The sequence below is a fragment of the Procambarus clarkii genome, chromosome 63 (assembly GCF_040958095.1).
Source record: "Procambarus clarkii isolate CNS0578487 chromosome 63, FALCON_Pclarkii_2.0, whole genome shotgun sequence".
NCBI classification, from domain to species: Eukaryota; Metazoa; Arthropoda; class Malacostraca; order Decapoda; family Cambaridae; genus Procambarus; species Procambarus clarkii.
In genome coordinates this window covers 10,868,270-10,940,358 of record NC_091212.1, presented here as the reverse complement: position 1 = coordinate 10,940,358, position 72,089 = coordinate 10,868,270, and the positions used below count along the sequence as shown (strand labels likewise).

At 42.4% G+C, this 72,089-nt stretch overlaps 2 protein-coding genes across 4 annotated transcripts in view; one reads left to right on the top strand and one right to left on the bottom strand.

The window, feature by feature from the left end:
• The window catches only part of LOC138349786 (uncharacterized), a 62,768-nt gene extending 58,520 nt beyond the window's left edge, over nucleotides 1–4,248 (top strand). For 2 of the 3 annotated variants that reach the window (XM_069308701.1, XM_069308703.1), the window contains one exon: nucleotides 2,094–4,248. In XM_069308701.1, coding sequence (XP_069164802.1) covers nucleotides 2,094–2,160 — 67 coding nt within the window. In that variant the 3' untranslated portion in view covers nucleotides 2,161–4,248. The remainder of the gene's footprint in view (nucleotides 1–2,093) is intronic. The other variant, XM_069308702.1, reaches the window with a different exon arrangement.
• A 25,356-nt stretch (nucleotides 4,249–29,604) lies between these two features.
• LOC123769528 (endoplasmic reticulum-Golgi intermediate compartment protein 2) lies at nucleotides 29,605–54,340 on the bottom strand. Its single transcript, XM_045760741.2, has 10 exons — nucleotides 54,056–54,340; nucleotides 50,158–50,282; nucleotides 48,206–48,361; nucleotides 46,433–46,557; nucleotides 40,812–40,903; nucleotides 38,656–38,747; nucleotides 36,795–36,953; nucleotides 36,012–36,133; nucleotides 34,137–34,275; nucleotides 29,605–31,689 (listed from the first exon to the last, which is right to left on the bottom strand). Exons 2-10 carry the CDS (start codon nucleotides 50,258–50,260, stop codon nucleotides 31,460–31,462), a joined length of 1,218 nt encoding a protein of 405 aa, XP_045616697.1. The 5' UTR covers nucleotides 50,261–50,282; nucleotides 54,056–54,340; the 3' UTR covers nucleotides 29,605–31,459.
• Nucleotides 54,341–72,089: the final 17,749 nt, after the last annotated feature.

Sequence of the window (72,089 nt, the reverse complement as noted above, 5' to 3'; positions counted from 1 at the left end):
TGTGAATGCTGTAGAGTCTAAACCTGGTTGAATGAAATGTAGTTGAAGGAAAGATTGGATGGACTGGAAAGAATTCCATTCTGGTCAGTTGCAATATAAATGTATTGGAAAAATTTTGGTGAATTTGTTGAATGTTTGCTGTACCAGAATGCAATGCCAAATTAACACAATTTTTGCAAAATATTTATCTGTACTGTGAGAGAATGTTTACTCGAAGTTGAAGGCCAGACATTTGGAGCTAGCATCACCCAAATCGGCAGAGGGAATGGTCTGGGGTACGGGATGAACATAGGCTGGGCGGGGGTCTACTTACCCACCAGAATTAATAAAAAAGAACAGTGTGCCAGGGTCACATTCACACCCCGATGAAGATTTTTGGCCCTGTTCACCAGCTACACAGCTAAATATTTTCATGAACTTAGACAAGAAAAAACTTACAGTAATATGCACAATTATTCTCTGATCTTGGGAAAATTAACAGAAATTTTGTGCTGTCAATAATTTGCACAATCTTGCATAAAACAGAAATTTTTTCCACAGTGTCAAAGGTTTCTCAAGCCATGGGGCTTTAGTAGAGTAAGAGGGGTAACTATTGTTTTTTTTTTTAGTATTTCACACCACTAAGATTCTCTCACTGGCGACCATCCACATATTAGACAATTATATTTTTATGAGACAGACAGAAAGAGGCAAACCTAGACACACAAAGTAGGTTGATGGATAGATGAGTAGGTGGACAGATAGAAAGCTAGTTGGATAGCTAGATTGATGTACAGATGGATAGACAGACAGATGAGAGAGCCAGCCCCAGGCAATACTGAGTAACCCCTAGTATATAAATATATTTGTATACTTGAGCAGCATTCCTTTAAACATAATTTGTTTAAATATGACTTCATTGCTGTTGTTGATGATCTTGGTGTAAGCTTTCTTTGCTTCTATTAGTATCTAACCCATCTTCCTGTTTAGATAGTACTTTTTGTAACTATGTGAACCATTGTACACATACTGACATAATTGACAATTAGATAGAATTTGTACAAGTCACTTTATAAGGGTCTGGGGGGGCCTTCCTGGTTTGGTGCCTTCTTTTGATAATTACTTACTTATAAGAGTCTGGAAAAAATAAAGCCAAAAGCCACACGGAAATATTCGTAGGCCTAGTACAGCACACACATGTACTATATTAGGCCTCAGACATCATGCATTAATAACCTAGGGTGATTAGGTTAGTTTTATTAACAACATAAATACAAAACCTTTTGTTTTTTTGTTTCTCCAAATTCAGTAGTACCAAATTTTTACTTTCTAATTTTCAATTGCATCACTGTATGCACGATGGTCCACACTGTTAGTATAAGTACCATCAAAATGGGAGGATGGGCTGTAGTATCAGTATTAGGAAGACCAATCAGATTACTTATGTGAAATTCACAAAAACTACAGCCAGCAACTGTATTTAAGTACATGAAAGTTTTGACCATAATTCTTATGTGAGAAATGTTTGGCATATTCATAATGATTTGGTTTATGACAATATCTAAAATAGCCTCATCACAACAGTCCCACACACACATACTGGACCTCTCATATTTTTCAAGGACCACTGGTCAGACTCACTTTTTTTTTTTAACCCCTTCACTGCCCTTCTCTATTAGCTTGTAAATACAGTACAAAACTTAAAAAAAAATTATAATTTTTTTCTCCGTGTTGTTGCCCTTTTGCACCATGTTTGCCTTTGTGTTTTGTGGCTGCCAAATTATATTTTCCTATTATTTTTAAGCACAGTATTTTACTACAGTGTACAGTTTGTGTGTACAGTATTATCTTTTTTTTTTTTAATTTAGATGGTGAGAAAAAATAATAATTAATTTCAGAGTAAAAGTATATAAATCACCATTAAATTTGTACCATATTTCATATTATTGTTGTTTAAGATAGAGTTAAAAATAATGTTAATTTCAAAGCTAAACCATCATCAAATGCTAAGATTAGTTTTTATATAGTGTTTGCTCTTCTAGTTATGGATGGTATTAATGACAATTTTTTTTTTTAAATGCACAATAATCAACTTGCCCATTGTTCCGACACAGGAAGAGGTCGCTCGATACTTCCCTCCCAGCAGTAGACGAGTTGGATGTTGGCGGGGAGGATAGATGATGTGGTGGGCTGGCAGATACAGTACAGCTGTAGACCCGACTATTCATCAAGCACGGCATGTGGTCAAATGAGGCAATAGGTGGTGCAGTTGCTTTAACAGGTGATACAGTGAGAATTACATCAACAGCTGCAGTTAGCAAGTTAAGATATTTAATTCCAGACATCTATACTGTAATTGGCATGAAATGTCATATAAATAAAGTCAAAATTAAGAGATGGTTTAGTGGCAGATGCTATATGATGGCTGCAGATTGGTAAAAGATACTCTAGCGGGAAAATATTAAAGGATTTACAATGATAGTGTCTCAACATTAGTAAAAAAAAAAATTCTGAAATTGAAAATGTATGGATATGGAAAATATGTTCTACTAACTAGACTTCTGCAAAACCAAAGGAGAAGCAAACTTTTACCAAATGGCATTTTCATTATTCACTGTATTACCCTATTTAAACTTATACGGGTGGGTAGTATCTTAATTTTCTACACTATAAGTTTATACTCTTTATAAAGTGTTTTTAAATATATACTATACTGCAATGCATTTAAGTGAAAGCAGATATTGGCAATATTCCTCGTGTACTTTCATGTACTTATAATGCACTAACAAAAGTGTCTAGTGCACTAAATATTGTCAAGATGTGTACACAACTCTGCATGTAAGAAGTGGTACCAAGGTGTCAGCTGCCGTAGCTGATGGCGTCTTTGATGTTCCTGGCTTGGCTCGTGACCTTCACCATGTGTGATTTATTGTTCCAAGTGCACAACTCACCAAAATGGTAATCTTTATATTAGCTGACAACTTGTAACCTACTTCAAGAGAAAAGATTTTTATATTTGTATTCATTTTAGGTTTATGTGGTATTATTAATTGAAAAAAAATTGCTGAAGAATTTTATAATGAATATTTTCAAGTGTTATTAAGAGTTTTCAAGAGATTAACATTTCTTTATTAAGTTAAATATTTTACAAGTTATGTACCTTCAGTCTTTCATATTATCATTAAAGATTTATTACTGTTCTGCCATGTTCTGTGGCATTTAAGTGGGAATTTACCAAACACAAATCTATTTTGTGCCTAGATTGAATAATATATTGATCACAAAATTGCTTCAATATGATGTGTGCCATGTCAGTACTGTACTGTAATTGTCACAGCTGCGTGACAATTATATTACATTTGTCAGGCTTATAGTATATAGTCGCAAGCTATAATAGCAGGGCTATTATATTGAAAGCGCGCAAAGATGTTGCGGTTGAAAAGTGTCGCGAGAATCAGGGCTTTGAGCCGAGACTTTCCGAATAGTCTGTCGAGTACTGTTCACACGACAGAACTTTTATTCTTTCCAAGATGTTGATGATGCATAATTTCTTATTACTTGAAGATTGCATTTTTAATGTTGTGCTAGTTTATAAAGACTAACTCGGTGATATTCAAGTACAGTACACTGTTTTTGGCTTAATGTTATATACATTACGGATTTGAGACAAACTGTACAGTCTCTTAATTATTCTGTGATTTTTCTGATTAGCATATTTAGAAGATATTAAGTGTTCAACCAGCTGCAGACCACTTAAGATGTTCCATGAAACTACCAGTTGTGGTAGACATTTCAGATTTATTTTGGTCAATTTTAAAAGTGATCCCTTTGACAATATAGTGATATATAGCATTATATAGACACAAATGCTGAAATAAAGTAAATGGGAAAATTCAAAAAGCCAAACACAAGGTTTGCTTGTAATTGCAGTGTTGAACATGTTAACTGGGGCTGCAGTTATGGATAGATGTTTGTCTTGTGGTACAAGATCCAGGTCCTAGCATGCAACAGCTCAGCCTACCTGTGAACTGAATTTCAATTTCTATGCAAAACAAATATTTCAAGGCTGTCTTGCATCTAACATTATATATGCATATATTAACTTTAAAGTATTATTACATTTTGATTTCCCCATTCTTTGTTCAGTGATGTGTATATACTGTTTAAAGTGAAATTTAACAAAATAACAATTGCTTTCTAAATAGAATAAAGTAAAGGTGTGTGCAAACACTTGATGGTAATTATAATAAAGTAGCATGATTTTGGTAATATTTCTTTAAATTGTGTGAATATCAAAGATATAACTAATGATTACACTTTAACCCATGTACTGTACTGTGCGTTAGTTTAATATGACAATCCCATGGTGCACAACCCACCCCCCTCATTTTTTCTTAGTGTTAAAATCTCTTCCCTGATCATGGACATATAAAAAAACTAAAAAAAACTAAAAAAAAAAAAAAATAAACTTTGGCTGCTGTGAAGTGGAGAAGTTGGGGTGACATCGCAGAAGCCTGGGCACTCGTGCTGAAGACTCCCGAAGCCGGTCCTACGGGTGATTCAAGGCCCGCGAGTTGCCAAACTATTACCTTGTTCCATTTTTCACACAGTTTCTAGTGTTTTTTATGTTCATTTATGCACAAGGATGTCATTTGTGATTTGTAAACAGTAGAAGGTGCATATTGTTCCAAGTAATAATGATAAGTGTCACTAAAGTGTCCACTAGAATTTGTCACAATAATCTTCAATTTTCAGTTTATATACATAGTTTACACACACACTATATTTAAACAAAACAACAAAATCAGTACTGTACTTTATGAGTGTGATAATCACTGAAGCAGTCAAAGGTGTACAAAACCACTTTGCATTCTACACTTCAGCTACACACACACATTTTTGCTTCCTCTCTTCGTTTCATGTGCTTGCAAACAGCACACACACGTTTACCTTTGTCACACGTTCCCATACTTGGCATGTAACCAAGCTTGTGTAGCGTCTTTGTAACCCAGTCTGCCCAGAGCAGCACGAGGCCTTGTTGGCGCAGAAACTCTTTGTCACAACACTGCTTTCCTAGCCAAACTTCACAATTGTGTCAACAGAGTAATATAAAAGTACAGATTGGTGTAATCAGGCAAGAACCACCAAATGCATGTTGAAACAGTTCAGCACTGTTACATCTAAAAGGTGAAAAAATAAATTTTTGGTCCACTTCCACAGTTTTTCCCGCACATTCCAGTGCACCAATCATCATGTCACACTTATCTACTAATCACACATTTATATATTGTAGTCCATGACAATTTGGTTTATGCAATTTACCATGTGGTGCAAAGTTCACTTTGTCACTGTCTATAATTCCATCAGTGCAAATTGTTGTCAACATTATTTACTGTGTCTGTTTTTCCAACACAGAATTTTGTCGCCTTTTCTGAGCTGCCAATCACCCACTGAAATACCAATATCAAACACTGGCATTCCTTTATGTGACTTTACTGTGCCACAGACTAAAGTCCTATGTTTAAGCAGGAACATAGCAAGGGGATGGTATAGTAATTGTCAGTATACAGAATATCTTCATGTCCATGAGCAGTTTTACCACACTGCCAGAAAACATGTGAGGATCGTGACCGGGTATGTCCACATCAGTACTGGAATTTAATATCTATCACTATTCTAGTTTCACAGTCACAGAGCACAATGAATTTCAGTCCAAACCTGTGCTATTTTGATGGGATATACTGTACTGCTTGAAAGCAAGACGTCCCATGAAAAGAACCAAGATATTCGTCAATCACTACATTCTGCCCTGGTACAAAAAAAAAAAGTTGAAATTTTATCTTGGATCACTGAACACTTTCCTCATTTTCCATAGTCCATTGTTTTAAACCACATTTTAATTGTTTTCAAAGTGTAGACACCTTAGAGGTAGCAGGAACCTGTCACGTGACATGTTCGTCTCGAAAAATGGTGTTAGAACAACACTTTGTTTCAATAATCCTGTATGACTTTTCACAATGTTTCAAAATACACAGTGCAAGAAAAACATACATTTCAGCTAACAGTTCTTGCTTTCCAGTGTGCAAAACATGAAGCTGGTAACAAGCCATCTGTAATGAGTTTGTACTGTGTACCGGTTGCTTTCGTCAACAAGATGTTTCATGAAGGGCTCATCAAAATCAGACATAAAATATTCACCTTCACTCATATCACCAGTATATGGGAAAGTGTCTTAACACCAACATCCATATCAAGTAAGTTTGTATTTCTGGCACAAAACTCTCTCAATCTTCTCACACAAGTACTCAGAGTGCTGCTTGCACTAGTGCCAACACCAATGCTCTGTATTCTCATAAAACTGTTGGCAAGAGAAGAAGCTCTTCTACATTGTACAGACTCCTCACAAACAGTTAAAGTTGAGGCCACACTGTCCTCATTGTCCTAATGACTGGACACACATCAGTGATTGGCAGGAATAGCAGATGGCACAAGTGATGATAAACACTGTGGCAATGGTGTTTATGTGGGACTGGCGAGATTCGTGTACTGTATGCATTCACTACTGTTCTCATCCATGTCTGTATTACTCATGTCTGATTGTTGTGTTAGGTCTTTATCTGGTTTTGGTTGTTCAACATCACTTTCTGGGTCCTCTCAAAACAATACATCATGTATATAATCCTCCAAGACTAGTTTTTCAACCACGCGACCCAGCGGCGACCAGGAGCTGGAACCACGTTTGTCAGCCATGATAACTTTCTTGAAACAAAGCCTACCCTTTCCCATGGGCCGGTCGGCCGAGCGGACAGCACGCTGGACTTGTGATCCTGTGGTCCTGGGTTCAATCCCAGGCGCCGGCGAGAAACAATGGGCAGAGTTTCTTTCACCCTATGCCCGTTACCTAGCAATAAAATAGGTACCAGGGTGTTAGTCAGCTGTCACGGGCTGCTTCCTGGGGGTGGAGGCCTGGTCGAGGACCGGGCCGCAGGGACACTAAAAAGCCCCGAAATCATCTCAAGATGATCCCCATAGGCCTTGGAGGCCTATGGGGCATGCTGGAAATATTTTTGAAGATGGCAGACATTGACTGGAGGCCTTAGATCTCCTATTGTGTGTGTGTATATATACAGTATATACACACACAAATATATAGCACACACACATACACGGTTGGAACAAGCTAAGTGAGAAGATGGTGGAGGGCATAACCATCAGTAGTTTCAAAGCATTATACGACAGAGTACTGGGACGACGGGACACCACAAGTGTAGCTCTCATCCTGTAACTACACTTAGGTAATTACATACACATACATACCCCAAACCAGCAATTCAGGAACCCCAGAGGGAACTGCAACACCCCCACCTGCTACCCCCCATAGGAGCCCTTCCCATCCCAAGCACAAGCCCCTCCCTTCCCCTAAACAATGCCCAACATACTACCCAAATCCTCTCTGCCCCTCACCCCCGGCCTCCCCATCCCATGGTCGTCTTCTTGCCCTAAGCAGGTCCAGGCAAGATCTAAGCCTTCCATCTCCCGCCTCGCCTCACCTCACCTCCACCCAAACCCCTGATTGCACCACAGGAGGATGAGCCCTCACCCCAGGCACACCCAGCACCCCCTACCCCAAGCACTCCCTGCCCCCCACCCTGTACTTTTTCTTGTTCCAAGCAGGCCCAGGCAAGATCTAAGCCCTCCATCCTCCACCCCACCTCCCTCCAAACCCCTGGTAACTACCCCACAGGAGGAATGCGACTACCCAAGTACCCCTGCTCATGGAATGGCTTCCTACACCAGTGGGGAGTATGGGTGAAAATGGATATAGGAAAGTGAGCTTTAAGGTAATATACTCAAACATCGATGGGATTACTAATAAAGTAATGAACTGGCATAAAGGGCACAGGAAGAAAGCCCAGATGTAATAAGACTCGCAGAAACAAAATTGTCAGGAGTCATAACAGATGCTGTGTTTCCAAAGGACTGCTATATAGTAAGGAAAGAGGGGGAAGGGAGAGGAGTAGTGGCCCTACTGGTAAGGAAGGATTGGAGTTTTGAAGAAATGGAAATTCTGGGCTGTGAAGGATTCAGAGACTACATAACAGGAACTATGACTATGGGTTGACCGAAAATGATAGTAGCAGTCATTTATAACCCTCCGCTAAATTACAGAAGCCCCAGACAGGAGTTTGATAGGAACAACATGGCAACCATTAATATAATAGAGAGCAGCTTTAATTGCCTGCAGGAATGGCTCCAGACTCTTAATCATGGGCTACTTCAACCATGGAAATATAGACTGGGAGAATGGGGAACAACGTGGAGGTGCACATACATTTAGAGAAGTGACAACAAGAAACTTTCTGAGCCAACATGTCAAGGGACCCACAAAAATGAGAGGCAATGACGAACCAGCTACACTCGACCTGATATTCACCTTGAATGAGTCAGAAATAAGGTAAGTCAAATTTGAAGCCCCCCATAGGAATAAGTGACCACAGTGTATTGACATTTGAGTATCCGGTGGAGGTAGAGATAACCTATCAAAGGATGGGCTCTGAAGGTAAAAGACTAAATTACCGAAGAGGAAAATATGATGAGATGAGGATCTTCCTAATGGGAATCCCATGGAAAACAGAACTCTGAGAAAAGATTATACAGGATATGATAGACTTGTCACCCAGAAGGGCCAGGAAGCTGCAGATAGGTTTAGCCCTAAAGGAGAAAATGAAAAGCAATAGAAGAATCCATGATTCAAACAGGAATGTAAGGTAGTGAAGCAGTTGAGTACAAGAACATGGAGAAATTACAGGAATAACAGAACACCAGAGACCAGGGAGAGATACCAGCGGCCAGAAAGGAGCACCTCAGATTGAGGAGAGAAGCAGAAAAAACCAGCGTTGAATGTAATGAAACGCCATTTTCTGGGTGAGACCCGGAGGCTCCCCGGAGCTTTACCGGCTGATATGCTAATGTCAGACTTTGGCATCAGTCATGTGTATGGAGTTCTAGGGCCTACCGGGGACCACGAGCCAGAACCTGGCCCCCTCAGAGAGGCAAGGGGAGCAATGGCCTATAGAAACCCCCGTGTGGTTGGAAGCATTCTATGTCTGCCATCGACCGGGTCAAGCATCCAGAAAGGTAAGCATTCCAAAACAAACCCCTATTCTGGTGAAAATTGCTACCTAAGCCGAACTAGTGAATAGAACTCTTCAACAGAAAACACGGAAACTAGTATGACGTCATACGTCACCGCGCCGCTGTCTGCGCAGCTCCCCCCTCCCCGGGAGGGGGAAGGGGGAGCCCCAGACCTCCCACGCCGGCTATCCACCCATCAGTTCTGAGGCTGGATGTCAAAACACGCGAAAAACGCCGACCGGAGGGAGGGAGGGTTGCCGGGGAGCCTCCGGGTCTCACCCAGAAAATGGCGTTTCATTACATTCAACGCTGGTTTTCTGGGGGGAGCCCCGTCGGCTCCCCGGAGCTAACTACCCACAGAGGAAGGTCAAAGGGACAAAACCGGGAGGCGGACACCACGCACCCCCCAAGGAGGCGAGACAACCGGCAGCAAACGCCAACCCAAGGCGCCACAGCCCCGAAAATCCCGGGAACAACACGAGAACCACGAGCAGCAAGGCCCCTGCACGAACACCAAAAATCCATGCCCGAAAGACTGCAAGGCCACGTCGCCCAGACGGCAGCGAGAGCAGCGAAGCCACGAACGCCACAGGCATGAGGGAAGAACACAGGCAGCTTAGCCGCAAGAACACGGCTGACCACCTGGGACACCATCACCCGCGAACCGGGAAGAACAGAACCGGATCAACGCAAAACGCGCTCCGGACCCAAACGCCGTGGCACGCAAACAACAGCAGAGGGCCGCCACTAAACACAAAAACGACACACCCCCGGCCCGACCAACAAAGCACCAACAAACCCTGGACCCCTCCAGAATGCAGCAGCCCCACCCCGCGCCAGAAAAGATGGAGACTGCTGCCATCAAACAACCAAAACGCTAAAACCGAAGGAGCAAGAAAACACAGCGAACCGACCCCCAGAGGCAAAGGCCCAAAGGAAAGAGCCGACGAAAAAACACACCGGAACCGAAGGGGCACTACCAACCGAGGAGAAGACAGAGCACGCTGACCAGAGACCAGGATGGTGCAAGCGGCGCACGAACAGGCCGGAGGTGAAATGACGCACAAGACAGCTGACTAACGGTGCAGAAGCAACACCAAGACCGAAAGCAAGCTGAAGCGGCTCCGCCTGCGCCGCACGAAAAGAGGCGACAGTATGTGGCAAGACGACGGCCCCCAACCCCCACTAGAAAACCAAGCCGAGAGTAAACCAAGCCAACAAGAAGGACCCACCGAAGAAGGGACAGGAAAAGGAAGGACCGCCAAAATACCCCATACTGCCGCCAAGAAGCACGCAGGTGGGACACCTACCACGAAGCCACCCGACCACCAACCGGAGGCGAGACCACGAGGCAGAACATAAGCAGCCCCGACAAGGCCCCCCCGAGCCCAGGAAAAAGGCGGAGCCGCGAGAAGATCTCGGGCGCGACCACCGAAACCCAGGCGGCACAAGGAGATGGAACGTCTGCCGAACAGAAAAACTCCGAAGCATGCAAGCCCGCCAGGAGTTCAGAAACGACGGGTCCGACGCGAGACATCGCAAGAACCCCCCCAAAAAAAATAAAACAACAACAACAACCGGCAGGGCAAGCTAGGAAAACCAAAGAAGGCGGAAGGGTCGCCGCCAGAACAGGACCCGAACCAAGGGGCCCGAACAACTGCAACAGACCGAAACAAAGAAGCACATCACAGGACACAGGCTGACCAACGCCTAAGAACACACGCAGAACATTCCTGCTGCAGAAGAGGCAGGAAGAAAGAGCAGAAGCACAAAAAAAAAAAAAAACAGGAGAACAACCAGGGGTGGACAATCAGGCAGGGACAAAAACCCCACGCAATCCCCAGGCACAAAACGGCAGCAAAGCGCCACTCCACAACCGGACACAGGAACAAGGACACGCCACCGTGAAACACGGTACCAATGCTCACGTGCAGCAGCAGCAGCAACAGGCACCACTGCAACATGCAACATGTAAATAGCAACTCCCCTCTGCAAAGGCAGAGAACGGAGCAGGCAGACCCCAGACAGGGCCAACGGAGACACGACAAAACCCTGCAGGCCCAGAAACCTGCACCAGGCGACCGACGGCGGAGAAACCCCGCTCGATACCTGCTGGATGAGGTACTGGGAGCTCTTTTACACCTCAAGCCCGGCCCAAGGTCAGGCCAGACCGGCCAGAGGATGGCCCACCAGGCAGCTGCTAGGAGCAGTCCACCGGCCCACATACCCCCACAACCAGGACGGGCCGGAACTGCCATACGAAAACAGGCCAGTGCGCCCTGGAAGTCCACGGACGAACCAGCAAGAAGGCTTATGCTCGCAAGTAGGTCGTGTAACAAGCACAGACCACTGATGGTAATACAGTGTTCCCCAAAAGTGCCAATAGCACCACTGCACTCCACTGGTACTATCCCGCAAGTTCTACCAGATAGGCGGGACCCAAGAGCCAGAGCTCAAATCCTGCAAGCACAGCCAGGAGCCTCACCAGGTGAGTACAGAACCAACCCTACAACCCCCACACCTCACAACATTAAAAAAGGAGGGTCCCCTGAACGACTGTAGCATGGGTTGGACATGCACAGGAGGGGGACAGGAAGGGGTGATAAAGGGACAGTCACTGGTGTGCGAACGGTCTCAGTTGTACAAAATTATACCTAAATAAAGACAGGTATATGAACACCGCCGCATCCAGCGCCTGGCCAAAAGACGCCAGACCGCAGAAACTCACCTGGCGAATGGTGGCTCGAACTTGACACGACTCAACCGTGCCCAGAAGAACTTGGGAGCACCGCCAGGTGAAGACGCCAGAGCCGGACCCGCAGGAGAACAGGGAGAGGCGAAGGAGGCGGTCCACACCCATGACACAGAAAACCGCGGTGTCCTCCCCACAACTGGGAACCAGGACACCCCTGGCGCAAAGGGGCACATACCGCAGCCAGGGAGAAGAACGAGAGGCGAAGCACTGTAGCAAAAAAGGGCGCAAAACCCCAGCACTGAACCATCGCCCAGACCAAAACAAACTCCACGGCGCATGCGCATAACACGCTGGCCGAACCGCACACCCTCCCTGCGGGAAGGCGCCAGCCAGGACTATTGCACGAGAAAAAGAGCCAAAAGAGGAAGCAGGAACAAGAAAACCGGCCAAAGAAGCAAAGAGCCCAAAAAAAGGGAACCCAAACGGGCGACAAGTAGCCCATACGGCCGACAAGTAGCCCAACCGGGCGACAAGTAGCCCAACCGGGCGACAAGTAGCCCAACAGGGCGACAAGTAGCCCAACAGGGCGACAAGTAGCCCAACAGGGCGACAAGTAGCCCAACAGGGCGACAAGTAGCCCAACAGGGCGACAAGTACTAGGAGCCGACAGACGTTCCAATAATGCGGGAAGTAGCGAAAAACCTTCCCGTACCCTCGAGAACACAGAAGCCAACACTAGTCCCGAAGGCACACGAAGGCGCAGGCGCACCCGAGATCAAAAGTCACGCAGAACCCCATCGAACGGGGAAACATGACAAAAACACCGTCCCAAAAAGCGGGGGAGGAAACATCCACCCACAGGACGGAACCAACCGACTCAAAGGCCAAGGAACCGAGCCCGGGGAGGGGCCGACGTCCAACAGCACGTACGGCGAGTGGGGAGGAAAAACCCCACTCCGCGTAACCACAAGCCCCGCCTAGAGGGGGATAAAACCCCCCACGGGGTCTAACGGGGCCAAGGCCCCCCAAGTCAGCCCCTCCCCAGCCCCGGGAACCTACACGACAGGCCCCGGGGCCGAGCCGTTCCCCCAAAGCCCCGGCCGTACCAGAAAACCGGGGCAGCCGTGAAAACACTAAGGAAGGGAGCCCACTGGCAGACTCATACAACACGGCTGGAGGAACAGGCCCAAATGCCCCCGTCACTACCCCGGAAGGGGAATTCCCCGAGACTGCCCGAGTCTCAACACCACCAAACACCCCGCCCTGAACCTACAGACGGTAAGGAACCGGATGCAGGCAGGAAGGGTGAACCAGGGGAAAAACGAAATACAACGGGGCAGCCCCGGGGCTCCCGGGGAGGAAACCACGAGAACGTTGCCACCACCAGGGCTCAAGTGCAACGCCCCTGCTGCCCGCACCCGCTTTGTTAGCACAACTGGGTAACCGAGCCACAACGAGCAACCAAACTCGCAGGACACCGGGTCGAAGGTGTCACCGACCCCACAGGCAGCAGACGGAGGCAAAACAGAGAGTCACCCAGAGACAAAAGGTGAGAGCAACCCTCAAACTCGCTGGAAGCGAGGGGGGGGCTCTGGGGTCACATCCATCGGACCCGCGCGCCCCCAGGGGTTTCCCAGGGTCCCGAGCGTTTACTTTAAGAGGACTCGCGCTCAGGTAATCCCAGGCAGGGTACTGCTAACCGGCACCCAAGCTACCAAACAACTTTCTAAGAGCTGAACCCCCGGGACGTGTACACTCACGGGGACCTAGCAGGGGGTACCACCAGAAATACTCAGAACACAAGGGACACAAGGGGCAAGAACGAAGGCAGACCCCCCCACCAGGTATATAAACAAAAGAAAAAGAAAACCCCGCAAGAGGACAGCGTACCCAAGCGGAACAGAGCCGGCCGCTATGATTGGTAAAGACAAGCTGCACAGTACCCCGCGCCCCACCAGTGCAAACACTGCCCCTTACTCTAAGGCGAACAAGGGAGACAGAACACCCGAGCACACAAAGAGCGGCCGAAAACCAAGCGGTAAACGGCCAAGCAGGGGCAGGACCCAAGGAACTTGTGGAAGGTGGCCCCAAGCCCCAAGGGCAGTACTTACAGGGCACCTAGGGAAGGGAACCCTAGGCGCATGCAGCCCGAGTACTGAAGAATCACACCCGGCTCACGCACCACCTAGAAAACAGACACCACACTCTAGGTACAGTGCTGAAACAACCACTGGAGCCGGAGCACATAACCATTGCCTATAGCATCAGCCGAAGAACTGATGGGTGGATAGCCGGCGTGGGAGGTCTGGGGCTCCCCCTTCCCCCTCCCGGGGAGGGGGGAGCTGCGCAGACAGCGGCGCGGTGACGTATGACGTCATACTAGTTTCCGTGTTTTCTGTTGAAGAGTTCTATTCACTAGTTCGGCTTAGGTAGCAATTTTCACCAGAATAGGGGTTTGTTTTGGAATGCTTACCTTTCTGGATGCTTGACCCGGTCGATGGCAGACATAGAATGCTTCCAACCACACGGGGGTTTCTATAGGCCATTGCTCCCCTTGCCTCTCTGAGGGGGCCAGGTTCTGGCTCGTGGTCCCCGGTAGGCCCTAGAACTCCATACACATGACTGATGCCAAAGTCTGACATTAGCATATCAGCCGGTAAAGCTCCGGGGAGCCGACGGGGCTCCCCCCAGAAAACAGTATGAAAATGACATTGCGAGTAAAGCCAAGACCCAACCAAAACTACTCCACAGCAACATCAGGGAGAAAACAGCAGTGAAGGAACAAGTGATGACACTGAGAAAGGGAGAGAACAGAAACAGAGAGAATAACAAGGTGTGTGAACGCAACAAGAGATTCCTGGAGGTCTTCACAATACAACAACAAGAAGCCCCTGCTCTAAATGAGGAGGCGGCAAACCAACCTTGGAGAAATTTGAGCTCACCAGTGATGAGGTCAAAAGGAATCTGTTGGAGATGAATGTGACAAAGGCTGTTGGGCCTGACAGAATCTCATCATAGATACTAAGAGGGTGCAGAAGCACTAAGTGTGCCACTCTCTATTTTGTATAACAGGTCACTGGAAACAGGAGACCTACCAGAAAGCTGGAAGACAGCTAATGTAGTCCCAATATACAAGAAGGGTGACAGGCATGAGGCACAAAACTACAGGCCAGTTTCCCTAACTTGTATACCATGCAAGATGATATAGAAGATCATGAGGAAAAGACTCATAGAACATCTGAAGGGAAAGAGCTTTGTAACACACCATCAGCATGGGTTCAGGGATGGTAAATTGTGTCTGACAGGCTTAATAGAATTCTATGACCAGGCAACACAAATTAGGCAAGAAAGAGAAGGGTGGGCAGACTGCATTTTCTTGGACTGTCAGAAAGCCTCTGACACAGTACCCCATAAAAAACTGTTACAAAAGTTGGAGAAACGGGCAGGAGTAAAAGGTAAGGGGCTCCAGTGGATAAGGGAGTATCTAAGCAACAGGAAACAGCAAGTAACTCTGAGGGGGAAGACATCAGAGTGGCGAGATGCCACTAGCGGGGTCCCAAAGGGCTCTGAACTTCAACCCATCCTGTTCCTAATACTGTATATGTAAACGATCTTCCAGAGGGTATAGACTCATTCCTTTCAATGTTTGCTGATGATGCAAAAATTATGAGAAGAATCAAGGCAGATGAAGATAGAGACTACAGGATGACCTGGACAAACTGGAGGAATGGTCTAGAAATGTCTTTTAAAGTTCAACTTAGGAAAGTGTAAAGTAATGAAATTAGGCGAAGGGAGCAGGAGGCTAAACACAAGGTACCATCTGGGAGATGAAATCATGCAAGAGACAAATAGAGAGAAATATCTGGGGGTTGATATCACACAATGTCCCCAGAAGCCCACATCAAAAGGATATTATCATTGGCATATGTTAGATTGGCCAACATAAGAACTAACTTTAGAAACTTGTGTATGAAATCATTCAGGACCTTGTATACCACTTCTGTAAGGCCAATCCTGGAATATGCAGCTCCAGCCTGGAGTCCATACTTAGTTAAACACACTTTGGCAGGACCAAAGACCCAGAGCTTTACCCCAACAAGCACAACTAGGTGAGTCCAAGACAAAGTTAGAGAAGATTCAGAGGTACACCACCAGACTAGTCCCAGAACTGAGAGATATGAGCTGCGAGGAAAGGCTACGGGAGCTAAACCTCATGTCCCTGGAAAACAGAAGAGTAAGGGGGGAGACATGATAACCACCTACAAAATTCTCAGAGGAATTGACAGGGTGGACAAAGACAAACTATTTAGAAAACGCAGAATGTGGACAAGGAAACACAGGTGGAAACTTAGTACCCAGATGAGCCAAGAGACATTAGAAAGAATCTGTTCAGTGTCATAGTAGTTAACAAATGGAATGGATTAGGCAGTGATGTGATGGTGGCAGACTCGATACACAATTTCAAATGTAGATTTGATAAGAGCCCAATAGGCTCCAGAATCTGTACACCAGTTGATTGACAGTTGAGAGGCAGGACTAAAGAGCCAAAGCTCAACCCCCCGCAAGCACAACCAGGTGAGTACATACATACATACATACATTCATTCATTCATTCATATTGTACCAACACGCTCCATGTTGTTGTCCGGTGCACCACATGTCAAGCGCTGTATGGTGCCATGCTCAGTACATTGGTTAAACTTCCCGCAATATATAGAATTTCATTCATGCTTTCAATTTTAATCTAAAGAGAGTGGGAAAAGAAAATGCCGAATGGCAAAATATGAGAAACATAGATTTAAGATGGTTGTTGAAAATATTTTTCTAAAAGTAGTTTTGTTGATTTAATTAAAAGCTTAGTATATAAACAGAAATTAGCTACCATTTTCCAGAACATGTAATTTCCATGTGAAGTATTTTGTAAATAAAATGCTCCTATTTCATACAATCCAGATTATATCTTTTTATGGAATATAAAAACCTGTTTGTAGGTAATCAATGGGTCGGCATTAATCATGAGCTCACTTCCAGGGTAGAAGCCCTCATGAATAGTACTTTTCTTCAGCTATATTCACACTGGCTAAGTTCCTGGCTATTATAAACCCTTAAACTTTCATACTCCTCTACTTTAATATGTCTCAAACACTCTGACTTCTCTGGTTTTATTCTGTTTCCCAGATTACATAACATCATCAAATTTAATTTATTTCCTTTGTATTCAGGCAATATTATATGGTGAATTTTAGATAAATCTACTTGGACTGAGACAAAATATTAGTACTTTCACAATGCCTCTTGTATATACCTGTATGTTCTTTTACCATATTGCATTTTGTTGCAGCAAGTAAATAATTGCTTCTTTACATTTCTTAGCATTAATAAGCATGCAATTTTTTTTACTTACATTTTAAGCAGCACAGTTTGGATATGGAAAGGTAATACATGTTTTTATTTCAAGGAACGACATGTATCTTGTGATGCTCCGGCATAGCTGTATGTACAAACCACTAGCTGTGTATTAGGTGTTAATTACGTGGACATCCTTCTTTGTTTGTGTGTACAGTATTTATAGAAATGTTTTTGTAACCTCATTTACTTGTAATAATGAGGATGATTCCACACAGCAATACTAAAGACAGGGAATTCAACCTTTGTTAAATATTTAATGTTAAAAATTTAATCTGGGTAATCGTTTACCACTTTAAACTTCTTACTATGAAGTACTGTACTGTACAGTCAGTGGTTCAGACTTGTAGTGCTAAATTGTCTCAGGCTATAGTAGCATTGCATTTCACTATGCAAACTAAATGGAACTGTAAAAAATATAAAATGTAACTTCTAAAAAGCATAATATGTTGTACCATTTTTCCCAGCCAAGAATGAATTGCAGTAGACGGCCGGTTCTACATGGGGATGTATTCCTTTTTAATCCCATGCAAAACTGGATCTCATAGTAATTTGTTAAGAATTTTATGGAATAAGTATGATGCGTTCCAGACAAAGACTTTTAATAAATAAATTTTTTTTAAATTTATGTGATTGTAATGGTTATTTACACTTTACACAATGCACGGTTAAATTAATGTACAGTAATGCTTTTCTGCATACCGAAGATTTATTAGCACGATACAGTACTGTACATCACTAAGCATAAAATTTATGCTTAGTTCTCATTGATTTTATGCAGTTTGAGTTAAAACTTTGAAACTTTATACATTCACATTCAAATATACAGTATATGGAAAAATAGAGTACTGAGTATAATAAAACACCCTTGTTTTGGGACCCCCCCCCCCATCCAGTACCACCTTGCAGGGCATCTACGACTCTCTCACCGGCCTACTGAAGACAGGGGCCAGAATCCTGTTTCCTCACTGAGAGAAGGGTAATAGACATGAAAAAAAAACAGGAAAAACTCATGAAAGAGGGTCACAAACACCCAGAGAAATGTTTATGATAAACAAATACCAAACCAAACAATTATTCACAAACAAGCAAAATAACCACCCAACTGCTTTTTCCCTCTCGCCACCAGATGGCAGCACTAGTTTACCAGGGGTGTGGCGCCACCCAGCCCATCACACGAGCCTGAGCAACTACCTACAACCCATGGGTAAGCAGCAAAACAGGAGGGAAAAGGGAAATGGGGATCCACCAAGGATGGCTTCCCCATCTCCCTCCAGGAAGAGCCATTACATTATTTTCAACACTATTTCAAGAGTTGTAGCACTGCCTTAGTGGCTTCCCATGGCTTCTCCTTCATGGTACCTCACATGAGGAACCTTGCAACACAATCTTAATACTGTATGGAAAACCTGAAATAGAAACCGTGTATTAAGTCAAAGAAAAACTTAAGGGGCTTACCTCTGTGAACATCGCCTCACTGGACACCAGACCCAAACGGATGAGGGAAGCACTTAGCAGACCTCACTTACTCCCAGAATCACATTGGCAGTAAGGAACATATAAAGCAGGTGAAACTTAATCTCAGCATAAGTATAGCAAATTTACAGGTCAAGAATTTGACAAAAGAAGGGGATTAGAAAGGTAATCCTGCTACTCATGTCACCTACAGAAGCCATAAACAGCAGACACTGGAAGAGAAGGCAAAAATCAAAGGGCCTCATTAAAAATAAATTTAAGTGACCAACCAACATACGTGATCAAAAGATTGACAAGTCCATCAAAGGAGGAAGGCATAGAGGAATCCCAAATGACAACCTGATGTTAGACCAAATCAGACAACAGCTGGAACTGTACAGCCATTACTAACAGTCACATCAAACCTTACAATTTCTTCAAAACTCGGTACTCAATTTAAGTCCTCAGCACAGTGTGAATTAATTAACCCTTAAACTGCTCCTGTAGCCCTCAAGCAATGGGGGTTTGGTACACCTATTGCCTGTGAGAGATTTAATCTGCCCCATAATATTAAAAAGTCCTAAAGATCATTCAATACTATAGACCTCTGGCAATTATTTGCCATATCGGAAACATTTTCTGAAAGCACTAGTTTCTGTTTTGTGAATAAGTAAAAAAAAAATTGCACCATGTCAGGTGCATCACCATCCATTGGCTGACTCCAATGTTAGGAACCACCGACATCATGTGAAATTTCAAAGACTTGTGAACTTGAAAGTAGTGATGAGGAGAAATCTATTACCTGTACTAATACTATAGTTAACTTGAAAATTAATGATCAGAATTTGACACTTTCAACACTTCTTTACCTCACTATGGCCAAATTATAATGATTAGTGTTTTATTTTTCCCATCAGAAATTTTTTATGTTCATCAGGAAATAGACCTAATTTAGGGTGTTCAGTTAGAGTATTAAACTTAATTCCATACAAGGTACATTGTGTAAATTCTTAAATGAATTGCTACTCTTCCTGCTTAAATCTTGCAGAATATTTAAAACCACACAGAAAATTTAGTACAGTATATGATGGAGGAGCAAGGAAGCGAGGTGACTGGTGTACGTGGGTGGAGCCAGTGATTGTATGAGGCTGGAAGGAATGGTAAGTGGTGAGGGGCGAGTAAGTTAAGTGCTGTTGACTTGTGTTCTTATAGGAAATTCCCCAAGGGAAGGACAAATGACTTTATATATTAAACAACTGAATACATTTATGGAAAGATTTTGGATACAGAGTAAAATATAATGAATACAGTGGAACCTCGAGTGACGAGCGCCTCAAATTACGAGCATTTTGAGTAACGAGCGTGCCGATCGCTGACAATTTGTCTCGATTGGCGAGCGCTCGTTTGATTAACGAAAAAACCACATGGTGCATTCCCACTGCTTCTTGAACATTCTCAGACGCCTCTGACGATGCAAATAATTTTTTTTTTTTAAGATGCTGGGATGTAAAGGGGTGACTGCTGTGATGTTGAAAAGCATTGAATTTTTTTGTAGAATAAATGAAAAAATTTGAAAAAAGAACACATGTCAAAAAGGTTCGTTCAGTGTTTGTCAGGTAGGCTGCTCCATATTTCTTTAAAAAAAAAAAATAATTGAACAAATTGAAAAAAGGAAAAAATCATAAAAGTTCGTTCAGTGTGTGCCAGGTAGGCTGCTCCATTATTAATAAATAAATGAAAAATACAAAACAAATTGATTACATTTGAAACAAAGAAAGATTGCCATAATGGAGCATCCTACCTGACAAACACTGAACAAACCTTTATGACAGTTTTCCTTTTTTCAAATTGGTTCAATTTTTTTAATTTTTTTTTATTTTTTTTTATTTTTTTTTATTTTTTTAAGAAACATGGAGCAGCCTACCTGACAAACACTGAACGAACCTTTTGCTATAAAAAAATGAAAAATAAAAAAAAGTGAACAAATTTGAAAAAAGGAAAAATGTCATAAAGGTTCGTTCAGTGTACATCAGGTAGGCTGCTCCATTATTTAAAAAATCGAATATCATATTGATGTTTTTCGGTGGTGGAACGGATTATTTTTATTTCCAATATTTTAAATGGGGAAATTCGTTTTGAAAGACAAGCATTTCACATGACGAGCTCGGTGCTGGAACGGATTAAATTCGTTAATCGAGGTTCCACTGTATATGTAGGCACAATAATGAATCCATGAAATTGGTGGACGAAGCAATTATATTTTCTAACACAAAAGGAAACAATACGGAGTAGTACAAGAATTTTACCAACTGAATACAAGTCAGTCGTACTGCTTGTCGAAAATCGATTTTGCTCAGAGGGACTAACTCCATGTTGCCTATTTCCCAACAGATAAAGTCTGTGTCTGTCTTGTTGGTCTATATCTTAAAGGTCCATAATGGTCATGTGCATAGGTATATATTTCCCAAAACTAGGGAACGGAGCTTAAGATTAGTTACCGAATTTAACTTGATAACTTATAATAATGTCAAATATAGTCTCTCTGCCCACCTGCTTGATGGGGTTCTGAGAGTTCTTCTACTCCCCAAGCCCAGCCCGAGGCTAGGCTTAACTGGCCACAATTGACCCTACAAGTCAAGGAGGGGATGGGATCAAATTACTGGCCAATCTACTACTAGTGTCAACTTCTTCTAACATACGGACATTTTTGGAGGTAATAATGTTACCAAACTGTACATTGTTTACATGAATGCATATTCTTCCCATATAAGCTGCACTTAATACAGTGTGTTACAGTCATTTTCTACATTAATCTATCAATGTTGTTTGCCTCGATTAGCTTTAGATCACAAAAGGAGCAGATGGGGTGACAAAGGTGACTGGTGGTGGTCGTGGGTAGTCATCACCATGCTCCTATTGCTTGTGGCCGGCAAAACATCCACTCCAACACATTATCACTACTGCCTCCATCCCCCACAGATACAAGGCTTGTAGGCAGGGCACAACAGAGCTAGACCTCACTTTCCAGTAACCCCCCATTAAGTACAAACTGTTTTCTGACTGTACATGCATCAATGATATGATGCTCTGTGATCATCTGATGCCCTACATTTTGCTGGCTGTAACCAAGTGGAGATTTTGATGTTGCTACATCAAACAATGGGAAGTCACATGGTGGCATTGGTGATGGGGTGGTGGTAGGCTCAAGGTGGTGAGGGTGATGGGGTGGTGGTAGGCTCATGGTGGCGTGGGTGGTGGTAGGCTCATGGTGGTGTGGGTGATGGGATGGTGGTAGGCTCATGGTGGCGTGGGTGATGGGGGGTGGTGGTAGGCTCATGGTGGTGTGGGTGATGGGGTGGTGATAGGCTCATAGTGGCGTGGGTGATGGGGTGGTGGTAGGCTCATGGTGGCATGGGTGATGGGGTAGAGGTAGGATCATGGGGTGGTGGCAGGTGGTTCCGATGCGAGACTCGTGAGAAGTGACACTGCGAGATCCGAAAAATGCCAACTGGCAGGGTAAGCCAAGAACCCAAACCTGGCAGCCGGGAAAGAACCAGGCAGGGGCAGTGCAAAAGCAGGGAACTGAACATGGACAAAGTCCAACCTAGCCTCTCTACTCAGAGAAAACCCCAGCAACATCAGAGGCCCGAGACTTTTTTTTTTTTTTTTTTTTTTTTTTTTTTTGAGATATATACAAGAGTTGTTACATTCTTGTACAGCCACTAGTACGCGTAGCGTTTCGGGCAAGTCCTTAATCCTATGGTCCCTGGAATACGATCCCCTGCCGCGAAGAATCGTTTTTTCATCCAAGTACACATTTTACTGTTGCGTTAAACAGAGGCTACAGTTAAGGGTTTGCGCCCAGTAAATCCTCCCTGGCCAGGATACGAACCCATGACATAGCGCTCGCGGACCGCCAGGCGAGTGTCTTACCACTACACCACGGAGACTGTTCAACATGCTTCCACTACACATAAGGGGCATAACTGGCCGACCCCTCACAGTGACCAAGAGAGAACTGGATCAGCACCTCCAAAGGAAACCTGATCAACCAGACCGTAAGTAATACGTCAGGCTGCGCACAGCCGCGTCAAACAGCCTGGGCGACCAGTCTAGCAACGAGGAAACCTGGTCGACGACCGGGCCGCGGGGACGCTAAGCCCCGGAAATACTGCAAGGTAACTGCAAGGCAGCAGTAGGAGAACCAAGAAGCACATACTAAACCACATAACAATGTGTAACGAGAGGGGCGAGGTAACATCAGAACTATTACATCCCATGACAGTTAGCACAACACAAACAAGTGTAAACTAACTTGTACAGGGCTTCTCACAGACATCAAGGCCTGATGAGTAACCAACACACAAAACAATCCAACTACCCCTCACATATTACCCCGCAGGTCAAGCGACCTGAAGCGGATACAGAATAACAAGCTATATAAATTAGAAAAACAGCCCCAGCACCAGCAGCGAGGAACACGAGTGTAGAAGGAAGATGAGGAACGAGGAAGACAGGCAGCAACGGGAACAAAAGGGACAGGACCAACAACACAGAGGCCATGTCTATGTCAGGCGATTGACAGCCAAGAGGCGGGACCAAAGAGCCAGAGCCCAACCCCCGCAAGCACAACTAGATAAGGACAACTAGGTGAGCACAGAGAATCCAATGTAGATGGACGGGCTAAGCCAGGCACTGCAAATCGGGCAAGGAAAGAGTGACCCAGATAAGACCATGAAAAATGGGGCCGTGACCCACCATGTAACAAACAAAGACGAACAAGGAAGTTCCCAGGAACATGTTATGAGGTGACATTTTGCTGTAGTTTTGATACAGGGCCAAACAAAATGCCACAACCAATCCCCAACACGCATCCCCAGTATCAAAACTACAGCAAAATGTCACCTCACAACATCCTGACCCAGTGTAACATTTACCTCCACCATTTTACCTCATAACATGGTGAAGGTGGGGCCCCTTGATTGACTCAAGCACGTGTTGGACATGTGGAAAGGGAGACAGAATACCCAAGCACACAAAGGACGGCCAAAAACCAAGCAGTAAATGGCCTAGCAGAGGCAGAACCCAAGGAACTTGTGGAAGGTTGTCCCAAGCCCCAAGGGCATTACTTACTTGGCACCTAGGGAAGGAAACCCTAGGCGCATGCAGCCCGAGTACTGAAGAATCACTCCCGGCTCACGCACCACCTAGAAGACAATCACCACACACAAGGTACAGTGCTGAAACAACCACTGGAGCAAGAGCACACAACCGTTTCCTATAGCATCAGCCTCAGAACTGAGAGGTGGATTGCCGGTGCTGGGGGGTCTGGAGTTCCCCCTTCCCCCTACTGGGGAGGGGGAAACTGCACAGACGGCAACGCAGCGACGTGTGACGTCATACTCGTTTGCCAGTTTCTGTTTGGGGAGTTCTATCCACTTGTTCAGCTTTTTGTCGCAATTTTCACAAGAATAGGGAAGTTGTTTTGGGACGCTTAACCTTTCTGGGTGCCTGACCCAGTTGATGGCAGAAATAGAATGCTTGCAACCACACGGGGGTTTCTATAGGCCATTGCTCCTCGTGCCTCTTCTGAGGGTGGCCAGATTCTGGCTCGTGGTCCCCGGTAGGCCCACAGAACTCCATACACATGACTGATGCCAAAGTTTGACATTAGCATATCAGCCTGGATAGCTCCAGGTAGCTGACAGGGCTCCCCCCCAGAAAATCTAATATCATATTGATGTTTTTCGGTGGTGTTACAGATTAATTTTATTTCTATTATTCTAAATGGGGAAATTCGTTTTGCAAGATGAGCGTTTCACATGACGAGCTCAGTGCCGGAACGGATTAAATTCGTTAACCGAGGCTCCTCTGTACACTCACACACACTCCTCTCAAGACAAGACCTCTCAAAAGAGGACAGAGAAAAGCTGAAAATGAACCTCATTGAAGTGAAATGTCTAAATGGGGATAGAAATGAAGAAGAAAGGAATTCTTTTTTCTACAAAGTGTCAGGGATGAGAAGCTTGTGAAATGGTTCATAAAGACAAAGCAACAAATTCATTAAATGAAGGGGGTGTAAAGAACAAAGGGAAGGGGAACACATTCCTGAAAATAGTATATACCAACATAGATGGAGTGAGATAGAAAATATTGGAGTTGAAGGATATATTTCAGCTCAAAGTCCCAGATATTGTTGCATTAACAGAGACAAAATTTGAAGAAAATATTTTAAATGAGGCCGTATTCCCAAGGGGCTACTCAGTTTGGAGACGTGACAGGAAAACTAGGAAGGGTTGAGGAGTGACTGTGCTGGTGAAAGAACACCTGAGGGTAAGAGAGTTAACATTTGAAAACCCTCAAGATATTGACATATTGATTGCAGGTCTGGAATCAAGATAAGCTGATAATTTGAAATGCCTACAGTCCACCAGCATCACATGGACAAAAGAAGAACTGGATGACAAACGAGAGGGCCTCATAATGGTCATGAGAGAGATTATGGTAAGAGCTGACAAAGATAAATCCTGATTGCTGGTAATGTGGGAACTTCAACTTTAAGGCAATAGACTGGGAGGCCTACGAGGCAAGAACAGAGGACATTTGGACACGCAGATTTGTAAACCTCATCATGGAGACATTCATGCATCAACACGTCAAGCAGGCCACAAGAATGAGGGAATCTTGAGGTTATCTTGAGATGATTTCGGGACTTTTTAGTGTCCCCGCGGCCTGGTTCTTGACCAGGCCTCCACCCCCAGGAAGCAGCCCGTGACAGCTGACTAACACCCAGATACCTATTTTACTGCTAGGTAACAGGGGCATAGGGTGAAAGAAACTCTGCCCATTGTTTCTCGCCGACGCCTGGGATCGAACCCAGGACCACAGGATCACAAGTCCAGCGTGCTGTCCGCTCGGCCGACCGGCTCCCTGGGGAAGGGGATGTTCTGTCAGTACTGGATCTAGTATTCACCAGAAAAGAAGAAGAGGTATTTGACATCCAGTACCTTCCTCCCTTAGGAAAGAGTGATCACGTCCTCTTGGACATTGAATACACTATGCAATATAATCTAGTAGAGAATGGGGACAGTGAAACAGTTGTTAAACTCGATTTCAAGAGAGGACACTATGGGGAACTTAGAAATTCTTTTCATGGGTATAATTGGATAGACTTGTTGCTAGGCAAGGAAGTAAATGAGATGAATGCCAAACTTTGCAAAATATACGATGAAGGCACACATTCATTCATTCCAAAACAGACATGCAGACCTAGGAAACAGGGTTGGTTCAACAGAAATTGTGAGAGGGCCGGAGATCAAAAGACACAAGCATGGAATCATTATAGAAAGAGGCCAAACCCCCAAATATACCAGCGATACAAAGATGCAAGAAACAACTACATGTCAGTAAGGAGAGAGGCAGAGAGGAACTTTGAGAATGGTATAGCAGACAAATGTAAATCAGATCCAGGCGCAGGCGATGAGTCTGGTCAACAGATCCAGGCCTTTTCTATAGATTCATTAAAAGCAAACTGCAGGTAAAGGAAAATATTCAGAGGTTGAAAATGGGGGACAGATACATGGAAAATGAAAAGAAATGTACTTACCTAATTGTGCTTGCGGGGGTTGAGCTTTGTCTCTTTGGTTCCGCCTCTCAACTGTCAATCAACTGGTGTACAGATTCCTGAGCCTACTGGGCTCTATCATATCTACATTTGAAACTGTATGAAGTTAGCCTCCACCACATCACTGCATTGTGCATTCCATTTATTAACTACTCTGACACTGAAAAAATTCTTTCTAATGCCTCTGTGGCTCATCTGGGTACCAAGTTTCCCCTGTGTCCCCTTGTTCGTGTCCCACCCGTGCTGAAGAGTTTGTCTTTGTCCACCCTGTCAATTCCCCTGAGAATTTTGTAGGTGGTTACATGTCACCCCTGTAACTTACTCTTCTTACTCTTCTGTTTTCCAGGGACGTGAGGTTCAGCTCCATGAGCCTTTCCTCGTAGCTCATACCTCTCAGTTCCGGGACGAGCCTGGTGGCATAGTGCTGAATCTTCTCTAACTTTGTCTTGTGTTTAACTAGGTATGGACTCTAGTAGGCTGGGGCTGCATATTCCAGAATTGGTCTGACATAAGTGGTATACAGGGTCCTGAACGATTCCTTATACAAGTTTCTAAAGGCAGTTCTTATGTTGGCCAGTCTTGCATATGCCGCTGATGATATCCTTTTGGTGTGGGCCTCTGGGGACAGGTTCGGTGTGATATCAACCCCCAGATCTTTTTCTCTATTTGACTCTTGCAGGATTTCACCTCCCAGATGGTACCTTGTGTTCAGCCTCCTGCTCCCTTCATCTACCTGCTTGATACCTGCTTGATGGGGTTCTGGGAGTTCTTCTACTCCCCAAGCCCGGCCGAAGGCCAGGCTTGACTTGTGAGAGTTTGGTCCACCAGGCTGTTGCTTGGAGCGGCCCGCAGGCCCACATACCCATCACAGCCCAGTTGGTCCGGCACTCCTTGAAGAAAACAATCTAGTTTTCTCTTAAAGATGTCCACGGTTGTTCCGGCAATATTTCTGATGCTCGCTGGTAGGACATTGAACAACCACGGACCTCTGATGTTTATAGTGTTCTCTGATTGTGCCTATGGCACCTCTGCTCTTCACTGGTTCTATTCTGCATTTTTCATTACCATTGCCTGATTTCATTACCTTACACTTTTCCCTGTTTAACTTTAGCAGTCATTTTCTAGACCATTCCTTCAGTTTGTCCAGGTCATCCTGTAGTCTCTGTCTATCTTCATCCATCTTGATTCTTCTCATAATTTTTGCATCATCAACAAACATTGAGAGGTATGAGTCTATACCCTCCGGAAGATCGTTTACATATACTGTATTAGAAACAGGATGGGTCCAAGTACTGAGCCCTGTGGGACTCTGCTGGTGACATCTCGCCACTCTGACGCCTCCTCCTCACCGTTACTCGCTGTTTCCTGTTGTTTAAGTACTCCCTTATCCACTGGAGAACCTTTCAGTGGATAACCATGTGTGAAACATTAAATGAAAAGTTCCAAAGTGTGTTTGTACAAAATGAGATCTTCAGAGAACCAGACACAATAAGAATTCCAGAGAACAGAATATAGCACATATAGGTGTCTAGAGGCGAAGTGAAACAAATGCTCTTGGAGCTAAGTAAGAACAAAGCAGTTGGCCCAGTTGGTTCTGAGAAAATGTGCACCTGAGCTCAGCATTCCACTCCAGCTGATTTTTCAGACATCCCTACGTACAGGAGTCATAGCAGGTGTGTGGAAAAAGGCTAACATAGTTCCAATCTACAAAAGTGGCAGCAGGAAAGACCCCCTCAATTATAGACCTGTATCATTGACAAGTGTAATAGTCAAAATATTGGAAAAAATAATAAAAACTAAATGGGGTAGAACACCTGGAGAGCAATGATATAATATCAGACAGACAGTATGGTTTTCGATCTGGAAGATCCTGTGTATCGAATTTACTCAGTTTCTATGATCGAGCCACAGAGATTTTACAGAAAAGAGATGGTTGGGTTGACTGCATCTACCTGGATCTAAAAACAGCTTTCGACAGAGTTCCACATAAGAGGTTGTTCTGGAAACTGGAAAATATTGGACGGGTGACAGGTAAGCTTCTAACATGGATGAAAAATTTTCTGACTGATAACTGCCCGCATTTTTCTATCAGAGGCAATGTATCGAACTGGAGAAATGTCAAGTGGAGTACCACAGGGTACAGAGTTCTTGCACTGGTGATGTTCATTGTCTACATAAAAGATCTACCAGATGGAATACAGAATTATATGAACATGTTTGCTGATGATGCTAAGATAATAGGAAGGATAAGCAACTTATCCTTCCTAACTTCTTGAAGGGCATGATTGTCATGCCCTTCAAGAAGACCTAGACAAAATAAGTATATGGAGCACCACTTTGCAAATGGAATTTAATGTGAATAAATGCTATTTATGGAATGTGGAATAGGAGAACATAGACCCCACACAACCTATAAATTATGTGAGAAATCTTTAAAAAATCGTGATAAAGAAAGAGATCTAGGGATTGTTCTAGATAGAAAACTATCACCCGAGGACCACATAAAGAACGTTGTGCGAGGAGCTTATGCCACGCCTTCTAACTTCAGAATTGCTTTTAAAAACATGGATGGGGAAATACTAAAGGAATTGTTCACAACTTTTGTTAGGCCTAAGCTAGAATATGCAGCAGTTGTCTGGTGCCCATATCTTAAGAAGCACATCAACAAACTGGAAAAGGTGCAAAGACATGCTACTAAGTGGCTACCAGAACTGAAGGGCAAAAATTATGAGGAGAGGTCAGAGGCATTAAATATGCCAAAACTAGAAGACAAGAAAAAGAGGTGATATGATCTCTATGTACAAAATAGTAACAGAAATTGATAAAATTGATAGGGAAGATTTCCCAAGACCTGGAAATTCAAGAACAAGAGGTCATAGATTTAAACTAGCTAAACAAAGATGCAGAAGAAATAAGAAAATTCGCTTTCGCAAATAGAGTGGTAGACGGTTGGAACAAGTGAGGTGAGGTGGTGGAGGCCAAAACCGTCAGTAGTTTCAAAATGTTATATGACAAAGAGTGCTGGGAAGACGGGACACCACGAGCGTATCTCTCATCCTGTAACTACACTTAGGTAATTACACTCGGTTCCATAATTTTTTCATCCTTAGGCCCTCCAAAGGTCCTAATGCAGCCCTGTATACACAGTTCATCACCATACTCCTTAAACTATGGCATCACCATGTTAGTTGCGAGTGTTTGCTCTTATCACCGAGCAACACTAACGCCACTAACTTTACATAATAATGTTTTCAGCCAAGCTTTTACAATGCACATGTTATAGGTATTCAGCATAGTGAAATCAACCAAGTGGAAAAAATAGTTTATTGCACCATTTTACATACCTACATACACATTACTGACTTAATCATGTTACACTTGCACACCAAATGTATATTTATATTATAGCCTTGGATAGCATTCTAGTACAGTACAGTATTCCATTTTATTTATAGACCTTTTAATCCTGGGGAGGTTTCCTTTCTGTTGTCTACCATCACACTAGTGTTGAATAGCTATGAAAACATCACACTTGTTTTTCCACCTGATTAACCCTTGGGTCCCTGTTTGTACAAGACAACACTGTGGTGCATGGGAAAAACAAATACAGCGGAACCTCGGTTTTCACACGCTCCCGTTTTCATATTTTTCGGTTCTCGTACTCAATTTTTTTTAAATTTGATTCGGTACTTGTTGTTTGCCTCGGTTTTTGGAATTTGTTTATTCAAATTCTGCCTTAGTAGACACCACACTCAGAGTATGGGAAATACGAGTGTATGAATGGCATCTTTAACATTGCTCGAGAGTTTCTAGGAATTCTTGTAGTTGGACACAACACTTCATCAAGATGTCAAAGTCATCTTGATGTTAAAACTTCTGATGCCATCAGAGAATTTAACCCATAGGTATACAAGCTTATGAATTAAAAACAAATACAGAACCTTGAGAACTCAAACTTAATTGGTTCCAGAAGGCCTTTTGAGTGCCGATCTGTTCGAATACCAAGCAATTTTTCTCAGAGAATAATGTAAACTGGATTAATACATTTCAGACCCAAAAAAACACAAATGAATACAAAACATATGAAAACAATAAATAAATGAAATAAATGTAAATATATGCCTCACTTCACCTGCACTTAGGAGAGTTGATGGTGTATGCGGACGGTGGCATGGAAGAGGAGAGGTGTTATTGTGTGGCAGGGGGAGTCCCTTTCCATACAAACTTCACATAATTGTGCTTCCGAGATTCTTTATCTTCTCTGTCTTCTTCTACTTCCCTCTTGAGACTCGCTGGATGTTTTTCTTACAAGTAACTTGTCCAACGATATTTGTAGTAAGGACACACACACAAGCACTACTTTCATATTTTGCTATGCATTCTTTTCCAGCTCTATCATGGTTCTAACTAATTTTCTTTTCATTTGGCTCTTATCACTAACTTTTTTAGATGCCACGGTGACTTATTTATGCTAGGAATATAAAATAATATCCAAGAAAACACAAGAAAGTTTACACATAAAATTTACAGTTAAATAAAACAGTTTACACAGATTTTTTAAGTGCTGGGTAGACGGGACACCACGAGCGTAGCTCTCATCCTGCAACTACACTTAGGTAATTACAGAAGTTTAGAGGGGTATTTACCAAATGACAGCTACTTGGATACTGACTCGTTCAGTACACATCTTTACATTTGAGTTCTGAGCAAACAGTTTACTATCAAGCACGAACACGAGTTCAAGAGCCAAATTGATAGAGTTGGGAGCTGTTCAGGTACCGAGATTCCTCTGTACTGTACTTTATTTGATTTTCATTTTGAATTTTACATTTTTATTTTTTAGTAATGTACCAGTATGAAAACCTGCACAAAACACAGTTGATCTCCATAAACTAAATATTGTATTTATTTTGATACTATGTAGAATTTGAGGCATAAATCCTAATGTGCAGAGCTGGGAGTCAAGCAAATTTATTAGTAGAAACTCTAAAGCAAATGTCAATGAAAATTTTAACCTAAAATACTGAACTGAATTTCTCCCGCTAGAATAAATATCACAAATATAATCAATGAAACTAATATGAGAGTGAACACCTTCAACATGACAGAGAACATCTGCTGAAAAACCAGAGGTAACTCATTAAGCAACGAGGATTAAAAAGGTGTCAGGTGTGAGAGGCTGCCATGCGTGATGAGTCTGATACTAGTGGAGCTGTGGCAGGGGTCAGCTGTGGCACAGCATCTGATTGTGAGAGGTTCGATGCCAAGAGTAGTGTAGCTGGTGGCCCAAGTAGAGATTTGGATGCTGCCTCCTCCAGTTTTCCATTGGCTTCGTCTTTGAAGAAACGACAAGTCAAGCAAACCACAAATAGATTAACAAAGCGGCTGATCAAACCTGTCGATAAAAAAATAATAATTAGAAAATTATAATATACAAAAATGTATAGGAATTACTGCCTTACTCTTGTGTAAGGCAGTAATTCAAGTATGGCAGTAAGGTGTATGCTGAAAAACTTATATTACCCCCAAAAAAATGAAAATCAAAAGTACTTTTGCAGAACTGTCAAAGCTCAGTAATTTGAATCAAATTGGGCCCCTCCCACCTAAGAACTAGCTGAACATTCCACTTAACCAAATTTACCAGGAGTGTCCAAAATTAAATACAGTATACCTGTATTCATAATTTCCACATCTAGATTCCTTTGTAAACAACACTTATATTGGGTAACAAAGACACACTAATATAAATGAGGCTCAAGTTAAAAGTTTTATTTAACACAAAACTCATTTAAAATGCAAGTCATTTAATGACACAAGGTTTCCCAATGGAACTCACTACAAGAGGGTTGGCCAAAACAAATTCCAGGCACCAGGAAACCAACATAACTTGCCCTCCTTGAACCTCTTACTCTAATCCACTATAGTGTCTTCTTTCCTATCATTTTTAAGAGTCTTCTATCAGCCCTTCTGTATTGTTCAAACCACAAGACAAAATTGGTTTTCGCCCATTCTTCTACCCAACACTTTTTTTATATCGTCCCACAGAGCAGCAGAGCAGGAATCAGAAAACAGCACAGCAGCAGAAAAAGTCAGGAACTGGTGAAAGTTGTTGCAAAGTCACATCTAGAGGTAAACAACGGGAAGAGATAATGATAAGGGTGAGGAGTATATAAAAAAAAAAAAAAAAAAAAAAAAAGAGAATCCTCACGGAAAGTGTGAAGGAAGGTTTGTGATTAACTCGGCAAGAGGTTTCCAGTCTACATAATAGATCTAGAGCAGAAAGTGAACTACGTGGGATTTGCTGATGACCACAAGCAGCATTAGACAGCACAGCAGTTGCTAAATAGTAAGTCAAATAAAAGACACCTATAAAACAAGGCAACAATTACCACAGGGGAAATTAAGGTATAACCATACTGGCTGAAAACATTTTCAGGGGTACCAAGTTATTCAATAATTAAATTTTAAATAAAACACTAAAGACTGGAGAGCCCCCAGAAAACTGGAAAATTAAATCCCAGTATTCAAGAGACAAAGATAGGAAGCACTAAACTATACACCAGTGTCATAAAAATTGTATTCCTTTCTAAAGACCGGAGAAAGGAAACAGGAAGACAATGATGAGGCAAAGACGAGAATAACCTTTCTGAAGAGAAACTGTTTAAAGGAAGAAAAAAAAAAAAGAGTCATGGGTGACAAACTTATTAATTTAACACTTTCGCTGCCCTATGCCGCATATTCCATCATGTTCTGTCATCATATTCTGATGACAAAAACAGCATCATTAATTTAACAAAAATTGTAGAAATTTAATTTATTGTCCAAATTCTATGGGACCTGTTTTAAAATAAGCTCCAACTTCTGCCCATTTTCTGTATACCCAACGTGGCATCCTAACCCTGGAGGCTCACTGTTCTCGTGACAGCCGTGGCCTTCGAGTTGAAAGTGATTTCCCCATTCCAGTTAATTTATCTCAGGTATTTGTTGTTACTATCTTTATAAACACTGCAAATTGACTTCCAGATGAATACTGATCAAGAACAGAGCTAATCCATAATGAAAGCACCGAAAGAAACACATACGAGGGAAAAATATTGAGTTTTCATCGAAAGTACAGGTATAGAAAAGTGAGACTTATATGTTCTTATATGCAAATATCCCTTTACAGCATTCTACTGCAAACAATTTGATACCAAATTCAACAACCAATTTGAACAATGTATCACGAAATATCAATACCAATTTGAACGATGTATCGCGAAAATTGAGATCAGAAAAAAAAGATATAAATGTTTGTGGGTGGAGGCGAGTTCACGCATACCGTTCGGCCAACCTTGAGGTGCGCATCGAGTCGCCCGCCTGGGCAGCGAAAGCGTTAATACAGGCGTTTTACAACATACAGTAGTTGCCAGGACCTAATAGGAGAAAGAAGGCTGGATAGACTGCATTTTCTTAGACTGTCAAGAAACATTTAACACGGGTGCACACATAAGGTACACTAGTATATTAGTGTACAAGATGTAAACAAGCTGGAATAACTAGAAAAACACTGAACCAAGTAAGGGAATACACATGGACAAGAACTCACCTTTTGAAAACCATCATATTAACTTCACCAGCATTTACCTTTGATTATCTTCTGTTGCACAATTGGTAAAACACTGTCATCGCTAATTTTTTTTATAGCAATACCAATCCACCAAACAGAATTATTTCGAGGAAACATTTCTAATCGCCTCGTTCAAGCCTAGCTCCTGCTTTTGTTATCTGATAATATGAACATAGAGGAAGTTAAAAAGATTTCAGGATTTTATATAATTAAACAATAATTTGAAAAATCACCTGAACACGTGAAGACCCCTCCAACTATCCCACAAAGCCGCGTGAGAAATTTTATCAGAGACTCGCGACGCTCCACCACCTCCACCTTCAAGGCAGACACATCATACTTGAAATAAATTCCTGGTGTTCCATGGGAATTCTGTTGGAATTGTAAAGGTATAATTAAGACATCACATCATTCATCATAAAAAATATTTACACACAGTATACTGCATAGAATTTTGGTGCATCAAAATGATCATTTTTAGGCATTGTTTACCTCTACTCTTTTCCTTATTACATAAGTTGTTTATTTCAGTCTGATTTTCTTGTACAGTATTTATCCACATTGCAATCACTGCAAAAAATCAACACCTTAACCCTCAGTAATGAGTGCTACGTAGTCTTCCAATCTTGTTGCTTTCTTTTGATAATTAATATAATTTAAAAGAGTACAAGCAATGATAAAATGTGCCAAGGAAAAAAAGGATTTGACTATGAAAAAGTGCAAGCTTATATGACAGCTGAAATATATATATATATAAATAAATAAATAAATAAATAATTTTTATATATTTATTTATTTATTTAGAAAAGTGAGAATATCAGTGAAGAAGTTGACATGTTGGAAAGCCGCTGGTGTTGAAGTACAAGCAGAAATGCTTAAAGAAATGAAGCGGGGTCTTGAGAACGTGCCCAAAGTCTTGGACTACTGGTAATGTGTCCAAAGATTGGAGAAAAGCAGTGGTTATATCACTACAAACAAACAGCGAAGTAAGACTTATGGAGGCAATGGTCTAAAACAAACTGTAGGAGAAGTGCTTGAAGAACAGAAAATTATATTATGACATCAATTACCTAAACCAACTGGTACTTTTGGATTTCAAGATAATTGAAAATTCAGATAATCTAATGAAAGATACAGAGGTACAATTTTGAAGCAATTGTATTTTGTTATTTATTTTGACAATTGTGCAAAACAGATCTATAATGGAGTTTTAATAGGAATGCACCAATGTATGTAGGACACCATTAGTATTTTTGTACTATTTAGTATAAGCAAGTGTCCTTTGCTGCTGATCGTTAAGAGACTTTATGGATAAACGGGGTTGGAGAACAGGCATTTTCTGTATCATGATAATCTTAGAATCAGGAAAACAGAGAACCAGATAAAGGGGATCCCACTGTACTAATAAACTGACGAGTGATGAACGTGGGGTTCCATGGTGGAACGGAGGAATGTGTAGACGAGACATTTGACAAGCAGCAGCTTATAGCGAAGGCGTGCGGAAATGTCAGATGCACATAACATGTTTGGAATTATAAAAAGCATACAAGAGGAGAGTTATGAACATGTATGGAGTTGACAGAGTGCTATTAAACACTGTGAAACTTATCCAAGTAGGTAGCAGTGCATATGTAAGAGTTAGTGTAATCAGTGACTGGTATGATATAAATGTAGCTGTATGTGAGGGTTTAGTGATGTCACCCTAGTTATTGAATACATGCATGGACGGGGTCATGAAGGAAGTGAAGGTAAAAATGTTAAGAGGGGTGTGTACCTAGTGTGCAGGCCTAATGTGAGGAACTAAAGTATGGGTGATGCATACAGAAAATATTATTCTTTCATCAGAGTGAGAGCGCGCTACGTAGACTACTTGACAATTTTATTGATGTGTGCAAGAGAAGAGTTTAAAGTAAATATACATGAAAGTAAAATTATGGTCGAGGAGTGAGGAGTAAACATCATGTGTGAAATAAACGCATAGTAGTTGGTAAAACGCTCATAGTGGTCAACCAGTTTAACTGCCAGTAATGTGTGATTGGCAAAAAGAGAAACTTGTCCAACACAAAATAAAACATTGATAATGACTACAGATGCACTATACAACATACCTTTTCATGTGAAATTTCTCTGTTTTGTTCCGAAACAGAGTATTGGAACGAAGAGCCACGGTGACTGTACGTATTGACGTATGTTGGCACCACTGTCACAAAGTACTGATATGTCATGTGATCTGGTCAAGGAAAAGAAAGCAAAAATACTAAATACATTTTTTGTTATGGTAAAAATTATGAAACAATTTTGTACAAGCAAGATTTCAAAGACAAGAGGGAGAAAGGACGGGGATGCTTTCCCATCAGTGACTATGGGGGAGCAAGATCCCCATCTCTTTGTGCTCCATCCCTAACCATTTGTACCTGGCACACTAATTAACTCTCAACTTTAAAATTTATCATATTTTTCTTAAACTTGTGGATGGGAAGGGAAGACATATACATGTACTCAGTTACTCTGTGTTACATGTGTAATTACCCAAGTAATTATCCAAGTGTAGTTATAGGATGAGAGCTACATTCATGGTGTCCAATCTTCCTGGCACTTTTTGTCATATAACGATGGTGTATGTGTGTGTGTATGTGCGCATAAGTGCATGCATATTTAATTATTTACATGCATATGTATACAACTTCACGTGGCCCCATGGTCAGGGTTCAATCTGCTGTAGGCAACATTGTCAGAGCTGGAGGGAGGAAGGCGGCTTAAACTATTCACTGTAGTCTTGCAACAGGTAACATCCACACTATTCCTAGCGCTACATATACAAATATGTACTTACATATACATACATATAGAAATGCATAAAACACAAATAAATATGAAAATCTTAAACTCACTCTTGGTAGCAACTTGCTCATCCCCCTCTAATGGATGCACAATGCCAGGCGCTGGGTCACCGAAGGACAGCTTGTGGATTCGGTGGGTGAAATTGTAATCTTTGTCATCCATAAATACTGCCAAATGAGCATGGCCCCTTGGAAGTGGTATGGTTTTACCTACAAAGACCAAATTATTGTTAAACATGTACATGAAGTCATGTAAAGACAATCTGAAAAGAACAAAAATCCAGTATTGAAAATAATGCAGTGCCACTTTCTGGTGTGTCTCCTTTGTATCTTCCCAAGCAAGCAAACTGGAGTCCTCCAAACCCAGGTACCACACCAGAATTATGAGTACCTACCAGTACCAAAATTTGGCCCCTGAATAGAGGCAAGACGAGTCTGGGAAAGTACAAGACCACCACAGTAACCAATGGGCAAAACCTCCAGAGGAGGAGAGATGGGGGATGGGGGGCAAGGAAATGAGAGAGGAGACCACAGAAATCTGCAGAGAGGAAATTGAGCCCTCAGGAGATGGGGCAAAGAGTACCAAAAAACAAACTAGGAAAGAGGATAAAATAAGCTTCATGGTAGAACAATCCCTCTGGCCTAGTTGTAATAAGGCCACAAAGAGGAAGACATGGCAAACCAGGGACCTCCTCAAGTGACCCTCCAAAACCATCAAACCCAGTCTTGCTATAGGAGAGGGGAGGGTCAGAGGAAAAAAGAGAAAGACCATCAGGCACAGAGGCCTCAGACCCAACAAAGCAGAGCCCCTAAGAACATACCACAAAACCATTGGGCTGCCTGATCACAGGGAGGCTCGAAGGCCGCTGTCAAAATCTCGGAGGAAACAGACCCACCTACCTCCACTACTAACATATCCACCACCAAAATATGGAAGTGCACAAGCCACAACATATGGGAAAGGCCAGGATATCAGAAGGGAATGCTGAATCAAGAACAGAGCAAGCAATGCAGAGAATGGGGGACCAGCTAAGGAGGACTCTCAGAGCAAGAAAAAGCCTCCTCTTGATTGACAGCCTGGGACTGCAATGCCTGGAATTCAAGAGAGGACACTAAAAGAAGGCCACAGCCTTTTGTGTGTGGGGGGGGGGGTGAGGTCTGTCAATAAAAATTGGAATAAGCCCACAACTGCCACCACAATGATATACGCTTAAAACCACTCACTTGAGCAAAAAAGGGCAGCCCTGCATTCCAATAGGCAGAATAACTGCTGCTACAAGAAGATTAAGGCATTCAAAACTGCTAAATCACAACCTGTACAGCTGTGAGGAGCACAGTTCTGCCCCTGAATCAGATGTAGATTTCCCTAACCGTTCTGATGATTTTTTTGTTTGTTTGTTTTGGGCTGATAACTGATCCTCAAGTTCTAATCGCCTTATAGAGCCAGATTCTGATGGTGACCTCCAGTAGGTAAACACAGGTCTTGGAGGTTTGGTGCACTTTTTAAGGCCTGGCTAAACCATTGTACATGCTATGATAAGTTACTGAGGGGGCCTACCAGAAATATAAAAGAACATATTTAGAAATATATCGGTTCATCAGCAAATTCAGGGGCTGGTACGGATCAGATTCAACTTGAGAATGCAGCTCATATAGTAGGGGTTCGACTTCAAAAGGATTCAAACTATTTATTAGCAGACTATTTTTTGACATTCTAAATATAAATGGTGAAAACCATACAGCAGCCCAAGTGAGAATGCCTGACACTACCTCACTGGCTAAGGAGTGTATTTGTTTCCACTATTCCAAAGTAATAATATAAAGCTTAGTGATACTATTACCACACTGGCTCAAGTGAACGATAAAACATGAAGCACTAGGGGGAGAAAAAAAGGGAAAAATTATACAATACCAGCTGTGATATGGAAGTTCCCAGCTACTTTGTTGATCTCTAAACTCCCATACAGCCGACATGCATCTTTCTCTTGCTCAGGGAAGATTCGTCTGAAAAGAAATTGTGCATTAAGAGTCGAGCGAGACATGTCCCAACTTGCAGTAGCCAATATTTTCTTATTAATGATTACCTAATTTAGAGTGACAGAATTCTTCTATTAATGAGTACTGTACAGCTCTTTATAAGAAATTCTGGACAACAGGATAAGATTTTAAAGTTTTTGAAAGGCTTACTAGCTGCAATTACTTTGTTTCTAATTGGGTAACAGAAGTGATGAGATATATATATATGTAAGCAGTATAACCCATGCCAAAAAGCAACTAATAACATTTGCATATTTAAATTATATTACATTACTAAATATTTAAAAAGGCTGGGTAAAACTAGTATTATTAGTAAATACTTGTCAATAATTAACATCAATAATTATTTAATTACTGCATATGCTTGTGTAATAGTCAACCAACTATTATTTGCCATAAATCAAGTGCAGGATGAAATGAGATATCCTTTGCTGTGCAGCCGCAATAGCTTCTGGGTGCACAGTATTAGGCTCTGGTACCACAGGCCTACTCAACACCAGGGCCAGAAGCTGGTGTGCTCTTAAGAGGTGAGGGGAGGATGGGTATTAGAGACTGACCCAACTCTGAAAAATATTATGCACAAAATACAGGGAAAGCAAGACTAACCACAAATCTTAAAGAGAGAAAAGAAGTAAAATAAGGCAAACAGCAATTTGTCAATTGTATTCATCACACTAGTACCTATGTAAGCCATTCGGTAGATCATGTCACCCGGGGGTCATCCTGGCCCGTGCCCCCACTCACTTGCCACCCCAAATGCAGCTAATGCAGCCACCCAAAGAATACAATTTTATTACATATAAGAATTGATTTCTGGGCTGGCCCTTCAGTAGCTCCCAGTGAATATCTTAACAGCACCTTTGAGAGAAACCAGTTTTACTTAAATAAATAAATAAATGAAAAGAAAAATAGAAAAGGCTTACTAATGGGAGAAGGAAGCAAATCAATGGCTGAAAAGGTGCCAAAGTGCCAGACAAGCACTTCAAGATGTGGGACATCCAACTGCCAACACCCTGTTAGACCATCAGAAACTCCTCCCCCCCCCCCCCCTCCCCACATCCCTCCACCCCAAATCAGAATATTAGCTGTGAATATATTTGCAAAGAATGTACATTCATGTCATGGCACCATGACTACATTCTTTGCAAATTACTACATTACCCTTGTACTCATATATTGGACATTATGGGTACGGGGTATACACAACAGACTGGCCGAACTGAACCACTGCCCCGAGAAAGCGGGATAGATGACTGACACAGAACCACAGCTCAGGAAACACAAGTAGCACATAAATAATGCCGACCAACAGTAACAGGACAGAGATCATAATGCATTCCTGGTCAGACAAATCCAGTACACACCACCCGAAGCCTTAAAAAAAAAGCAGGACTCAATCTTGGCTAAAAATTACTAATTGGCTGCAGGCACAGGAAGCAACTCTCTAGGATGAAATGAATGAAACCCTCCTGGCCTATGACGAAGAGCACAAAACTCGCTAAAATGACTACTGGGAGCAAAAGCTAACAAGTGGACCTGCCTGAAACAGGAATACTCAACCAAAGGAGACAAGAAACCAAGAGATAAACAAAACCGACCAAATTTGTTCATGAAGAACAATGGCAAGTTACTAGTAGGTAGCTAGAGTAGCAATTCATTTTATTTACAATTGCAATCACCATTTAAGGGGAGCCAATCTCTTTGTGTCGGATTGAGGTAACCTCTACTGTCAACCCACTGCTCAATAAGTCAAAATGTTTAGCAATGTAACTTGTCATTACTGTACAGTATTTGTCAGTAGGGTTAAAGTTACCTAAATCTGAGTGTGTGAGCAACATCCTATCTTGACCCAGGCCCTGAAGAAGGGAGCAACCAAAGACACCCACTCCAGAAACATGATACAATAATTGTACAGCACAAATTTATTATTACAAATACAGTAATGCAAATTTCTGTAAATATACTTACTCATGCATGTGTAAAAATAATAAACCAATAGAAAAACAACAAACAGTACATAAAAATAGTTACCTGCGAGGCATATCCCCAAAAATATCAGTATAACCACTTCTCCAGAGTAGCTCGTGTATGGAGTGAAACTGTTCTCGGAGATAATTGTTCACCTAGAAATGAAATACATTTGACAAATTAACTACATTTGAGAAATGTTTTTGTTACTTGCCTAATGACTGACTATTACAGCCATGGTTCAATATGATTATGCACCAATTGGAACAGGTGGTGCACAGAAGTACTACCAGTTGACACTTCAGTGGGGGTTACTCCTCCAACCTTTTTGCCCTAGCAATGGTGTGGTGAGGGAGCAACCGTGTGCCTTTGAGCATGCTTGGTCTCAAGATGGTGGAATACAAAGAAACTAAATACCCAAATGAGCCATAGACAGAATATGTTCAGTGTAATAGTAAATATAAGGAATGCACTGTCAAGTGAAGTGGTGAAGGCAGACCCCAGACACAGCTGCAAATATACATGTGACAGAGTCCAACAGGCTGAGAAACTTGTACACAAGTTGATTAAAGACTGACAAGTGGGGCCAAAGAACCAAATCTCAACCACAGCATGGACACTTAGGCAATTACTCTTGTCCCAACCATCCTATCCGCCATCCAACCATGCCCCCGCTACCCACCCATTCTTACCCAAACTCACTCCTGCCCTTTACTATCTTGTACCTTCCTACTCAATGCTCACTTAGCAGTGGTTGCAGGTGCTTAACTTCAGCTCTTTTGTCTTGCCTCATCCTAAGTTTTAAGAAGGATATTTTAACACACTGAGAAATATACCACAATACCCATGATACCAAGGTGGATACACACACACAGTGGGCATAATTCCCGCTAATCTCCATACATGGATTCAAGCTCATATGGTAGAAGGGCCACGAGCCACATAAGATAATAATCACTATTGTTATTATTAATACACTACAAAGGGCATTCACTGGGTGAAGATAAAACTTACAAAGACAAAATAATACTGCATAGCAAAATAAAAAAGGCGGTAATTAATTATAAGACATTCAACGTGACACTAAGCCTTTTGCAATAGTTTCCATGATTGTCGGAAAATCCGACACCATTTAATAATCATACAGACAGATAAGAGCTGTGTTGTATAAACAAGTTACCCATAGAAAACGTAACTTGTAGTGGAATTACCATCTAAAGAAAACGGGATATCATCACCACATACTATTATAATTCACCAGCTATTCTGCTGGGAATTATTCTTAAATACATTAGTCTTTGGACTTTACCATCATAAAAACATCTTATATAAATTAACTTAATTATCAATATTAAAGTAGAGTAAATGTGACCCTTCTATCACGTTCTGAAATCTGGACAATGTAAGCCAGGCGTCAGAGTGGAGGAAGGAGGGCAGCCATTGTTGTTTATACTAGACCAGAGGCTCACACGGGAGCAAATTCGGCTCCTGTTAAATTTACTTGGACGTAGTGTTATGGAAACTAAAAGTGTACCATTATCAACACGCTGTCTACAAATTCAAGTTAAGTGTCTATCCGAAACCCATTATCTATCATTAGTGGCCATTAATGTCATTGGGTAGGGTTATCCGGTTAGATCACATGGAAGCCTCAAACTAAAGGTAATTAAGCCAGGTCTTTAATGTTCCATGTACTGTATAGTGTTTTCTCTGATATAGCTTGTCATATATAGGATTCTGGCTTCACAGCTAGCGCACTTTTGACAGGTCAAGACGAGGATGCAAGATTATGTGCACCAGTTACTGGGTGATAGAAGCTACCTCAAAGAGGATAATTTGGTGTCTACACTCTAGTTATACCTGGTGGACTAACCTGCTGTACTATAAGAGAAGGAACCTCATCAATGTATGTAGCTATTACTGTAGTTTGATTGGCTGCATATATATTAATTTAATAACCCCCCTAATGTGTAGAGGATCGATTTGTGAGATTATGAGATTATTGCAGAAATACAGTCCACTTATCATTATACAAATTGCTATCGAAGTATATAAATTAACGTAAATATAAATTCATATAAATTAAATAAATATAAATCTCACAGGTCGGTTCCCACATTATTTGGACCTTCGGAACCGGAATATTCGGTCCTTTGAACCCACATTTGGTCATCTTAGTACCGGATGAACCAGTTATCCAGTGGATTCATTAAATATACTAGTGCAGTGTTATTTAAACAAAGCCAGCAGTCAAGACGGCAGCGTAGCCTCGAGGGAGCTCAGGAGCCTCCCTCAGCCCAGTTCAGCTTCGTCAGCGGTTTCATGCACACCCACAGATATTTGGTGGCGTGTTATTTCGTGAAATGACAGCGCTAACATAGAAACCAGCCAAATTAGTGACTGTGTCGCGAGATTGTTCACGGATTTCGTGGTGTTACATTTCGCGAGAGATTATCTACGAATTTTGTGGAGTTTATTTCGCGAGGTCACTAATAATATTTAATACTTCTAGATAATATTAGAAGTTTCATAGAGGCTAATTAAGAGGCTATTAACAATAATTGTGTATATTATTTCTCCAAAATAGAGAATTATTTAATATATTGCACTAGTGATCACAGTATAATATTTACTAATTGCCAACCCACAACAGGGTAGGATATTAACCATTGACTAGTTGAACTATTATTGTTCATCCTAGTCCCATTATTACTATAGTCAGTTGTACTATATTGAACAACCTAACACCATTAATGAATGGTCCAGACCCTATTTTGGGTGTAATTTTTATCAACTCGAATTGAGTTGTATATATAATAATTTACTTATGATCATTACACCTTTGAGTGATTAATTAGTGTCTCTACCATCCTAGGGTGATATAGAAGAGCTAACCTAAAGGTACTTCCAGTGACACTGGTTTTTCACTCAAATCATTAGTGTGTATGATTGTATATATATAATGTGTATTAATTTTAAGTGCTAACCTCTAGTAGAGGTAGGATTATTGCCTAGTGAGTTCAGAATTTACCCTAGGCTACCATTAGTGTTTGTTCAGTATTATGAGCAGCCCAAGTACAAGCCCCACAAGGCTTCACCAACTAGCCAGTATGGATAATGCAGGGAGAATGAAAAGAACCCTTGCAGGTCTTAAAGGCCACTTAACAAGACAGATCAAGAAATGTGAAGATTTGTCACAACAATCAACAGTTGATTATGCTGACCTGGAAAGCTATTATCAAGCAGCTGCAGGTAAATTTGAGCAAATTAAATGTCAAATAGCAACATATGTGGCTGAACTTGCCAACACTAATTTATCAGAAACAGAAATAGACGACATTATGGTTGATCTTGCGAATTATGAAGATCAAACTCAGGCCACGTTACAGCCTTATGTCAAATTAATTGCCCAGAACAAGGCAACAGCAACAACAACAACAGTTGCATCTAATACGAGTCAAGCAGAAGCTCGACTCCCTCCAATTAATTTACCCACTTTCTCAGGAAAAGATGAGGAAGATTGGGACGAATTTTGGAACAAATTCGTTGACCTTGTAGACTCAAAACAATCTTTACCAAAGAGTAGTAAATTCTCTTATTTGCAAGGCCAATTATCAGGTGAGGCTAAAACAGTAGTATCCCATCTGAGATTAACTAATGACGGCTATGATCTGGCAGTAAAACTCCTCAAGGATAATTATGCTGATCCAGAAGTAAGAACATCACATTTAGTTCATGAGCTGTTGCATTTACCCCCACCGGAGGCTTCAGCTGATTCACTCCAAGTCTTCAAGCCTGAGGAGACCTATGCCTGCAGATAAACAATACCAATAGAAACTAAATTTGTCAGCTGATTATATTTCTCCAGTAGCATTATACTAAGGAGATTACAGCTGACTATACCAACAGAGGTTGATGTTAGTATCATCATTTGAAGCTGAAGATGAGTTCATGAGGCCTCAGTGGCAAATCAGTGAACAGTAGCCTAAAACAGCTACAAGTCACTGCGACCAATGTCACTGAACCCACTGCAGTCTCAGAACCATACTTTACTTTAATGATGAGCTATTCAATCTTCTGAATCAATTAACTAAATTAAACCCCAATAAATCTGATGACTGATTTGATACATTTATTATTTAATCAAGATGTATTCCATGGGCCTCAGTGTTTATATATCAGTGACCAGTTACCTGAAGAAACTTCAAGTTATATCTAATGTCACTGATCTCACTGCAGTCCCTGAATCATACTTGACTGTAGTACTTGATCACATTCAGTCTTCTGGGTTAAATAATATGTAATAAGGCTTGAATATTAGCCTTTCAAGAGTTGACAGGGAAATGAAATCGCATTAGACTTCTAACCCCTGCAACTCTAGTACGGGACATCCGTCCTGTACGAACAGACACACAAATGTGTGATTACTAACTACTAACATCAAATTAATGTAATAATTCGATGGAGGAGTATCGGTGTTCGTCTGTTCTAAATAGGACTTCGACCCGTGAGCAGCCCCCTGGGGAATTATGTCGGAAAATCCGACACCATTTAATAATCATACAGACAGATAAGAGCTGTGTTGTATAAACAAGTTACCCATAGAAAACGTAACTTGTAGTGGAATTACCATCTAAAGAAAACGGGATATCATCACCACATACTATTATAATTCACCAGCTATTCTGCTGGGAATTATTCTTAAATACATTAGTCTTTGGACTTTACCATCATAAAAACATCTTATATAAATTAACTTAATTATCAATATTAAAGTAGAGTAAATGTGACCCTTCTATCACGTTCTGAAATCTGGACAATGTAAGCCAGGCGTCAGAGTGGAGGAAGGAGGGCAGCCATTGTTGTTTATACTAGACCAGAGGCTCACACGGGAGCAAATTCGGCTCCTGTTAAATTTACTTGGACGTAGTGTTATGGAAACTAAAAGTGTACCATTATCAACACGCTGTCTACAAATTCAAGTTAAGTGTCTATCCGAAACCCATTATCTATCATTAGTGGCCATTAATGTCATTGGGTAGGGTTATCCGGTTAGATCACATGGAAGCCTCAAACTAAAGGTAATTAAGCCAGGTCTTTAATGTTCCATGTACTGTATAGTGTTTTCTCTGATATAGCTTGTCATATATAGGATTCTGGCTTCACAGCTAGCGCACTTTTGACAGGTCAAGACGAGGATGCAAGATTATGTGCACCAGTTACTGGGTGATAGAAGCTACCTCAAAGAGGATAATTTGGTGTCTACACTCTAGTTATACCTGGTGGACTAACCTGCTGTACTATAAGAGAAGGAACCTCATCAATGTATGTAGCTATTACTGTAGTTTGATTGGCTGCATATATATTAATTTAATAACCCCCCTAATGTGTAGAGGATCGATTTGTGAGATTATGAGATTATTGCAGAAATACAGTCCACTTATCATTATACAAATTGCTATCGAAGTATATAAATTAACGTAAATATAAATTCATATAAATTAAATAAATATAAATCTCACAGGTCGGTTCCCACAATGATCATTAGCATCATGAATACCAGAGCCACCAAATGTTATACTGTACTTTTATCCCTAAGGAAATGGGTTGAAAACATGGTAACCCATTTTCCATTATGTGATATAGAATATTATAAATTATACAAAGAGGCAACACATTCTCACCCTCTGTACACCTTCAAAATGAATTCGCTGATCAGGATCCAGCGCCCACCACGTATCCTCCAGATCTAAGGCGCCAAATGTCATCACTTGTTGGCCTGTCATGTCCAAAACATCGGCACCAACAACTGCAAAATGAAAACTAACAATTAACTATAATAATTATGCAGTATTAATATACTGTACAGTACTGTATTAGACTTCAGTTAGTACTTAAACGAAACACAGGGTACAAGACACAATCAGACCTACTCATAGAAGGAAAGCAACATGTAAAAGATCTGGGAATTATGATGTCTGATGACCTGACATTTAGTGAACATAACTGAGCAAACATAGCGGCAGCCAGGAAAATAATAGGATGAATTATGAGAACTTTCAAATCCAGAGACCCCCACAGCATTGCTAATACTATTTAAATCACCGGTGCTGTTCCAGCTTGAGTATTGCTAATATAGCGGCGGCCAGGAAAATGATAGGATAGATTATGAGAACGTTCTAATCCAGAGACCCTACAGCAATGCTAATACTATTTAAATAACTGGTGCTGTCCCATCTTGAGTATTGCTCAGTACTCACTCCCCCTTTCAGAGCAGGAGAGATTTCTAAATTAGAGGGAATACAGAGAACATATACTGCATGCATAAAAATGATAAAACATCTAAATTATTGGGACCATCTCGAAGCTCTCAAAATGTACTCTTTGGAAAGGAGACGAGAAGGGTATCACATAATATATACATGGAAGATACTTGAAGGACAGGTCCCAAATTTGTACAGTAGAATAACAACATACTGGAACGAAAGATACAGAAGGAAATAAAGAAAAGAACCAGTGAAGAGTAGAGCATGGTCTACTCTTAGCGACATATTAGTGACCCCCCACCCTCGGGGTCACTAACAAGCGGGCGTGCTGGTTGAGTGGACATTTGCTTGTTTGTTTGTTTTATCTTGGAGGGAGTTCTTAGCCTCTGTTCAGTCTTGGTACCTGCTTGATGGGGTTCTGGGAGTTCTTCTACTCCCCAAGCCCGGCCCGAGGCCAGGCTCGACTTGTGAGAGTTTGGTCCACCAGGCTGTTGGTGGTTGCAATGTGTTGCATTGGGTTGCAATGTTTTACCAGTTGGGGTTTGTAATGGTTCACCTACCTTTCTGGGTTGATGGCAGACATGACTACACTCTCAAAAGTGGAGTGTTCATAAGCCATTGCTCCCTTCGCCTCTGAGGTAACCAGGTTCTGACTGGTGGTTCCCGGTAGGCATGAGGACTCCAGTAACTGATGCTCTACACTATAATATGGTGGATATCAGTCCGTTAGCTTCAGGGAGCCGACGGGGCTCACCTCAGAAAATCCATCTGAATTAACCCGATATTTTCATTACGGATAGTACTGTAGTATGCACAAATCTCAATGTATCATAATTTAAAACAAAAGATTCAAATAAATATTAGACATTTTTGTGTTTAAAACATAGTCTAAAAATGAGTTGATTATTCAATAAGGCCAAAATGTATTTATTAATCAATACACTATTGATATTGCCATTCAGATTTCACAGAATAAACCAAGCAGAAATGGAAAAAATCCCCAATAACAAATGTATCATTCTAACTCCATGTAAAAATAAATTGAAAAATTGTCAAAATTTGTACAAGATTTATAAAAGGAGAGCTCACATCTACAAGGCATGGCAACTGTGATATCAACATTGATCTTGAGCTACTCACATCTACAAGGCATGGCAACTGTGATATCAACATTGATCTTGAGCTACTCACATCTACAAGGCATGGCAACTGTGATATCAACATTGATCTTGAGCTTCTCGGTAAAGTCTGCATCTGGCTTGAAGGTGTAGGTAAAGGTGGTCTCCCTGTAATACATCACCTCCATCACTACCAGCCACACCATCACTAGCATGCTCATCACCAGACCTGAGGAGCCAGTTATGTATTTATTACTAGTGTATTATCATTAAACGAGCCTTCAGATCGTGTTAACAACATTATAAATATTACTATGGGGAACTTTCACATAGTGTGTGACATTGAAATTATCTATTATTATATAACATGCACTATGGACTCAGCTCCCTCCTCAATCCAGGACATAAATGAATAAGTGGGTAATTAAGTGTGGGCGAGCATATGAATGAGTACGGTAGGCGAGTGTGTGGTGCAAAAGTGTGGCACGTGTGCGTGTTTGTGTGAGAGTATGGTGGCCAAGCATAGGGGCAGTAATTATCCAAGTGTAGTTAAAAGATGAGAACTGTGCTCATGGCATCTCATCTTCCTTATAATCTTTGTTATATGACAATTTGAGCTTCAAACTATCTTGACGTTCACTACCTTCTCATTTTATATATCCTATTCATTTAATGCTGTTTGCAGAAGAATTGCTCATTAAGTTTTTTGGCAGTTAAGTTTTATTAGCTTAATTTAAATCAATGGCCTGTTTTTCTTGAAGTCGCAGGTTTAACATTTCTCTTCTTAATAACTTTCTTGTATCTTCTAGCTTTGGCGTACTTACCACTTCCAGCCTCTCTTCACAGCACTTGTGGTCAAGCATAGGGATTCATTTAAAAGCATTTACCCGAAGGCCACCATCCATCCAGTGGCCTTACCAGAGGTAGAACACTGACAGCTTGTCAAAGGTCCCCCATTTTTACCTTATCACGTCTTTGCACCTTTCCTAACTTAATGGTTTGTGACATGAACCCCACACCACTGCTACATATTCTACTTAGGGCATATTTTTCTTTTCTTTTTTAACTTTTCCATGAATTTAAAAAGCAATTCTGAAATTGACAATCAAAACATAGGCTCCTCTTACCATGCCCTTGATGTGGTCTTCAAATGAATGTTTATTATTTAGAACCCACCAAGATATCTTTCTTCGTACGAATTTTCAAGTGTCTTTTCACATAATTTACAGGTCGAGTGTGGCATGTTCCTCACTCAATTATGTGGCATCTCTCCACAATCTTTGTACAGAGAATGAACAATACTAGCCCTAGTACTGAGCCTTGTGGGATTCCGCTGCAACATATCTCTTTGTTCAGTTCACTGTAAACATGTACACCAGACATATTAAATGCAGCAAGATTTAACAATATAATGAACTCATTTTTGTTTTCTTTCTTAAGAATTGGGATGCTGCAACCATTTTCAAGTTACGAGCTCAAGTGGATAATAAGCTGAAAAGTTGCTTTGCAGTACAGTATTGTGTTCAATTAAAAAAGCATGACAGACTGTAGCTATACTATTACCAGCAATGACCCATCACGAACAATTGGATGACAGCTTACATCATACAGTATTTGATGGTTCACCCATGGTAAATGCTGCTCATGTCATTTTTCAATAAGGAAATTTAAATCAATTGGTTTTTTGCTTATATACCCCTATAATTACCAAGATTTTACATCTTTATAGTTATTATTAAAAAATTATAAGATTGTTATTGCACAATACAGTACATATAAAAAGCATTAATTTGAATTTTGGAGCATGTGGTACCATTGTTCTCAAAAATATTTACAGTATTAAAAATATTAAATAAGAAATCGGGGGCCAGTCAATACACTGAAAACATATATGAAAAACCTCAAGTAACTAAACAGAAAATTCAGCATAGGTAAAGTACAGTACAGTACACATGTACAGCATTATATTTCTTCATCATATTTTATTGACACTGCTAAATTATGCAACAAGCTTTTTAAACTTACATGTTCCTCCAGTGGTTGATGTCTTAACACATTCTTCAGAAGTTTTAGGAAATGCATCCAAGCTCTTCACTATCTGGAGTGCCTTTTTTCTGTGTCGTAACATTCTGCTCTCGGTATCAAACAGTCTCCAGTGAAAAATAAACATTATTATTATTATTATTACTGTATTATTATTATTATACAATACTTCACTTTTAACATCTGAAGGGACAGAATCATATTAAATATTTCACAACAGATTTACAGATAAAAAGTTAAATAAAACTAAAATAATAAAAATAAAAGCAGCTATGAATCTATGCTTCTATTGCTAGATATCGGGCACTTTTTATCCGTAAGAGTTCACACTATATTGTTAGATGCTAGGCCCTTTGTGTGAAACTTCTCTCTCTCTAAAAGGCATTCTAATGATGAGTAATGTTCCAACTCGAGGATACCTGCATTTAATGTACTACTGGATGGACACATAACCACTTTGTCTGATGATGGTTAACTTGTAGCACTTTCAAGTCATCCTACTAACGTTTTCTGCACTATCAACACTATAATAGAGGCTCTACTTACACTTCACCTTTTCTTATGTACTTTAAATATATTTATTATGAACAAAACAATAATAATAATTATTATTATTATTTATTGCATAACAATGTACATATGCATACAAGACATATTATAGTCAAAATAAGCACAAAATATCCCAAATATGCCTATCTAAATTAACCAAATGATCATGTATGGTTTGTGTAAATAGTAACCTCCAATTGCCTATTCTCAACATGTACTGAATACAGGACTGTGGTTATTTGGATTATATAGTTCAATTTATGAAATGTTTAGAAATAACGAATGGTTTTGATATCAGTTTTGACCTCCAAACATACCGACATTCAGGGGGGGTTATGGAGTAATGTTAGTTTACGGAACCGGTCAGCCGAGCGGACAGCACGCTGAACTTGTGATCCTGTGGTCCTGGGTTTGATCCCAGGCACCGACGAGAAACAATGGGCAGAGTTTCTTTCACCCTATGCCCCTGTTACCTAGCAGTAAAATAGATACCTGGGTGTTAGTCAGCTGTCACGGGCTGCTTCCTGGGAGTGGAGGCCTGGTCGAGGACCGGGCTGCGGGGACACTAAAAGCCCTGAAATCATCTCAAGATAACCTCAAGATAGTTTGCCATTATTAGGTTCATTTTAGCACTACAGCCGCACCTTGACGTGAGGCGGTACCCATGACTCAACCACCTCGTCAATGAATCATACGTTAAATGGTAAATTAAAACAACATCTATATTTTTATTTCAAATGCATTAGGAAAAATGGTTTTGTAATCATGTATTTTTTGGTCTTGCTAATTAAAGTATATATTTTTATTAGTAGAATGGAAAAAGGTTTATTTCCTCAGTGTGTGCATGTTAATGCTTGAATTTCCAATCACTTTACAGTACTTGTTGTTTTCATATAATTAATACTTCAATATAAATTCATAGTAAGACAAGTTGCCTTATGTAATCATGCTAAAGCAGAAATTAAAATGAACAGCCTCACAGTTTTTCATAAGCATGATTTGCTGGACAAACTTTTTAACATTCTAATCCAAGCAGTTCTTGTCAGATCAAAGTACTGTACAGTGTTATTTACTCTTTAACATGTGGATTAAATGGTAATCTGCAATAAGCACTTTTAAACAAACTAGTCCATGAAGAATTTTCCTTCTTAAATGTGCAGCAAAGATATTTCCATATACTGTACAGTATAATTCATACATAAATCCATATATAATCCATAAATAATCCATATATAGCAACATTTGTATCCCTTTAGCATGATATGCCTTTCATTCATTATAATCAGATTCACGATCATTACAAAATATGTCTACTTTAGACCCTCTGCTCCATCTGAAGCCGACTCCTCCTCCACCTGTAGACACCACAGCATCTGGGCGTATTCTGTGGCTTATTCCTTGGAAATCATCAGCCATTAAAGGCTGGTAACAATATACAAGGTAGCATGGTGTGTGGGATGCAATGGTGGCATTTCTCATCAACTTGCTGATACTGTATATTGTTTCTGTGTCAAATTACAGCCAACTGGGCAATTGTGCTGTTGGAATTTATACACATTTTACCGACAATAAAAATATTTTCTTATGACATCATCTCTACCTATGAGCAGCTCTTAGAGCTTCAATATACAGAGAAATTGCAACAAAATTTAATAGGCTTGAGAGAGAAATCTACAGCAGCTTTTCTGTCAACTTAAGGCCTGCAGAGGAATATCTCATCAGAAATTTTGTTTCATATTACTATGCATAAAAAGCTATAAGAGTATGGATCATTCAAAAAATTCAGCAGACACTTAGGCTTGGCTATATATACCTCAGGAGGTCAGTACCATCAACTCATGTACAGTAGTTCTGACCACATATAAACATTGTCAACAAAATAATTTACAGACTTTACATCACTAAGTAATTATTACATTATTACACTAATAATGTATAAATATCAGACAATGCCATCACTAATGTACATGAAAATGTCATGTACTTCATCTGGGATGACACACAAAAAAATCCAAGTCTACCTAGTGTAGACTTGGATTTTTTACACTAGGTATAAAATGGTACAAAAAAATTACATTTTTTTTGTACTTGGACTTATACACTAGGTAAACCCCAAGTTTACCTAGTGTAGATAGTGCATACCTGGATCTTACCTGAAGAGGGTTTCAGGAAGTCTTCAACTCCCCAAGCCCAGTATGGGGCAAGCCCTAAGCTTACACTGATCAAATCTCTTACTTGTTTATGTCATGACCATGTACCATAAAGTTAGCCATTGGTTCACTACAGTATCCTCATTCCAGTGCCCAGTAGCAGGACACTGACTGGCACTGGAAAAACAGCTGAGCTAAGTGGAAGGTATCAATGTCATGTTCCAAATTCCTTGCACCTCCTGGTGACATGAATGTAATTTTCTATCCTGTACAGATCAAGTACCAGAAAATTATTCATTGACACTCACATCCCCAGACAATATAAATGTCAAACAGCCTCCTACCCCCAAAATAATCAAATTTAATTCCAAGCCTTATTGCAAAATGGCTAAGACATCCCTTGACAAACAAAAAATCCAGACATAGTTAAGGAAACATCAAGTCTTTAAAAAAAAAGTCTCCAAGTGACTCAAAGAGCAAAAGCCAGATGCCCACCTCAACCGGAGGCCAACCAAAAGCCTCTCGAGCAATTATACAAATAAGTACTAAATCAATTTTTCTATAATACAAGAGTTGTGACATTCTTGTAAAGCCACTAGCATGCAAAGCATTTTGGGCAGGTCCTTAATCTTAATTTTCCCTGGAATAAGACCTGCCAAATCATTTAACAACCAGGTACCCATTCATTGCTGACTGAACAGAAGCGACAGTTATGGATTGGCACCCAGTCAATCCTCCCCGGCCAGGATACGAACCCAGGTCAAATCGCTCCCGAAGCACCGGGCGAACGTCTGACCACTATCGTTGTTGTTTGTTGTTTAAGATTCAGCTACTGGGAACGAAAAGTTCCAAGTAGCACGGGCTATGGTGAGCCCGTAGTGGACTTACCTGGCACAGGAGCGGGGCAAGTAGCGCGGGCTATGGTGAGCCCGTAGTGGACTTACCTGGCACAGGAGCGAGACTGTAACTTGCTGACCACTGTGTCACAGGAGGTTATATAGCACCAAGAAGCCGTCCATGGCTCTGCCCAGCAACACTGCCTAGTAAATGCTGGATCCCTCCGACCCTGAAGCTCAAATTCGCCTGTAACCCAAGAAATAACTGTGGGAGGGGGGGTAGAAATAGCCTAAGCTACTCTATCCCTTTGAGATGTATTTTTTTTCTTGTCTCAATAAACTTACTTTAACTGTGGGAGGCGTGTTATCAACAGAGACAGGTGAATGATGTCTCTTATCACAGCACTGTGAGTGCAACACCCAGGCGGTGCGGGGGCCAGACGTCCACCCACCTACAACGTTATATCAAGCGTTCCTTCCTTCTCTATATCAGGTGCAGCTTGAGTGAAGGTTTTCACCTCCCGGTGACCTGACTCTTGTCCTTCCTGTCACCAGCTCACACAGACGCTGCTTGTTGTGTTGTTGCTGGCAACACCTGTGAGCACTTCTCTTGCCGCTACAACGTTCACGTTTTCTATGTTACCCATCCGCTGGCAAGGGTTACAGAGGCACATTTATTTATTTATTTATATACAAGAAGGTTCATTAGGTTTATTAGGGTACAGAGACTTCAAGTTTTACATTCTTGTAAAGCCACTAGCACGCACAGCGTTTCGGGCATAATGGGCTCGGGAACTGAACCCCACATTTCATTTAGCTAAGTAAGTTACAGTCTTGATGAGCTAGTAACAAATTTCAGTGCACATCATCATCACAGGGCTCGAGACAGACCACAAGTACAGTTTCGAAGCTAAGCAACTGACATATGTGGAGAGCTATTGTCATAATTGGGGGCCTGACAGCTGAGTAGACAGCGCTCGCGGTTCCTAGTCCTAAGAGTTCGGGTTCGATACCCGGCGGAGGCGGAAACAAATGGCCAGAGGTGCTTTCACCCTGCTGTCCTGTTCACTTAGCAGTAAACAGGAACCTGGGAGTTAAGCAGCTGCTACGGGTTGCTTCCTGGGGATGTGTGTGTGTGAAAATTAGGATTAAGGACTTGCCCGAAACGCTATGCGTGCTAGTGGCTGTACAAGAATGTAAGAACTCTTGTCTAAATAAATAAATAAAGATATCTTGAACATTTGTTATATAATTGTTTATTTATTTATTTATTTATTAGAGCAGCATAAAACATCCACTGAGCAGTGTGACATTCTAATTGCCTGAATTAGGCTATGATATCGATATATGTATATGGCAGGTGGCTGCAGGTAATGAATCATTCCCCAATGGTCAACATTTCAATTGTAAACTATGTGAACATGAGCTGGGACATAATCTCCAACACTATATCTGTGATTGCCCTGTTATAATTAAGTGACTTCAAACCAAATGGTATGAGGTACTTAATTTGAGTCCTGTAATTACTTCATACACTCAGGAATACTGGAAGATATTAATGTGCTATACCCAGATTTTGCTAGTGGAGACTGTAGCAAGTATATATTATGTAAATAATATACTCGCTCCAAACTCTCATTAGCTTAACGAAATTAGTCTGCGGTTTAACGAGATCAAACTGCGTTGGCAAAGATGGAGGAATGAATAACTGGGTAAAAGTCGGAATAAGGAATACCTTGACGGGAGATGGGACAAGTGTGGATAGCGTCCTTAGTGGCAGCATCCGCACGCTCATTTCAAGAGACGCCAACATGGCTGGGAACCCAGCAAAACTCTACCAACTTAAATTTACTGGAGATAAGAAACAGCCAATGTTGAATCTCAATGACCACCGGGTGGACCGGATTATAGGACCCCAAAGCTATGAGGGCAGTACGAGAGTCAACTATCACCACAAAGGAGGATTGACAACGAGAAAACAGGAGACGAAGAACATAGAGAATAGCATAAAGTTCTGCTGTAAAGATGCTAGCCTCCGGAGGAAGGCGACACATATAAGTGTGGTCAGGAAAAACATAAAACAGCTATATAAATAGCTGCTATGTAATCTATATGAAAGATTACAGTGTAGATCCAATACTATAGCTTTAAGTTTGATGTGTTTTTTTTCCCCTAGCATAGTATTGTTAATTAATTAGCGGGAATGCATGAGCCTGATTTATGTGCATTAGGCTAGCCAGTTGAGCTATTATGGTAATTAGCCTGCATACCTGTTACTCTTATATAATAGGGATGCATGGACTCCGGCACATGCAACACGTTCGCACCAACTCACTCTTCTTCCAACTTTCAAACAACTTGCAGTTGCAAATATTTTAGTGATTATATTAATACAAAAATGCATTGCCTGCGCTGTTTTGTCTCACCCGCACCCACCCACCCCAAATATATATATACTGTATATATAACCAGATTCACCAACACATGTCTAGCTGGCAACATACCAGCGTCCATAAGACTTATCTTTTTTGGAGCATCTCTCTGTGCTCTAAAGAAAAAGGATGGAGGGATCAGGCCAATAGCTGTGGGCAATTCTCTGCGGCGTCTCGTCGCAAAGGCAGCTGCAAGAACAGTTAGTGATGCAGCGGCCAACATGCTGAAGCCAAAACAGCTCGGGTTTGGCATTCCACAAGGGTGTGAGGCGGCAGCCCATGCAGCTCGAGCCTTCATCGCCAACATCACAGACGAAAAGGCCCTTATCAAGCTAGATTTCAAAAATGCCTTCAATTTGGTGCGGAGGGATGCTGTACTCCGTGCGGTTCATAGTCATTTCCCTTCCCTCTACCCTTTTGTACATTCATGCTACAGTATGGATCTTAAGCTACTTTTTGGCGAACATGAAATTGACTCGCGAGAAGGCGTCCAACAGGGTGACCCCCTTGCTCCTCTCCTTTTCTGCTTAGTCATCAAACAAGTCACAGAGGTCCTGTCCAGCGAGCTTAACATCTGGTTCTTGGATGATGGTACCCTAGCTGGTTCCCAAGACTCAATCCTGGAGGACATCAGAAAAATCCAGGAGCAAGGTGCAGTTTTAGGCCTCACCCTGAACCCTTCTAAATGTGAAATAATATGTTCCAACCAGGGAATCGTAGAGAGAATAGAGGGTCTTCTGCCAAATATCCATAAAACTAAACCTGAAGACAGCACACTCCTAGGAGCTCCCCTGGGGTTGAAAGCCATCGATGAGGTCCTTGATGAGAAAATCGCCGACCTTAAGAGGATGGATGGGAGGATTGAGGATATTGATGCTCATGATGCACTCTACCTCATCACCAGATGTCTGTCCCTCCCCAGGTTAACCTACTTTCTGAGGTGTTCACCATCTTACAGTAGCCAAAAACTAAGTGAGTATGACCGGTTACTGAAATCAATGCTAGAAAAAGCCCTTAACCTCTCTCTCGATGACCTACAGTGGAAACAAGCCTCTCTTCCCGTAAGACTTGGGGGCCTCGGAGTTCGAACAGCAACGCAAATCGCTGTTCCAGCCTTCCTGTCCTCCTTATCAGCATCCGACGACCTTGTGAAGGAAATTCTACCTGCCCACTTACATCAGCTGGCAGGTGTACATGATCCCAATTTTACACGCTGTGCCACAGAGTGGGCCTCTTTTGCAGGCCAATCACCTCAACCACCATCCCCAAAAGCCCACAAGCAATCCAGCTGGGATGGCCTCATTGTAGACCAAGTGGCTGCAGAGTGCCTGGGTGCTGCAACAACACAACACGACATTGCTCGCCTCACAGCAGTAGCAGCACCACATGCAGGGGATTTCCTGTTAGCAACCCCAATGTCGGCAACTGGCACGCGTCTCACACCACACGCCCTCCGAATTGCTGTGGCCCTCCGCCTTGCTGCCCCAATCCACACCAGATATAGGTGTATTTGCGGCGAGGTGGTGGCTGACAGGTACGGCCACCATGGCCTACTCTGCCAAAGCACAGGGGGATGGCACTCGAGGCACAGTGAAGTTAACGACATCATCAAGAGGAGCCTCACCACAGCTGGATGCCCAGCTGAAAGAGAGCCCCGTTACCTAATGCCCCGTAACTCTGATGCTCTTATTGGTCGCCCGGATGGTATCACAGTGAACCCCTGGAAGAATGGCAAGCAGTTGGTATGGGACTACACGTGCGTATCAATCCTGGCTAACACCTACATTAACCTCAGTGTTGCACAACCAGGTGGCGCTGCCACCCACAGGGAAGCAGCCAAATCCCGTAAGTATAGAGAACTGGATCACCACTACAATTTTGTCCCCATTGCTTCTGAGACACTCGGCGCCTGGGGTAAGAGTGCTACCAGTTTTTTGAAGGAGCTGGGTTCTAGGCTCATTGAAACAACAAGGGACCCAAGAGCTGCAAGCTTTCTTTTCCAGCGCCTCAGTGTGGCGATACAGAGGGGAAATGCGCACTGCATCCAGGGTTCCTGCCCGCCATCTGAGGAGCTGGAGGAACTCGACAACCTATGATAACCATCTTTGTAACCCATATGTAACTCCTTTTTTGTAACAAAGTTCAAATAAAGTAAATATATATGTGTACATACAAAAGAATGGGGGTGGTAGGAGAAGATAATATTAGTGTTCAGTGAGAAACCACAAGGTCTCCTCTGAATACTTTTTATTTTCTTCTCCGAGGCTATGGGTCCCCACATTGGCACCAGAGGTGGTACCATCACAATCTTTTATACTGTATGTATATATATATATATATATATATATATATATATATATATATATATATATATATATATATATATATATATATATATATATATATATTAGTATATTTTGGTAGCAGTCTTTCCTGTAGACATATATTATTAAATATGACCGAAAAAGTAAGATTAATAATTCTAACACGAATTTTCTCAATCTTTCGTACATTTCTTTTCACTGTTGGAGGTAAATCAAAAATCAATTCTCCAAAATTCATTTTTATTTCTAGTCTGACGCGACACGAGCGCGTTTCGTAAAACTTGTTACATTTTCAAAGACTTTAGTTTACAAATACACAACTGAATAGAACTTACGCATCTCCGATTTTATATCTACATTTGAGAGAGGTGGATGGGGTGAGGTGGCATTAATAGGGTATTAATTTCATCAACACAAGACAGAACAAGAGGTGGTATTAATAGGGTATTAATTTCATCAACACAAGACAGAACACGAAACAATGGGTATTGAATAGAAGTGATTGTAGAAAGCCTATTGGTCCATATTTCTTGATGCTTCTATATTGGAGCGGAGTCTTGAGGTGGGTAGAATATAGTTGTGCATTAATTGGCTGTTGATTGCTGGTGTTGACTTCTTGATGTGTAGTGCCTCGCAAACGTCAAGCCGCCTGCTATCGCTGTATCTGTCGATGATTTCTGTGTTGTTTACTAGGATTTCTCTGGCGATGGTTTGGTTGTGGGAAGAGGTTATATGTTCCTTAATGGAGCCCTGTTGCTTATGCATCGTTAAACGCCTAGAAAGAGATGTTGTTGTCTTGCCTATATACTGGGTTTTTTGGAGCTTACAGTCCCCAAGAGGCATTTGAAGGCATAGACGACGTTAGTCTCTTTTAAAGCGTTCTGTTTTGTGTCTGGAGAGTTTCTCATGAGTAGGCTGGCCGTTTTTCTGGTTTTATAGTAAATCGTCAGCTGTATCCTCTGATTTTTGTCTGTAGGGATAACGTTTCTATTAACAATATCTTTCAGGACCCTTTCCTCCGTTTTATGAGCTGTGGAAAAGAAGTTCCTGTAAAATAGTCTGATAGGGGGTATAGGTGTTGTGTTAGTTGTCTCTTCAGAGGTTGCATGGCGTTTCACTTTCCTTCTTATGATGTCTTCGACGAAACCATTGGAGAAGCCGTTGTTGACTAGGACCTGCCTTACCCTACAGAGTTCTTCGTCGACTTGCTTCCATTCTGAGCTGTGGCTGAGAGCACGGTCGACATATGCGTTAACAACACTCCTCTTGTACCTGTCTGGGCAGTCGCTGTTGGCATTTAGGCACATTCCTATATTCCTTTTTTTTTTTTTTTTTTTTTTTTGAGATATATACAAGAGTTGTTACATTCTTGTACAGCCACTAGTACGCGTAGCGTTTCGGGCAAGTCCTTAATCCTATGGTCCCTGGAATACGATCCCTGCCGCGAAGAACCGTTTTTTCATCCAAGTACACATTTTACTGTTGCGTTAAACAGAGGCTACAGTTAAGGAATTGCGCCCAGTAAATCCTCCCCGGCCAGGATACGAACCCATGACATAGCGCTCGCGGAACGCCAGGCGAGTGTCTTACCACTACACCACGGAGACTGTAAACATTGACATACCAGAAAATATTCTGAGGAAACTACTCCAAGCTTGTACTAAAGAGGCACCCTTCTTGAGCCCGGATGGGCACATGTATAAGCAAGTAGATGGGTTCTCCCCTAGGTGTCCTGTTTGCAAACTTCTACATGGGTACCATCGAGCAAAAAGTCTTAGTCGACATGAACTTGAAACCGGCCATATACTGCAGGTATGTTGACGACATTTTTACACAGGTACCTGATGTCAGACATCTGCAGGAGCTGAAGGAGGCATTTGAGCAGAGTTCCGTGCTGCGTTTCACTTACGAGATGGAAAAGGATGGGAAGCTGCCCTTTCAAGATGTAACAGTCATGGAAAAGAGCGGAGGTTTCCACACTGCAGTCTACACTAAGGAAACGAATATAGGAATGTGCCTAAATGCCAACAGCGACTGCCCAGACAGGTACAAGAGGAGTGTTGTTAACGCATATGTCGACCGTGCTCTCAGCCACAGCTCAGAATGGAAGCAAGTCGACGAAGAACTCTGTAGGGTAAGGCAGGTCCTAGTCAACAACGGCTTCTCCAATGGTTTCGTCGAAGACATCATAAGAAGGAAAGTGAAACACCATGCAACCTCTGAAGAGACAACTAACACAACACCTATACCCCCTATCAGACTATTTTACAGGAACTTCTTTTCCACAGCTCATAAAACAGAGGAAAGGGTCCTGAAAGATATTGTTAATAGAAACGTTATCCCTACAGACAAAAATCAGAGGATACAACTGACGATTTACTATAAAACCAGAAAAACGGCCAGCCTACTCATGAGAAACTCTCCAGACACAAAACAGAACGCTTTAAAAGAGACTAACGTCGTCTATGCCTTCAAATGCCCTCTTGGGGACTGCAAGCTCCAAAAAACCCAGTATATAGGCAAGACAACAACATCTCTTTCTAGGCGTTTAACGATGCATAAGCAACAGGGCTCCATTAAGGAACATATAACCTCTTCCCACAACCAAACCATCGCCAGAGAAATCCTAGTAAACAACACAGAAATCATCGATAGATACAGCGATAGCAGGCGGCTTGACGTTTGCGAGGCACTACACATCAAGAAGTCAACACCAGCAATCAACAGCCAATTAATGCACAACTATATTCTACCCACCTCAAGACTCCGCTCCAATATAGAAGCATCAAGAAATATGGACCAATAGGCTTTCTACAATCACTTCTATTCAATACCCATTGTTTCGTGTTCTGTCTTGTGTTGATGAAATTAATACCCTATTAATACCACCTCTTGTTCTGTCTTGTGTTGATGAAATTAATACCCTATTAATGCCACCTCACCCCATCCACCTCTCTCAAATGTAGATATAAAATCGGAGATGCGTAAGTTCTATTCAGTTGTGTATTTGTAAACTAAAGTCTTTGAAAATGTAATAAGTTTTACGAAACGCGCTCGTGTCGCGTCAGACTAGAAATAAAAATGAATTTTGGAGAATTGATTTTTGATTTACCTCCAACAGTGAAAAGAAATGTACGAAAGATTGAGAAAATTCGTGTTAGAATTATTAATCTTACTTTTTCGGTCATATTACCGAAATATATATATATATTATATATATATATTTCATATATATATAATATATATATATATATATATATATATATATATATATATATATATATATATATATATATATATGTCGTACCTAGTAGCCAGAATGCACTTTTCAGCCTACTATGTAAGGCCTGATTTGCCTAATAAGCCAAGTTTTCTTGAAATAATATATTTTCTCTAGTTTTTTTCTTATGAAATGATAAAGCTACCCATTTCATTATGTATGAGGTCAATTTTTTTTATTATAGTTAAAATTAACGTAGATATATGACCAAACCTAACCAACCCTACCTAACCTAACCTAACCTATCTTTATAGGTTAGGTTCGGTTAGGTAGCAGAAAAAGTTAGGTTAGGTTAAGTTAGGTAGGTTAGGTAGTCGAAAAAATATTAATTCATGAATACTTGGCTTATTAGGCAAATCAGGCCTTGCATAGTAGGCTGAGAAGTGCGTTCTGGCTATTAGGTACGACATATATATATATATATATATATATATATATATATATATATATATATATATATATATATATATATATATATATATGTATATATATATATATATATATATATATATATATATATATATATATATATATATATATATATATATATATATGTATGTATATATACTAGTATATTTTGGTAGCAGTCTTTCTTGTAAACATATGTTGTTGAATATGACCGAAAGGGTAAGATTAATCATTCTAACACGAATCGCCTCGATATTTCTTACGTTTTTCTTCACTGTCGAGGGTAATTAAAAAATTAACTCTCCAAAATGGTCTTAGTTGACATGGACTTGAAACCCGCCATATACTGCAGGTATGTTGACGACATTTTTATGCAGGTACCTGATGTCAGACGTCTGCAGCAGTTGAAGGAGGCATTCGAGCAGAATTCTGTGTTAAGTTTCACTTACGAGATGGAGAATGATGGGAAGCTGCTCTTTCTAGATGTAACTGTCACCGGAAAGGAACGGAGGCTTCCACACTGCAGTCTACACTAAGGAAACAAACATAGGAATGTGCCTCAAAGCCAATAGTGACTGCCCAGACAGGTACAAGAGGAGTGTTGTCAACGGCGGACCCACCACACCCTGGGGGCGTGCAGGGGGATCCACTACACCCTGGGGGCGTGCGGGGGGACCCACCACACCCTGTGGGCGTGCGGGGGACCCACCACACCCTGGGGGCGTGCGGGGGTGACCCACCACACCCTGGGGGCGTGCGGGGGGACCCACCACACCCTGGGGGCGTGAGGGGAGACCCACCACACCCTGGGGGCGTGCGGGCGGATCCACCACACCCTGGGGGCGTGCGGGCGGACCCAACACACCCTGGGGGCGTGCGGGTGGACCCACCACACCCTGGGGGCGTGCGGGTGGACCCACCACACCCTGGGGGCGTGCGGGCGGACCCACCACACCCTGGGGGCGTGCGGGCGGACCCAAAACACCCTGGGGGCGTGCGGGCGGACCCACCACACCCTGGGGGCGTGCGGGTGGACCCACCACACCCTGGGGGCGTGCGGGCGGACCCACCACACCCTGGGGGCGTGCGGGGGGATCCACCACACCCTGGGGGCGTGAGGGGGGACCCACCACAACCTGGGGGCGTGCGGGCGGATCCACCACACCCTGGGGGCGTGCGGGCGGACCCAACACACCCAGGGGGCGTGCGGGCGGACCCACCACACACCCTCCACAGGGCTGTTGTTTACATTCCACGTCTCCATATCCCGCTTAGTTCCAGTGGGCGCCTCTCCCTGCTGGCGGCGTGGCCGAACCGGTTCCCCCCGCCCTTCTTCCCCTCGTCCACCAACACCTTGGAGCCCACTCACCCCAGCCAGACCTCGCCAGACAAGCAGTCACCAATTGACTCCACTTTTTCTTGGCGATTGTGTCCGCTGTTTTAAAGAAATTCAAGATTCCCATTTTTAATGAATTAACTGTATTTCACTGCGGTCTTGACTGACTCCAGTAGGTCGAGGGAATAATGTATATTGACGTAGAAGTGTTTCAGTAGGACTATTGACTATATATATATAACGCTGGTAGACAGATGATACAGAGGAGACTTGATCGCGACGTATTAGATACTCATAATTTTAAAGGCAAAGGTGATTAGGGCCCTTGGGCCTGTGCGTCACCCTGGGCGATCACTGGTTGATATGTACGGAGCTCTAAACACACACACACACACACACACACACACACACACACACACACACACACACACACACACACACACACACACACACACACACACACACACACACACACACACACACACACAGGGGGCCTCGTAGCCTGGTGGATAGCGAGCAGGACTCGTAATTCTGTGGCGCGGGTTCGATTCCCGCACGAGGCAGAAGCAAATGGGCAAAGTTTCTTTCACCCTAAGTGCCCCTGTTACCTAGCAGTAAATAGGTACCTGGGAGTTAGTCAGCTGTCACAGGCTGCTTCCTGGGGTGTGTGTGTGTGTGGTGTGGGAAAAAAAAAAAAAAAAAAAGTAGTTAGTAAACAGTTGATTGACAGTTGAGAGGCGGGCCGAAAGAGCAAAGCTCAACCCCCGCAAAAACACAACTAGTAAACACACACACACACACACACACAGGGTGTAGACTCATTCATGTCAATGTTTGCTGATGATGCTAACATTATGATAAGGATTAAGACAGAGGAGGTCAGCATGAGGCTACAAGATGGCCTGGACAAGCTGCAGGAAGGTCCGACAAATGGTTGTTAGAGTTTAACTCGAGCAAATGCAAAGCAATGCAGATAGGGATAGGGAGTAGGAGACCTGATACAAGGTACCATTTGGAAGATGACATTTTTCAAGAATCTTGGAGAAAGACCTTGGGGATGATATCACACCAGACCTGTCCCCTGAAGCCCACATCAAGAGGATATCATTAGCGGCATATGCCAGGTTGGCCAACATAAGAACTGCCTTTAGAAACTTGTGTAAGGAATCATTTAGAACCTTATATACCACATATGTCAGACGAATCCTGGAGTATGCAGCTTCAGCGTGGAGCCCGTATCGAGTCAAGCACAAGACTAAATTGGAGAAGGTTCAAAGGTTTGCCACCAGACTGGTACCCGAGCTGAGGGGTATGAGCTACTAGGAGATACTACGGAAACTAAACCTCACGTTGCAGGAAGAAAGAAGAGTTAGAGGAGACATGATCATCACATACAAGATTCTCAGAGGGAATTGATAAGATAGAAAAAGTAAGTTTAACACAGGTGGTACTCGCGCAAGGGGACACAGGTGGAAACTGAGTTCCCAAATGAGCCCGAGACATTAGAAATACATTTGTAGTGTCAGAGTAGTTAACGAATGGAATGTACTAGGAAGTGATGTAATGGAGGCTGACTACATACAGAATATCAAATGTAGATATGATAGAGCCCAGTAGGCTCAGGAACCTGTACACCAGTTGATTGACTGTTGAGAGATGGGACCAAAGAGCCGAAGCTCAACCCCCCGCAAGCACAACTGGGTGAGTACACACACACACACACACACACAAAAGTCTGAGCTACGAGGAAAGGCTGAAGTAGGTGGACCTCACTCAGGCTGAAACAAGAGACGAGACACAAGGCCCGTAGAGGGAGACCCCGAAACTGTGGACTGGAATGGAATGCTTAGTATGAGCAGGGGGGGGGGGGAGGGGGGGGATGGGGGGGAAGGAAGTGTGGGAGGACACGACTGGAAGCTGACATGTTGATTGACACGCTGTCACTCACCATGTTAACACTGTCAATCAAGGGGTGTTTAACTAAACATTTGAAGCCTTAGATTCTGTGATCACTTATACAGCCATGTTTCAATATGTTACAAGGCAATTATCTCTATTCCCGTCTCGCTCTGAATATAAACTAACCTAACCTAACCCAACTATATTTTAACCTGACGTAATCTAACCTAACTTAACCTAGTTTTCTCAGAAAGTTGAGGAAAGCCTTGAGTAACCTGGTCAGTGTGTCATGCGTGTATCCTCACTGGCATGGGCCGTGAAGTATGGGTGAGTGGATGGGCGTGAGTGAGTGAGTGTAAGTGGGTGTTGGTGAGTGTGTGCAAGTGGTTTGAATGAGTGAGTGAGTATGAATGAATGGGTTTGAATGAGTGTGTGTGTATGAGTGACCATGAATGAGCACCAGGCCTCACTACGCCTCCATTACCAACCACACCAGGAAGCCCCGCACACTATATCCCTTCACCGTTTCCTAGTCTGGTCACCATTCCTAAATACCCCATTCAGGTTGCTTTCATTAGTAACCCTTGGGGCCAAGGGGATTATAGCGACCTGCTCCCAGGGAGAGCACACGCCAAACTCGTCCTACTTCCCCAGGTGATTAGAGGTCACAGTTAAGTGTTCCAACGACCACGTGCGGCTCATACGGAAATGCAAAAGAAGTCGTCATTTCGGAAGCAGGTGGCTTGGCGCGCTGGCGGAGGTGGCGGGTGCGCGATGAATACCAAACACCATCCCACTATTCCTCTCCTGCCACGAATACAATATATGTTTTTGTCCTATTTTGACCGGGTATATGTCATTGTGGGATAGTGGGGTAGATGATGGGATGGGTAGTTAGAGGATAGGTGCAGTAAATAGGGGGTGATTGGAAGAGCAGAGCGGGTGGACAGGATGTATAGCAGTGGAGCAGGTGACGGCAATGTTCGCTTCCACCGGCCGCCCGCCCTCGACGCCCCATTTTAAAAGACTTCTCTACTGTCACTAACCATTGTTGTCTTTCTGGTATTGTTGTAGCCTGGTGAACCAGCTGCATACTGGGTCATGCGATCTATTGTCAGGCTATTCATATCTATGTACAAGGTGGCACGTTATTTGAAAGTTATTTGGTGACAACAAATTATGATCTTTTTATGAAATATACTGTATACACACACACACACACACACACACACACACACACACACACACACACACACACACACACACACACACACACACACACACACACACACACACGCGGGTTCGATTCCCGCACGAGGCAGAAACAAATGACAAATGGGCAAAGTTTCTTTCACCCTGAATGCCCCTGTTACCTAGCAGTAAATAGGTACCTGGGAGTTAGTCAGCTGTCACGGGCTGCTTCCTGGGGTGTGTGTGGTGTGGGAGAAAAAAAAAGTAGTTAGTAAACAGTTGATGGACAGTTGAGAGGCGGGCCGAAAGAGCAAAGCTCAACCCCCGCAAACACAACTGAATACACACACACACACACACACACACACACACACACACACACACACACACACACACACACACACACACACACACACACACACACACACACACACACACACACACGGGAGTGAAAGGGAAGGTACTCCATTGGGTAAGGGAATACCTAAACAACAACAGAAGGCAGCGAGTCACTGTGAGGGTGGCGTGACGTCACCAGTGGAGTCCCGCAGGGGTCAGTCCTTGGACCTATACTGTTTCTGATATATGTAAATGATCTCCCAGAGAGTATAGAATCGTTCCTCTCATTGTTTGCTGAAGTTGCAAACATTATGAGAAGGATTAAGACAGAGGAAGATAACATGAGGCTACAAGATGACCTAAACAGACTGAATGAATGGTCTAACAAATGGCTACTAAAGTTCAACCCGAGTAATGTAAGGTAATGAAACTAGGCGGAGGAAACAGGAGACCAGACACAGGATACAGAATGGGAGATGAAGTACTTAATGAAACGGACTCTAAGAGTTGATATCAGGTCGAACCTGTCTTCTGAAGCCCACATCAAAAGGATATCATCAGCGGCGTATGCGAGGCTGGCTAACGTCAGAACTGCCTTTAGAAACTTGTGTGAGGAATGATTTAGAACCTTGTATACCACTTATGTAAGACCAATCCTGAAGTATGCAGTTCCAGGATTGAGCCTGTACCTTACCAAGAATAAAATGAAGCTGGAGTTTGTTCAGAGGTATGACACTAGACTAGTACCCGAGCTGAGGGGTATGAGCTACGAGGAGAGACTAAGGGAACTAAACCTCACGTCGCTGGAAGACAGAAGAGTTATGAGAGACATAATCACTACATGCAAGATTCTCAGAGGAATTGACAGGGTATATATAAAGACAGTTTATTTAACGCGGGTGGGACGCGAACAAGGGAACACAGGTGAAAAATGAGCCACAGGGACGTTAGAAAGAACTTTTTCAGTGTCAGAGTAGTTAACAGATGGAATGCATTAGGAAGTGATGTGGTGGAGGCTGACTCCATACACAGTTTTAAATGTAGATATAATAGAGCCCAATAGGCTCAGGAATCTGTACACCAGTTGATTGACGGTTGAGAGGCGGGACCAAAGAGCCAGAGCTCAACCCCCGCAAGCACAACTAGGTAAGTACAATTCGGTAAGGAAGGAAGGAATTATCAGGGGAAAGCGCCAAGCCATCACGACTATATAGCACTTGGAAGGGGTCAGGATAAGGATTTGAATAGTGATGAATAGGGTGTCTAGTTCCCCCCCCCCCCTACAAAGTTACAGTCCCTCTCTTGTACCAGGTAAGTCCACGACGGGCTCACCATAGCCCGTGCTACTTGGAAATTTTTGTTCCAAGTAGCGAATCTTAAACAAGAAGAACAACAAGAACGGTGTCTAGTTAAGACGGCTACAATACCAGCGTGTAGGGAGGACTGGCACCCACAGCCTAGGAGAAAGATCTCTTTTGATGGGAAGTTCTGGGGCCAGATTCACGAAAGCACTTACGAACCTGTACATCTTTTCTCAATCTTTGGCGGCTTTATTTCCAATTATTAAACAATTAATGAGCTCCGAAGCACCAGGAGGCTGTTTATAACAATAACAACAGTTGAGTGGCAAGTTTTCATGCTTGTAAACTGTTTAATAAATGTAACCAAAGCCGTCAAAGATTGAGGAAAGATGTACACGTTCGTAAGTGCTTTCGTGAATCTGGCCCCAGGACCTCCCCAACGTCGGTACAATGTTCCTTATCCCTACCACCACCTTCTTTTGTTTTGTTGTGCTTCATTATACAGTTATTAACGATACAAGTTGGTGAGAACACTGAAGAGTTAAGGGTCGTCAACCTCTCGGAGATCCTCGGGTACAGGTCGCCTTGTTTTCCATGTCGTAGCTCAGTTGATTAAAGCATCGTCTGGGATGCTCTCGGACGCAGGTTCGAATCCTCGTCACGGCCCTTGTGGATTTATTCACCTGCGGGTATTGTTTACTGATTGACTGATGAAGATTAAGCCACCCAAGAGGTGGCACGGGCATGAATAACCCGTAAATTGTATACTCACCCACTGGTTGCCATATACTCTTTATATATCCCTTATTATTGGTGGACCAGGGGACCAGGACACAGTCAACCCGTCCTCTCCACCCTTCTCAACGACACTGATGTAGGAAATTACCCGAACCTAACCTCACCGAGGATACATGGATAGAAAATGGGATATCACGGCAGTGGTGCGAGGCGCTGTGATTGTCGGTACGTCAGTTTTCGGCCTTAGGGAGGTTATCTTGAGATGATTTCGGGGCTTTAGTGTCCCCGCGGCCCGGTCCTCGACCTGGCCTCCACCCCCAGGAAGCAGCCAGTGACAGCTGACTAACACCCAGGTACCTATTTACTGCTAGGTAACAGGGGCATAGGTGGGAGGGATTCATACGTACAAAATGTGATGTACTACTGGAGAGGCCGCCGCGTCAACGGGCGTTGGGAATATTGAGGCATGCATTTCTGTGTTGCAAATAGTTTGCTAAACCATTTCGCGGGATCTGGGTAACAGGGTGGAGCTTTGGTTCACCACCTTCTCTGCCCTTCACCACCTACTCTCTACTCTTCATCACTGTTCCTTCATTCCTGTTATGTTAGCGAGGATGGAGTCTTTTATTTACTATTTCATTCAAAGGGGGCGTGGGGATTGATCTCGACCTACCTATGACCTTCCCCAGACAATGACCAGTCACCCTGCAACGTTTTGTGAGGCTATCCCATAGCGTCTGGAGGGCTGGCTGATCGAGCCCACCAACCTTGATCAGACAGACATTGCCGTTTATAGATATAGAATTATAACTACTAAGTGTTGCCAATGATGAGAGGAGATGGAGGCGTGTAGACAGTACGGTGTGAGGGCCGGGGCCCAGGTGCAGGAGGGCGGCGAGGGAGGAGGGCGGGCCCCCAGTGACGGGGGTTGGGGGCCCGCCATAGGAGTGTGTGAGTGCAGGTGATCGGGACCATCCGGTTTCCACTCCCGCCAACACCACCCTCGTCCTGCAGTTCCCACCAAAATTGGCGGTAGTGTGTCCGGTTTAGCGACTACAGCTGTAGGCATCCCGACACCCTTCAGGAATAACAGGGGCGGGGGGCCTTTATTGACAAGCCATCGGCTTCCTGTCACCGTAGAGGCCACCAGAGTCGGTAGCCTTCAGGTAACTTCAGGTGTCTCGCAGATAACAGAACGGGGGAAGGGATTATACAACTAATGTCGTTCACCTCGACATTACTTGATGTGAGCGACCTGGACTTGCACCTCAGCAAACGTTGAGGAATATCTTGGAGTATGACTCCAGAGGCTGGGCGAGGTTGGCGGGAGTCATTAGGGACCTCCGTCTCAGCTTGGGAGGCCTGAAGACACCAAGGTCTTGAAGACATCCACTCGTCGACGGTACCGTTCGTCTCTTGTCTCTACTACAGAAGGGAACACCGAACTGCTATTTTGGCGGGAAACCGGACCAGTGACAGGCGTCGGGTGTTGTCAGCTGGACGTGGTTCCCGCCAACGGTAATTAAGTACTCTGTAATCGTGGGGTTCCTACAATGCCATATATATTCTCTTACTATAATTTGTCTGTACTCGTGTACATGACTAACTCGTGGCCGCTTGCTGGTTCTTTAATTCTCTCCAAATATACATGTACTTTACCTGTAGTCCGATTCGAGAGTTGTGATCGCGCAACCCAGCCAGGAATTATGTTTATTGTTTTGGTGATAACATGGTACATAAGCTGTTGCTGCTTGAAGACGCTCACAACAACCTGGCTGATCCAGCAATTCCTCCAGGAAAGTGTCCAATATCGTCTTTCAAATTTACAGTTTTAGCTCTGCCTTACACTACTAACTCATAAATGCATATGAAACGGGTCATATTATCCTGTTGACCGCCCGGGGGTGTGGCGAGAGGGTCGTCACCTGCGTCTGCCGCCCGCTCCCTCCCTCACCTACCCACCACGGGCGTAATGTGGCAGCACGGAGAGTGATCAAAGCACCAGACTAAGGAGCTGGCCGACCGCCCTCCGTTACATTACACGTTCCGACGAGTCGTCGCAAACCATTTCTGTCATATTACCGACGTCCACCCTCGTGAGAACCTCGTTTTCTGTGCGTCTCGCTGGGATGGCCGCCATTCTCCGCACCACTGAAAATCTAATCCTATAAAATGAGATCCTTTGATAATTTATGCCTTTGACAGCCGTATTTTGGAATGTTAGCTAGTGAATGCCATGAGTAGTGAGGCGGTGAGTTTTGGGTGGCATGAGGCAGGGTGAGGGAAGGTGAGGTAGTCGGCTATGAGGCGAATATTACCATCCTCATAACATAGTACTTACACCAACTATCTGGGCAAACGTACAATAATGGACTGTTACAGCCACTAATGTAGACGACACGAAAAATTAGGCCAAAAGCCAAATTTAAACATTTCTAGATTTAATAGCACATACGTGTACTATTAGGCCTAAAAAATAGCGTTTATTAGGGCTAGGGAGGGGGGGGGGGAGTTTGTCTAATTACTCAAAGCTTCCTATTATTACGTAAGTTAGTTTAGTTCATTTATTATGCACCCCATACCCATCTTGTGGGCGGTAGTGGACAAGGGTTACAGAGGCACATAATGGGCTCAGGGACTGAACCCCACAATTCATTTAGCTAAGCAAGTTACAGTCTTGATGAACTAGTTACAAAATTCAGTATAAGTCGTCACATCAACAATGGGTTCGAGATCGACCACAAGTACAGTTTCTAAATTAAGTCTTGGATATGTCGCTCCACAACATTGTCGCTTGGATCGTCGACTTCTCATGGCGTTACCTGCTACTAGTTTCGTCTAATTTCGTTATAAAATTATATTATTTCAGAGTAAAAATATGTTTTTTTCGTGTTTTGTATTTAGCACTAACATTATAGTGAGTAAATATGTCGTATTTCTTCATTACTTACGTAATGGTTGGAAGCTTAGGATAATTAGACAGACCGAGCCTAGGATTGCTTGGACAAGCTAGATTACCTTCTTTATTTACATGTTAATAATATATTTGCACGTCCAAGCTACCCCAGCCTCATACCCCCAGGGGAGGGGGGACGCCCCACCTGGCCTCACAACCCCCAGGGGGGACGCTC

Coding starts and splice junctions, on each gene's coding strand:
- LOC123769528 (XM_045760741.2), bottom strand. CDS start 50,260: ATGTTACGACACAGAAAAAAGGCACTCCAGATAGTGAAGAGCTTGGAT. Junction 48,362..50,157: donor ATCAACCACTGGAGGAACAT/GTAAGTTTAAAA, acceptor CTGGCTCCTCAG/GTCTGGTGATGAGCATGCTA. Junction 38,748..40,811: donor TTTGGGGATATGCCTCGCAG/GTAACTATTTTT, acceptor ATTTCTTTTCAG/ACGAATCTTCCCTGAGCAAG.